General features: G+C 40.8%; 1 protein-coding gene and 1 pseudogene across 3 annotated transcripts; one reads left to right on the top strand and one right to left on the bottom strand.

Annotated features, from left to right (window-relative positions):
• Positions 1-4,916: 4,916 nt before the first annotated feature.
• EOMES (eomesodermin) lies at positions 4,917-11,448 on the bottom strand. Of its 3 annotated transcripts, none has more exons than XM_037828457.1 (6): positions 10,266-11,448; positions 9,072-9,226; positions 8,243-8,340; positions 7,660-7,818; positions 7,511-7,572; positions 4,917-6,769 (listed from the first exon to the last, which is right to left on the bottom strand). In XM_037828457.1, exons 1-6 carry the CDS (start codon positions 11,126-11,128, stop codon positions 6,031-6,033), a joined length of 2,076 nt encoding a protein of 691 aa, XP_037684385.1. In that variant the 5' UTR covers positions 11,129-11,448; the 3' UTR covers positions 4,917-6,030. The 3 variants fall into 3 exon arrangements, with proteins under 3 accessions (XP_037684385.1, XP_037684395.1, XP_037684376.1); XM_037828467.1 differs by having other exon boundaries at positions 4,917-6,712; positions 8,243-8,364; XM_037828448.1 differs by having other exon boundaries at positions 8,243-8,364.
• Positions 11,449-40,509: 29,061 nt separating this feature from the next.
• Positions 40,510-40,629, top strand: LOC119510615 (annotated as a pseudogene).
• Positions 40,630-72,089: the final 31,460 nt, after the last annotated feature.

Genomic DNA, 72,089 nt, shown 5'->3' on the forward strand with positions numbered 1-72,089 from the left:
CTTTTTCTTTCACTTTGTTAATGTCACAATCAAAGTGTCAATGAGTAAACCTTTCTCATTTATATGCAGATCAGGAGGACTGAAATTTACCTCCTGTGTTAAAACCTTAATAAAATAATGGTTCTAGCCAATAATCATCAGTAGAAGTGACGTCACCGAATGAGGGACAACCAGACATTACGAGCCTCCTGATGAACTATTACTACCTATAAAATACTACTAAAAAAAAAAAAAAAGAATCTGAATCAGATCAAGCCTTCATGTTTATCGGTTGTTTGAAATAAAAGGGCCAGAGGAACATGTTAACACCACAGAGATGCATCAGCAAAATCCAGATCCTGGCTATCTAGATGGAACAAACACCCAGTTTCTTCAATGAATAAATTGCAAGAAAAAATAAAAGAGGGAAGTGAGGGAGATGACCTCTAGACTAAGAGAATTAAGTGGCACATCAACTAAATGTGTGGGACTTGTTTGGATCCTGATTCAAACCAACCAACTGTAAAAACAAAAAGACCACCAACAATAGCGACAAAAATTTTATGAGAAAGGGAAATGTGCCTGAATATTTCATAATATCAAGAAATCTGTTGATGCTGTAGGTGTGAGAATGGTATGGCAGTTATATATATATTTTAAAAGAGTCCTTGTCTTTTAGAACTACATATGGAAAAAATGTGGATTAAATGACAGTGTATCTGGGATTTCTGGTGGAAAGGGTGGGGTGGGGTGGGGACTGTAGGATGATTGCTGAAGCTGAGATGGATACACGAGGGTTCATTGCTCTTTATCAGTGCATTACAGTTTACCATCACATATAATGGTATACGAGTAATTAATAATACCTACCAACATTTGCAAACCACTCAAGAGTTTTCAAAGCAGTTTAAATTCGTCATCTTATTCCTTCTCCCTCGGTACTACTTGACCACTGCTCGAATGACCACTGTTCGAATCTCCACTTCACAGATAAGGAAGTGCAGTCAAAGAAGCCGAATGCAATGAAATTAGTAAGTGGCGGGCTGAGGACTAACTGGAAGTCAAGTCTTAGAACTCCAAGTTCTGAGCTCCTTCCTGCACGCCAAGAAGCATTAAAAAGGAAGAGCTGGAGTGGGATGCAGAAAAGACGTTGTAATGGGCGCTTCTGGACCTGACAAAGCAACAGCTTCTGGTAGAGTAAGGGGAAGTCCCCTTCAGCCGGGTAGATTCTTACTCGCAGTGTCCACCAGGTGGCGAAGGAGGCCCGCCGCCGGGAAGAGAGCCGTGTACGCAACCCAGCGCCGAGACCTGGCGGCCAAGGTCGAAGCCTGGTCCTCATTCGGCCATCAGTGCGGGAAAAGTTGGGTTAATAAACCTAGAGTTATAAAGGTTACCGTGCAAGCCCTGCTACCTCTACGAGGGCTTATAAAAGGAGGCTTAGGGCTTTTAAAGGTGGCGATGAAGATTTAGAGTGGGTGGTGCACCCCCTGTTGTCTAAAATATGCACCTCGGGATCCATTAGGGATCCGGACAGATGCAGCGACACTGGGAACCATCGCTGAAGGCCTGCTCCGCAACTGGCGCAGCTAACTTCTTCCCCCAACGAAATCCGTGCGGGTCATCGGCGAGATGCGCGGGACTCTAAGGGCCAAAGGAGAAAGATTGAGGGGATGAGGATGGTGGTGGTGGTGGTGAGTGGATCGTCAGAGGTTTTTGTCGTAAGCCGCACTAAGGAGAAATTCGATGACCACCAAAGTCAGAGTCCCCTAAGTCTTTAAAAAAAAAAAAAAAAAAAAATTCCGTAATTCCGGGCTGCAAGTGAACCGCCCCACACGTGCACCCGGGGGGAAATTCAGGCTATGGAGGGTTTGGGCTCGCGGGAACCTTTGCGAATCGCAAATTTGTGCGCCAGACCCAGGCCTCCCGGAGCTGCGGGACAGACTCCCACCCCCGCCCCCGACGGGGATAGTCGCAAGTGGATGGATTATGCGGATTCGAGCGCCTTGGCTGGGCCTGCCAGGGCTCGCGTATTCTAAAGCCTAAACTTGAGGGATGGGAAATGGGGGCACACGGGGTGCTCTATTGGGCTCACTTGTTGACTGCCTTTGCAAAAGAGCCTCCAAGGTGATGCCAATATCTCCGCGAGGTGAAAGCCAAACTTTCGAAGTTGGCTTTCAGCAGCATAAGGTACGTCGCCGCGCAAGTGGGGAAGGGACAGGACGCAGCGTTCTTCCGAATAGAAGAGGTGATTTTAATCTCTGTCCCTACTGGTGGCTCAATGTCGCTTAAAATCGAAGGGCACGCTAGAAAGGTTTTATTCTGGAGCGTTTTCGTGACGCTCCTCAAAAAAACCCAAAATTAATTGCATCCTCACTCCCACCCCAGGTTTCGTACCCAAAGAAGGGAGAAACCGTAGAGAAGAGGGAAGAACCCGTTCTGCTACCATTAATCTAGTGTAAAGCTAACCAAAGGCAGCTGAAAAGGAGGGAGGGATGGAACCAAAAGCGGATCTGAAGCCCTGAAACTCTCCATTGAGTGGTTAGGAGATGCGTTGATGAAGCTTTTAAATTGGCTGCAAATCCCAGGCTCTGTTTCACAGGCTGAGAATATGGTACAGCGTGCAGCCTCCCCTCTGCCCCAAGTTCTTTTCTGACTCTTCCTGCCTCTCCGAGTTTTCCTTCCAGGCGTTAGCAGCTTCCCACCCCCACGTCCACCCCCAGGACAGCTACCTACCCTTCCTGCGAGCAGTTCTCGACTTCTGCACCGACGAGGAATCATGGGACCACCGGGAGCGATGTCGTGCCGGGGCAGGGTGTGGGGCAAAGGAAGCTCCTGCCACGAAGTAGAAAAAGACTTCCAGGGGGCACGTGTGGCTGCCTTTTTGTTGTTGTTTTTTTGCTTTTTTAACCCTATCAGCCGAACAGTGTTTGGCGGTGTAAAGGGCACGCGTGGAAAAGGGCAAATAAAAGCAATATTTCTAACTCAGCATCGGGCCCTCTTTACATTCAGTTTTCCTCTTTCGTTGCAGGCTTTTGTTGGTTTGTTTTGTTATGTGTTTTTGTTTGGAGCAAGAAGGTAGAAGCCACCTTGCCGAGCCAGCAGGTCCCCAAGCCGGCATCTCCACCCTGCGCAGGGAAAGCCGCCCTCACCGGAGCAAACGCCCGGACCTGGGCGGGGAACGTAAACAAACGCGGCGCGGAGCTCTTGATCTTTATTTAAATAGAAGCTTGTTTATCGGTGTCATCCTAGGAGGATTAATTAGATACATCTCTTCACAATTTGGTGTCTGACACTCCATCTTAGGAATGCCTTATCACAAGGTGTTAATTGGGGCCACTCAGCCACTTACGTTTCTATTAAACACTGTGAGGGACTTTTCACAAGTACCAGGTCCTTTTTACTGTACGGTGCAAAAATATACAAGACTCGAAATAAACTCGGGCCAGCCTGCTTCATTCGGGCACCGATTAGCATTTTTGGGCTTTCTAGAGGGCAAAGTTTCGAAATTCCATCGCGTCTCCCAGTGCACGCTGGTTCAATGGGGATGGTGTAGGGGGCTGGGGTGGGGGTGAGCTGCCCAAGTTAGGGAGACGGTGAGTCCCTCTCCCTGAGTCTGAATTCGTCATCCATAAATAAATATACATTAAAAGCCAGATCCTCAGATCTTTCGCCCTCAGTTCCCCGGTAAAATTCAGGGTGACTTTGCTGAAGTGTTTTGAACAGGCAGCGTCGGAGACACTGGGCGAAACCTCGCGCCCCCAAGGTCACCAGCGGCGCAGGAATAACTCGGGCCCGGGAAGGGTGGAGGGGGCGGGAAACTGGGGAGAGTCGAAGTACAAGCTCCCGGAGGTCTTAATTGGGCGCGGAAGGGGAGGTCCAGGCTGATTGCTCGGCCTCCCAGCAGCTAATCCTCTTAGCAGCTGCATTTCCGCGCCACGCAGTTAGCAGAATGACCCTCCCGGCCAGACCTTTACCCTGGGAGGGTCAGGAGGGGGCTGGAAAGGTTTGCAAGCGGGGCCAGAAGCCGTCTGCTGATAAGCCTGGCGCGCTGTCTGGCGGCGGGGCGAGAGGCTCTCTGCGTCACTCCTTGATTTGACTTTTCGGTGGGCCACGGGCTCAGCCCCGGGATGGGGTGGCCTTCGCCCTCCGGGGAACGTGAGCCAAACAAACGGAGCTAAACGCAAAGGCAAACGGCTCCCGGGCCGCCGTTTGCAGAGCAGCGGCGCGCCGGAAAACTGAGAATATTCATTTGTTAAATGCGGCGTCCACCTTCGAACCCACGCCGCGAGCCCATCACCCCGTGCAGAGTTCGTCTTCCGGGATGGGGCCCCAGGCGGTAGCTACTAGGCGAGCAGCCCTCTGCGAGCGGGTGCACCCGAGTGTCTTCCTGCAGAAGCAAGCCGCAAGTGGGAGCCCAAGCCGAGCAGTGGGCGACCCGCGCACCACGCGGCGCCGCGGGACCCGGAACTCTCAAAAGGGTTGCAGGGGTTCCGGGGGAGCCCATGTGGGCCCATGACTGGGTGGCCCCAAGTAAGCAGAGAAAAAAGCCCGGAGAAGTGACCAAGTGGCCAAGAGCCTTGGCAGAAACCGGACGCTAAGAGCCGGGCAGTGGGGGTGGGGGTGGATTTTCGAGACTTGGATTAGGCCTGATGTGGGTAATCTTGGATCTCATCCCCCTCCAGTCCCAACACCCATTGTCCAGACTTCCTAGTGAGTTTAGGAAATAGCCCCATTCAACTTCAAGGAAAAAAGAAGATAAAATCATCCCTGCCCCCAACCCTCATAGCTGTGGAGACAAATTAGAGATTCTAGAGCTGTCCACGGGCAAGGGGAGGATGTCGGTGGGGTAGTGTTAATGCTGGAGAAGGGAGACAAAACGAGATTTAAAAAAAAAAAAAAAGAGACTAAAACCCATAGTACAGAAGACAGAGCTATGCCCAATTCCCATACTGAACCACATTTATTAAAAATGACTTAAGACTGTACATAAAAACCCAAGATCTCTAGAAAGCCTATAGGAGCTGTGGCATAAAGTTTTAGTTTCTTCACATTACCAAGGTGGAGGAGAGTGGGGGATAGAAAAGGAAGGATGAGATAGGAGTTTTCTTTAACAGGTTTCTTTAAACACGTTTCAAGTTAGTACAGGGTAGCTGAATACATTCTTAACTATCTAAGAAGTAAACAGAATATTCCCACATACGGGATGATGAGAGAAACTATCCCCTTGCCCTAGCAAGCTGTTAGGTGTTTTGCAAATTCTTTACAAAGCCAAAGCACCAATTTTACATTATCCTGGACACCTACGTAGACTATTTGTACAATATATTCCACATTATTCTACAGTGTATCTAAACACACAACTGTACAGTTTTAAATTCTCTCTTTTTGGCTGCTCCCCCTCACTCCCTTGCCCTTTCCTGAGTGCTCCCAGCACACAGCAGAGGCCTAGCACATCTCAAGTGAGACAGTCCTGAACTAGGGCAAACATGGCTTGTTCTGAAAGCCTGGGAGGAATAAGTCAGGTAAAACCAGCACCTTCGCCAAGGTTTTTCTTGACTCCCAGGCCTAACATCTTTTGTCCCTAGCAGAAGTCCCCTGTTGAAGCTTTAAGGCCCAGCCCTTCTTTTCCAGACTCAAAACACCTCAGCACTCCTGGCCTCTATTTGCTTAAAGATTTACAAATAGTAATGAGAACCAAAGCTTTCAACTCATTTGATAGTGCTGGGCACTCAATCTTCACAGCCCTGCTTCACTGAATATTTAGTGTCTCCAATAAATAAACCTGGACCCTTGAATATCCTTCAAATTTTGAAACATTTTAAAGTCCTCCATTAACTTCATTTTAAAAAGAAAAAGAAATGCTAGGTCTGTTTCAGTTACCTGCAGCAATCAAAAAGCTTTGGCACCTTCTTTAGAGAATTGCACAAAACGGGATGCATCAAGGTGGAAGGCAAATGTCTTTTTGGCAACCTAGGCAAAGACAACAAAAAAAAACACCACCAAGTCCATCTGCAAAAAGGTAGCTAATTTTCACGAGGTTAAAATACTTCTTTAGGGAGTTGTGTAAAAAGCATAATATCCCCCCATGCCTTTTGAGGTGTCTTTACTATACTCTTCAGCATTAATGTCCTCACACTTTATGGAGGGAGAATTTTCATTACTGGAGGTGCTAGGAGACAGCCGCCTTCGCTTACAAGCACTGGTGTATACGCCCGAATCATTGGAATCAAGAGACTTGATGGAAGGGGGTGTCTCTATCCAAGAAGAGGTAATTTCTTCTTTGACCTTCTCCTTGGAGAGTTGATCTTCAGAGAATATAGGGGGGCTTGTTCTGGAGGTCCATGGTAGTCCAGCTGTCATCTTCCTCTGATAAGAACTTCGACCTCCCCACCCTGCCATTGCAGGGAAGGTTGGATCAGGGTAATACCCCAGGGCATGGGATGTCTGGAGGGGTAAGGATTTAATGCCATATGGCAGCAAGGTGCTGGAAGAATATTCGGACTCATAGGAACCGATGTCTAGTTTGTTGGTCCCAGGTTGCTGAACAGGTGTGACAAGCCATCGCTGGGGAGGGTTGGCCACCTCTTCGCTCTGTTGGGGCGAAAGGAGACCGTTGGTCTGTGGCACGGTTCTCTCTCCATTATAGTATCGGGCTTGAGGTAAAGTGTTGACAAAGGGCTCCGGGAAGAAGGATTGAACGCCGTACCGACCTCCAGGGACAATCTGATGGGATCTAGGAGAATCCGTGGGAGATGGAGTTAACCTGTCATTTTCGGAAGCGGTGTACATGCTACAATATAAAGAGAAACACTTGAAAAAAAAAAAAAAAAGACCTAATGTTGTCCCCAAACAAATCATCTCCCAGAAATGAAAAAAAAATGAAAGTTGCTGGTTGTCTGTCCTGAGAGTGCTGGTCCGTTGAAGTGGAGGAAAAGAGAGGTAGGAGATGCACTGGCCTATTTTAGCTAGACTCTTGTCTCATGGGAGAAAACTCCACCACATAAAAAGGTTCCCCTTAGGCAGTATGTACTTAAACCACAGAAAAGCCACCTTTGTAAATTCTAGAACTTGAAGAACTCAGAGCAACCCTTCCTTGCCAATGTGAGAGAAAGAATGCTGGCTGTGGTGTTAGAAAACTCAGATTAAATGGGCATTTGCATCTGCTTAGTTTCAGATTTTTCTTCTATTAACAAAAAGGGGGAGGAGTAATACCCCCTCTTGTGAGGATAAAAAAGCTGGATCAAAATGAGAAAGTATATGAATGCAGATTGTTAAAATTTCAAGTTTCCATTCTAATGTTAAAAAATACTTTCTCATTTTTAAGTTCTTAATATTTCTTTAGAAAGTAATAAAACCCTTCTGTGAAAATTCTAAAGCAAGATTAAATGCAAAATATATGCCAAAATAAAAATAACTTCAAATCCCAAACATGAAAGCTCTTCCTAGAATATATTCTTAAAATGTCTGATTATGTGTGTTCTGTTCAAAGATGAGCATGCAGGTGTGAAAAAAAGAAAAAAGGTGCACTTACGAATCATAGTTGTCCCTGAAGCCTTTTGCAAAGGGGTTATGATCAATCTTTAGTTGAGTAATCTAGATGGGGGAGAAAAATGGTCGTTGAGTGCTTTTTGTCATGCCAGATATGGCTTTAGAGATTCCTGGAATATTTGGGACACTCACATCAGTGTTTTGGTAGGCAGTTACTGCAATGAACTGTGTTTCTGAGAAGGTAAAAGTCTGGGTCTTTGAGGGCTCGTTCAAGTCCTCCACGCCATCCTCTGTAACTTCGACAATGTGGAGTCGTGGTTGGTACTTGTGTAAAGACTGTAAGACTATCATCTGGAAATGATACAGAAAAAGAGTTACCAAATCTAAAAAGTCTTGTGGAGGATCAACAAAAATAGATTTCAACAAATTAATATATTTTGGAATTCCTCCCCACCAGCAACTTTCTTCCTTAATTTCCATTTTAGAGATCTTTTCACTGCCATTTTTTGAAACTTAAAATCTAGCTGGTGTGTTTGATAAACACTATCTTTCCTCTTGATTTCTTAAGGCCCCCACAGATTTCAATATTTCTGTTCCTAATATTCAACTCGCTATTATTGAAATCCAGTAAGAAAGTGAAAACGAGAAAAGTCAAAAGAAAAATAAAAGGTTAGAAAGAATTAGGTGAGCAAACAGGTCACAACTGTGAAAAGAATATGGACTCTTCTTAGAAGAGATGTATAGCCGGAAGACACCCCCTCCTCTGTCACTCTACCTGGGTGTTGTTGTTATTCGCGCCTTTGTTATTGGTGAGTTTTAATTTCCCAAAGGATATCTCCTGTCTCATCCAGTGGGAACCAGTATTAGGAGACTCTGGGTGAACATACATTTTGTTGCCTAAGAGAAAATGAAACAAAACACAAAACCCAGACATATAGGGCTGTTTGTAAATGGGGGTGGGGCAGGGGTATCTGTTAGCTATCGCTAAGATCAAGACCAAGACTTACAGCCCAATTCTCTCCAGAGCTAGCTGCTTAAGAAAGCTGGTGGAGGTCACCTGGACTCAAACTTTGATATGCCTTCCCAGGCCTCCTGTGCTTCCAGCATTCCTTGAACAAGGCACTCGTCTTAACAATAGGTCAAAACTCAAAAATGAAGCCAAATGGAGATGCCTCTTGAAGGTCAATTTGGGGCCTTCTAAAGCAATGAAGGTCGCTGGACTTTCATGCACGGACTCAACCTTGGGGAGTGAACATTGCCAGGAATGCCTTCCACCCACAGATCTTATGACTATTAGCTTCTCAAATTGTACAGAGGTAGGAATTGGAAGGGTGAAGTCTGGTTAAAGTTTCTGTATATTGGTAGGCAAGAAATATGACTGTGTAATTCTCTCCTTCAAACAGTCAACAGAAGAAACTCATATTAACACTTCTAGGCTCCAGATGGGGGTGGAGGGGAACAAAACACCAAAAAACAAAACGAAACAAAACAACAACAACAAAAAAAAACAGTGCCAGATTTAAATGTGAATTGTCTGAGTCAGAATTCAGATTTCTTTCCTGCCCCTCACACCCACCCCCCGCCCGAGTCTCCCCTCTCCTCACCCTGCATGTTATTGTCAGCTTTGCCGCATGTCACCCACTTGCCCCCCTGGAAGCGCCAATGGTTGGGGTCTGCCAGCACCACCTCTACGAACACGTTGTAGTGGGCCGTGGGATTGAGTCCGTTTATATTGAAGCTCAAGAAAGGAAACATGCGCCTGTGCAAGGGAACAGAACCAAGATAAGCGATTTAAATAGGGATCGCCGGAAGTGCTGCTCACACTCCGCCGGGTTCCGCGGACTTTCTGGGGTGGGGTCGAAATAACACATTTACAAGCCTACAATGAACAGAATACTGGTACATGAAGTGGGCTGAAACTAAGAAAAATATTTTTCAGTTGGCAACTCTTGAAACACCTCTCTTTTCCCAAATAATTCCCCCCAAAGTCAGTATTTCTCAAATTCATGGGCTTTTAAACCTCCTCCTCACTTAAGTTCTCGGCCCTTTCAGACGCTCATTATTTTCCTTTTAGGAATTTAAAAGGATTTATTTTTAAATGTACAAGAGTCAGAGAACAAGATTAAGTTCTCCTTATAAATAACAGTAATTTAAAAAATTCTAACGGCAAGGCTAAAGTCCTTTTTGAGCGCCCCTCTCCCAGCACCCGCCCCCCTTACTTTCCCCCAGAAATAACCATTGTTAGCAGTTGGATCTGTATCAGAACCTTCTCGCGCCGTGAACCCTCCAAATTCAGCCTAACCAACTACCCGGACCAACCCTCCCAGGCGGGCTCTCTGTACCTCACGCCCATCTCCCGGAGGCGCCCTGTGGAGACCCCGGCGCCTAAAGCTGCGGGAGCCCATCTACTGTGCTCGGGTGGTCCACCCTGAGCCTTCGTCCAACCCCAGCTCCTCGCCAGAGCGCAGGGAACAGCACACCGCCAAGTTGGCAGAACTAGTGAATCTAGCTTTCTGGATGTGCCCAAATTTCCATTCCCGTCACCTCTCGGCCAGTTCAAGTGAGGATGCCCGGGGGGAAGGGCCGGCAGCGGTAACTTTAGCCTCCTGCACTAGCCGCGGTTGCCGGGACCGGGAAAGCAAGGGCGTTGGAGATACGTTGTATCCACTTATTGAGCGCGGAAAGACTGCTAGCAAAGCGCGCAGCGAGTGGGCGCACTCCTTCACACCCGACCTTCTCCAAGATCACACACTCACCCTTTACCCCCGCGCCCCAGGGTCCCTCCGCGCTGCGCTCACCTGCCCTGTTTCGTAATAATCATCTCAGTTTGGTGGCGGTGGAATTTGAGCCACAAAGGCCGGTTGCACAGGTAGACGTGGGCGCGGAAGCCGGAACCGGGAACCCCCAAACCTCCCAATCCTCCGCAAGAACCGGCCGCTGCCGCCCCAGGGTAAGGCCCGTATAGCGGAGTCCCCTGGCTGTACTGATAGGCACCCGGGCCGCCTCCCCCGCCGCTGCTGCTTCCCGCGCCACTGCCTGCGCCGGCTCCCGGGCCAAACTGAGCTCTCCCGGGTGGGCACACAGCGGTGGGGAAGCCGCCGGGGGGCAGCATGGAGCCGTAGGGGTAGCGCGCCCCGTTGGGAGCCGGGTACACAGATCCGTGGGGCGCCCCCGCCGCCGCCTGGTACGGGAAGAGCGAGCAAGGCGCGGCCAGCTCTGAGCCCTGAGGCCCGGGGGACTGGAGGTAGTAGCGCTCCGAGCTCAGGCTGTCCATGGAGTAGCGTGCGGTGGCGGCGGCAGCGGCCGAGGGCAGCTCCTCCTCCCCGCAGGGGGAGCCCTTGCGGCCGTCCGGGGGCCCTGGCTTGGCCACTGTAGCGGCGCTGGCGAAGGCGTCCCCGGCGTCGGCGTCACTGAGCATGGCCGCGGGAGCCCCCGCGCTGGAGGTTGCGGACTCCCCGCTCCCCGCGTCGCACGAGAGGTTGCCAGAGAACTTCTTGGGCGCTTTGTCTAAGTCCAGCCTCTGAGGTGACGGAGCCGCGCCGGGGAGGTGACCAGCGCTTCCGGCGCTTCCGCCGCTGCCGCCTCGCGCACTCTCCAGCGGGTAGAAGTGCGCGCTAGGCAGGTTCACCGAGCTCACGAAGAGCTGCTCCCCTAACTGCATGCTTTGCAAAGCGCAGACGGCAGCTGGCAGCTTCCTCTCCTCCCGCGGCCTTATTATAAAGGCAGGTTGGGGGAGCCAGCGCCCTCTTCCGAGGGGAAGGTAACTTCCCCTAATTCGCGCGCGGGTACTACCCACCTGCCGACGCGCTGACCCCACCAGCGCGCACTCGCGCGCCCTGACCCGGCGTCTTTCCGGCGGGGAAAGCGCACTGAGTTCGAAGGCAAGAGATGGAAACTGACCAAGAAGCACTCTCCTGTTCCTTCCTCTTGCTTCCCTCTCCCGCCTTCCACACTCACAGGAGAAGAGGACTTAGATCTCAGTCCCTGTCCACCCACCAGCCCACGCCTTTTTGTCGCTTCTCAATTGCCAAACCATCGGCCAAGTTGGCCACTTGGAAACTTGCGGGCTGTCTGCGGCGCCTTTATGTACGTGCGGCCGGGGAGGGGCTTAGCAGTCCCGCAGCCTGGGGACCCTCCTATTGGCTGATAGAGGTGACACTAATTCAATTAAGCATTTACTAATTAGATCAGTCGCCTACGACTTTCTTTTCCTTTATTCCCTCCCTCCCTCCATCCCTTCCTTCCTTCCTTCCTTCCTTCCTTCCCTTTTCTTTCTTTTTTTTTTTTTTTTTGGAGACTCTGTCCCGATGTGAGAGTTAATTCTGGTGTCTGTATTTCTCTGGAATTTCGGGGAATAGGGTTTGGGGGTCTTCGTAGCGCAGCACTCTCTTTGCGCGGAGGTCACTTCGGCTCTCTCCTCTGGCATTACAGGAGCAGGAGCAGGTTTTAGATACCGGAGGGAGAAATGCTCTACAAGCTGACTGCTTGCCGGGAGGCACGGGTTCCCGAGAATGGGCGACTGGGGAGAGCTGAAGAGAGGCCCGAGCCAAGTGTCTTTCCCCATCAGAGGCTGTAACTTAAGGCACACCTTCCTCCGGACGGGGGAGGACTCCCTCCCATCTTTTTGTTCACCCTATCCTTTTACCCGTGGGAAGGGTGTGTGGAAAGGACTCACGCTCAGCATTTGAGATTCCGGAGACAGTGAGAGCACTTCGCCTCCAGCGAGTATTGATGCCCTCAGCTTCTAGATCAGAAGCGCGGGTGGGGTGGGCATTGGGAACCATCCAAGACCAAAACTAAACGAGCTAACCACTTACCCTCATCCTCATGTCAACTCGCCTGCCTTCGGAAGGCAATCACTTTTACGCTTCACAATTTAAAATCCACTCTATTCGGTTTCCCTGAATCCTGGATTTCGCAGCCCCCGCCCCCCGTTTTCAGTCGGGCCTGGCACCGAGAAACAAAGGTTCCCTGGCAGTCGCGCGGTTAAGATTCCCTGAGCCTCTCCTCCGCGGCGCAACACAGGAGATAGAATAATTAGTGAAATAATCAGTTTGATATTGAATTAAGCCCCTTGGCCCCAGCTGCCTGTTTCTCCAACCTGCATTTCCGCAGACAGTAGAGTCAAGAGCGGTGCCGTCATATATTATTGTTTTATTATTACAGAAGGGGGACATGTTTGATGGCAGATAAGTAGAAGCCTGAATATTCACAGTTAATAAGCAATTACGGACGCGGCTTGTAATCGCTCCGGGAGCGCATTTTCCGGCTGAGATGTCGAGGCTCTGCTTCCCCACCGAACTCGATCACACGGGAAACTCGTCGCCCACAACAGATGAGGCGACCGCAGGACTTGCTGAGCGCAAACCCGCCAGTGTAGAACAGCGCGAAGCTTTCGAACCAAGGTTCAAACTACCACCGAACCAACATTCTGCGCAGGTTTAGGTTAGAGAACCAAGAGGCCGTTAATGCACTCAGACGCTCCAGGGCATTTATCAGTTTTCCGTGGTGGTGAAAACCAAGCGCGCGCGAAGGTTTTCAGGGTCAAGGCACAGCCGAGGGGAGGGGACAAGTGAAGGCGAGTGGGCCGGGGCGGGGGCCGAGTCAGTGCTGGGCGAGAGCGGTCTGGGCGCAGATCCGCTCAAGGCTGGCTGCACAGAGCGCATTGAGCCCTGGGCTCGCTGTTTTTCGTCCTATTAGCTTGGTTCGGATTTAGAGTGTCAGATGCTCGGATCGCCCCACCACCCCACTCCTACCTCTCCCGCTTTTGTTTTATTTTGATCCGTGGAAGTCTTAAAGAATTGAATTCTTCAAATAGGATAGCGTTTTTGAAGACGGTAACTTCATGATTTTCAACGTAGAAATTCCGCGAGGGTGACGCGATCTCAAGGAAAGGAAGGTGCCGTGCGGCTTGGGCGGCTTGGGCGAGGTGGCCCGGAGCTAGGGGTTCCTGGTTACGATTCGTGGGCTTCTCCACGTTAGCCTCGACCATAGCTGCAGCATGTTTGAGGAGATAGTAGGGATCAGACTTAATCTCTCATTCTTTGCGGATATTTAGAGATGGAGGTGTGGCAATTTTGCGCTTTAACATAGATGGAAGCGGGCCTTCGTGTCCCTTCAAAACGCTTTCGAGGCGGCTCGGAATCGCTGCGCGTGGCAAAGTGCCATCGCAGGCAACAGGCATCGTTCCGACCCACTCTGGCGCAAATAACATGGGCCAGCTGTCCCCCGCGCCACATCAGAAAGGGTTGCTTTTATTCCAGTCACAGAGCAAACTCTTGAAAGCGCGTGGGTTCATTGAATGTCACCTAATTATTAAATATATACACGATATGTACAACTAAGAGTTGTGTTGATTCGTTGGGCAGGGAATTGTGGTTTGTATCTCCCCAGCTCCCCAATAAATCTCTTATTACATCCAAACTATAACACTTTTAGAGATGGGGAAACAGACAAATTGAAAAAGGATCAAAAGTCAGGCTGTATAAAATTCTCTGGGACCCAAGATTTTGAAAATGGAAAAAATATAATATATTATAAATTACATTACAGTATAAATATATATTACAAATTCCTCTATAAAATAATGAATAGCACTGTTTCAACTACAGAAGCTTTTTTTTTTGTCTGCATAGAGACAAAGAAATCTCATTTAATGGTTCCTCTGTGTTAATTAAGTAATTAAATTGCTGTTATTATTATTACATATGGAATATACTAGTCTAAAATGTCTGGAAAATTAAAGATGAGTAAATCTGTGATTTTCTACACAGAATAGACTTTTCTTTTGCTTTCTCAATTTTACTTAAAATCAGGGAAAGAAACATAGAAATTATTTTCACATGTCCCAGTCCTACTTTAAAAACCCAAACACTTCTTTCCAGAAACAGGAACAGAAAAGAAAGCTAAAGCAGTAGCTGCAGTGAACATGTCAGGCAGCACCCTCCTTAGATTGGGTGGGCAAATAACAGAGCCTTCCAGCCTGTTTGCTGTTTGATTTCAATTACACCCCAAGCTTCATGAAATCCAAATGAGACATTTATTGAAAGGTGCCTGGTTTTTATGTGGCTTAGCTGACAGTGTATTTCAATACACTGAACAAAAACATCAACATTAGGGAGGAAACGTGGAGACCTCTTGGAATCCCGGACCCAAATGCCGGCTGGATTAATTCACATCTTGCACCTTTCAAACTGAGATGGAGCAAGCAGGACCCTTTGAAGGATATAGGGAAGCCAAGGCCAAGTCTGTGTGTGAGCATATTAAAGATCTCATGCTCTATTATTCCAAGTAATGATACCAACTTCATGCCACATGATAGCACAAAGTTATTGTTCACTTGGCCAGGTGACCGTTTATCCCTTTCTCTCCCTTCAGGGTAACCACTATCAGTGTATTCAGCTTTTAAAAGTAAATCTGAAGAGCATCTAGTCATATTTTAAAAGTAAATCTGAAGAGCATCTAGTCATAACAGTCCTGTATATCAAATGTACTTACATATATGAATCAATTACAGGGGTGCTGCTATAGATGAGAGCAATGATATGTGGTTTAACTCTCCCTACACACACAACCAAGGGGGCCCATATAAATGCCCCAATAAATTCTATTATTTTCACCCCCACTAAAAACGTGTTATCAAAACACTGTCCATGTTATTCAAACACTTTGTAAATTCTGAGCAGACTTGCTGCCGGTTCTCCTTTTAACCCTAGGAAAACATTCCAACATTAACCGGTCACCGGTGCTTCGACCTGACTCTGTGAAAACGTCAATGGTTTTTTTGTGGCGAGTTGGTCTTTTTACTATTTATCTATGGCCCTTTTTTTGTTGATGTTACATTTTATTTCACCATCTCAGGTTCACTCTTTGGCCCTTTGTTCTCTGATGGCCAGATCTGCTACCTCCGCTGTTTTTCCAAAGGGGGAGGGAAAGTACTGTTATTCATGTTTCATTTCTTTTAAGGTAAATGTCCCACAAGATAAAACATTTTGGCAAGGACCAGTAGTGTTGATGTTGCTGACTGCAGCCAGGTAGTCCCACGAACACAGTTTCAGTCTTATAAAATTTATTTTTCACTGTGACACTGAAATAGACTGGTCACTTGCTTTAAAAATATTCAACGGATCCACAAATGTGCAAGGCAAAGGGCAATATTAAACCCACTATATTTTTTGAGTAAAAATGACCGACTTAAACTATTATCTTAGCTATTAGACTATGTAATAGATTGTTAATTTTAGTTGTTTTACATTGTTAAAATATGAGGCGGGGGGTGCATCCTGGAATGGAATTTAATGAACATTCTATAAATTGCTTTTTACCAAAAATGATCTTTTCATAAACATTGATCAAGAATCATTAGCAGTAGCCTATAATCTTGACTTGTCTTTGTAATAACGGGGCTTTTTAAACTGCAAATGAATTCGTGGATTTAGGATTTATTTTATCATCATCATCATATTTAGAGGAGTGCATAGTCACATAAATAATAAGAAAAGCCACCTGAGGTAAATATGGTAAAATACTGAAAAAGAGTATATTGAGGGAATGTTTGACTAATTGTTGCTTCTTTGAAATATGAAAGCTGTACCTGGCTCCATCTGTCCTGTTGACTGTTGCACCTTGAAAGGCCTAGTACTTAGTAGGGGCTCATACATTTAATGAAAGAAAGGAGTTATTAGATCTGTGTGCTGGATTAGCTAACACATAGCCCAATGAGAGTGTAAGGTCTCATTTTTTATAACCACAAAGGCTAAAGTGAAAAATGGTCTTCTTTTTCTAAATAAGTGGACCTGGCATTTTTGTCTTAAGACTTTTAAAGTTTTTTGTTTTTTTTTTTTTTCATTTTTTAAGAACTTCCTAATCCAAAGTTCTTACATTATTGCATGGATGTCAATGTTTTAAGGTTTTTCCACAGGAAGAAAAGAAAGTTAGTTCTGGAATTGCAAAACAGTTATTAATGGAGCAACCACCCTGTACCCAAGGAGAAATATTACACCGAACATAAATCAACTGCACATCACTAACAGAGTTGGCAGAGCCTATGAAAAGTAATGTTTCAACAAAAGGCATCTCTATGATACAGGTGTGGCAGTATGTTTACACAACAGGTGGGCAGAATCCAATCCTGTTGACCAAGGCTTCACTATGACCGGAGCAGCTGGAATCTTCTATCCAGGCCCTATCAGAGAAATGGAAGAGGAAGATTGGGCTGGGGGGGCGGGGCTAGTTACTGGCAGAAATGATTTAGCCCACAAGAAAACCAAAGAAGAGAGGGTGGGAGGGAAGGAGGAAGGCAAGAAGGACACAGGATAGAAAAACAAAAGAGATCGAGAACATTATTTAAACGTCTCCCTTTCCAGCACCCTCAGGGAAAAGCAAAAATGTGTATTCATTCATTCATTGTGGCTTTGCTTTTATTAGCTTTGTGAGCCTGAGCAAGCTCATAACCTCTCCGTGCCTCAGTTTCCCACTCTGTAATGAGAGCATAATGTAAAGCAATTGGAACCGCACCTAGCACATAGGAAGGTGTACATACTTTCCTATTATTACCCTTCATACTTGTACATTGAGTTCACTTTTTGTCCTTCTTACTAGACGCTGGGACTAAATGAGGATGAATGAACCTTAGTCCTCGTCTTCCAGGGATTCCCAATCTGGCAAGGGAGGCCGAGAAACAAACAGGTTGAAGGCAACGGGCATCGGAGGAAACAGGAGTGAGTCAGTCAGAACACCAGCGGAGAGTCCCCAGTTATCCTACCAGCTCTTCTCTATTTCCCCCAAAGGGAAAAGGAAACCAAGTGTACTCGACGGCGCGGCGGAAAGATGCACTTCAAAGCGAGGCGGCCGGGGCGCCCTAACCCAAGTTCGCCTTCCGCTCCCTCCGGGACACAGCATTAGCATTCTGTTTTCCCCAGGGCCTCCCCGCCCTCCCGCCACCCCGCCGGGAGTTTGCCGTTCCGGCAGGTTATTTGTCAAAGAAAGAAAATGAACTCAGGTTTTGTTCTCCACCTACTTGGTTCAACGCCCTGCTATGAAGGAGTTAAGTGGGTCGTCGGAAGCCTCCTGCAGGGTTCTTGCTGCGGGAGAAGGCACCCTGAACTGGGAGCCCCGAAAAAGACCCTTTCTGGACCCACTCCTTGTGGGTCCCCGAGGCTTCGGTGGCGGCATCTGCAAAATGAGAGGACAGTGACTGAACAAGACCAGCCAAAGAGGGCTGCTATTGAGGAAGTCTGGAGGAGGCCACCAAGCCCAGGCAGCCTGGGCTGTTTAACCTATCGTCAGGTTGCGGGAGGGTTCATGGAGCTCTCTTCCTCCACAGGTTAGGAAGGGTCCACAAGAACCGAGTCTCTGGGGGGGGGGGGGGCAAAGAGTAGCTGGAATCATCTCCCTATCCAGTGGGGCTGACTTTTCAAGAATCCACTCAAAGGAGGAAAATAATAAAAGAAGCTGATTATAGTCCAGACCCTTGGCTTTACCTGTACAGTTGCTTTCAATCAGCACCCTAAAATGTTATTATCCCTCTATTTTACAGATGGGTAATGTGATGCTTGGTGAGGTGAAACCCCTGCCCAAAGGCACAGCTAAAAATGGCAGCCCGGGAATTCGAGTCCAGTTTATCTGAGCTGCGGGGCTTCGAGGGGGAAGGAAGGAATAAGCATGTGAATGAGCAGGGGGTATGAGTGGCTTTTTTGGGGTGTGGGGTAGATACTCCGACGTGGGCGCTGGAATCCGGGAACCTGTGTGGCTTCAGAGACAGCGAATGGACGGAGTCCGGTCTCGGTCTGCAGCGGCTGGGCCTTTAAAATGAGTCTTTTTGGAGAAAGCCAGTTCCCATAACTCCGTCCTAAATCCCAATCCTGGGCTCGGGTCGGTCATCCTTGCTTGAGATAACCATAGTATGCGTAGAACGCTCTCACATGCGAAACCCTTGGCATATATTATCCCATTTCGCTCCCACCATCACCTCACAGAGGTAGGTACACTTATCACCCCCATTTTACAGAAAAGAAAACCAAGGCTGGGAGAGGTAAAGCAAGTTGCCTGAGAGCATACAACCAGATAAGTAGTTGGTCGGAGCGGTCTCGGAAGCTGGGGAGGCAGCGCGTTCTCTCTGGCACTCTTTAACCTGTAATAGAAAACAGAAAATTGGGGTCTCCTGGCCCGGAGCTTTTACGGAGAGGCGAACTACTGAGGAAGCGCCCCGAAGCAACAGCCAATTCTCCTCCTCCTTCCAGCCGAGTTTCCCTTTCTCTTTCCACTCCTAGCCGGGGGTCGAGGCGGGCCCTTCTCCCTCATCAAGGCGCGCTTCTGGGACGTTGGGGTCCTTCTCACCTCCTTGGCACACTCCCCAAGCCTTTGCATTGCGGAGACGCGGGGAAACCAGGCGGCCCCTAGGGACTCTCCCTTCTTTCCCCTCGAGGCCCCCATGTCCGCCCTCAAAACTCAACCTGCAGCTCAGGGACCGTGAACTCAACCACCAGCAGAGAGGTCAACTCTGCCTCAGTGGTGTCCTGGAGGGGTCCGAGAGCTCAGTGAATGTCCTCTCCGTGATACCCAATTGCTCCCACCCGCGCCCTGGCCGGCCTGTGCAAAAAAAAAAAAAAAAAAAAAAAAAAAAGCGAGTTCTACGCAGTAGTACGAACCCAGGAGGCTGCGCTAGAGCTCTCTGGGGGTTGGGTTCTGGGTGCCCACCCAGCCGCGCAGCATGAGCGAGGTGGTCTCGGGACCCCACCCCTATGCTGCCGCCAGCTTAGAATTCTAAATGCACACGGGGTTTTCACTGGGGTAGTCGAGCCCAGACTCGGTTTCCCTTGGTCTTCTTTAACCACAACCATCCACTGATTCCCAGGATGTATTGAGTGAAAAGATTTGGGAAGGGGTGTCCCACATATTTTCTCTCACCCTCCCTATTTGCCTTTCATGCCTTTTCTTCCTCTTTATTCCTTAGGTCAGCCTCGAAGCCTGAGGTTAATTTATAGACGCCTTTGATTCCATCAGCCGAATAGGAAGATACATACATAGATATGTATGTGTTTACATCTGTCACATACAAAATAATATGAAATCAATATATATCTGATAATATACTTGCAACTCAAAAAGCCACTGGGTTGCAAAGTCTCACGCCTACAAATTTCCCGGCCCGAAGTGAACCAGTTAGTTTCCCGTGTGTATTTCCAGGGCCATTATATGCTTGCACCAGCAAGTAGGTGCATCTGAAGTTTTCCTTAACTACCTCCCAACATTTGCATGCATTCTTCAACTCCTTGCTTTTTTTCACTTAAAATACATTTGGAGTTAGTTCCTGGAGACTTAAGAGTTTTTGCACACCGGGACGCACAATTGGCGGGAAAGGCAGGGGGTGCGGGGTGGGGACAACAACTTGTTGCTTTGGGGGCTTTCCTTGCAGCAACGCGAGTCAACACCGACCCACGCTGCGGTCCTCTCTGAGGCCGGCTGCCAGCAGTCCCGCGCCCCCGGAAACGCGCGGCGGGCTGAGAGGTTTGTGCAGCAGAAGGCGCAGCGCCCCCTTGCCCTGCTTGTGCGGCACCCTGCCTACACCTCTCTGTGGGAGTTTTCCTTTCTCTGAGGCCCCCTCATTGTTCGTGCTCTAAGGCCCCAGAGACGAGAAAACAAGCTCTAGGACCCTCCCTGCCTGTACTCCTGGGGCCCGTGAGCGGCCGAACGATCTGCTAGACAGTCCAGATGCTCCAGAAGGTCAGATCAAAGAGGAAGACCTGGAGGCAACCGCCAGCCCCATTAACATCCCACTTGGTTTAGCTGCTGGGGGCGGGGATGGGGTTGGGCAGACGCGGGCTAGAAATCGCCTGTTGTCAAAGGCCCAAGGAGAGATCCGATAAAAAATAACTTTCTGAATTAACTTCGGGCCCAATGGCTACTCTTGGAGAGCCGAAGCCCTGTATACTTCTCTTAAGAAATCGCGTTCGTGAGGCACAGATGATTCAATAATATTTAAAAACATAGATTGACATACTGTAGGTGCCAGGCATTGTGAGCGGGGGTGTGGTGGTGCAGAGCTGGACAAGGTTGGCAAGATTGCATGCCGCCTGAGAGCTGGTGGGCGAGACAGACAAGTCAGCAAATGAGAGAACATCAGAAAATTATCTAACGGGCCATGCAGTGGTTCTCATCTTGGCTGCACTTGAGAATCACCTGGGGAATTCTTAAAACTCCCAATGCCAATAAAGCTCCCAGAACAATTAAATCCAAATTTTGAGGGGTGATACCTACACATCGGTATTACTTAGAGTTCCAGGTGATTCCAATGTGCAGCAAAGTTTGAAGACACCTGGGCTTTTGGTATTGGGATGAGGGTTGATGGGGACTTCTCTGAAGAGCAGACATTTGAGCTGAGGCGGGAATGGGGAGGTGGCAGCCAGGTGAAGTCCTATGGAAGCACTCTGGGCCCAAGTCTTGTATGTTCTGGTGCTCTGGGGTTGGCGGTGGGGAAGGGAGGAAGAAGGCGTCCTAAGAGCAGAAGAAAGCAGATGATGGCAGGGCATCCGAACACAGTACCCTGCATCATTGGAGGAAGCAGTCTCTCAATTGGCCAGTTCCTAGGGAAGCTTTAAAAGTCAATGAAAAATACCTAAAGTGATTTTTTTTAAAACATAATGTAAAAATCAAATATAGGCATGGAAATATTTTAAAAATAAAACAATGCTAGAAAACTTGTAACAGCAACTCTATGAAGTATGTCATGAGGATATTTCATCAAATCTAAAATGCCATCCATTAAGGTGCACCATTATTTTATTTACCATTGAGAAAGAAGAAAAAAAGCTGCCTCCTAATTTTTTTATTATTTTGTGGTTATTGAAAAACTGCTTAGACAAAGTGTTATTTTCATATTTCACCAGTGCACACATAAAAAGGAAAAAAGAAGCTGTATGCACAGATAGTGACAGCTATGTTGCAACTTCTACCCAACCAACAGTGACTGTAAGACAGGATTGATTATATATTGCATCTGGAGTTCCAAGAAATAAAGGGGGGTGGTTCAATTCTTAGAATTGAAGAAACCTTTTAGCACATATAATCCTCATCACAACCATATGAGGTAGGAACTATTATTTATTACCTTAATCTTACACATGAGAAAACAGAGGCACTGAAAGGTGAATTACTTGTCATACAGCTACCACGTTACAGAGACAAGATTTAAACCCACTGTGGGTTTAATTGCCAAACTATGCTGAGAAAATTGTCCAGATGAGTCAACTGAGACTCAGAAAGGTTAGGAGGAGGAGTACAGGGGTGAGACATGAGAGAAGGGGCTTGAAAGTTCAATTAAGTGGTAGATTTGGGATCTGAACCCAGATCACTCTGTTCTCAATATCCAGTCGACTGAAAGAAAAAGCATGGGGCATAGCCTATCTGAATGCATCTCAGTTTGGTCTTAGTTTTGCAAATCTTTGGGGATCAGAAAGATCATGTGATAAAATAATATACAGCCAAGAACATTCCTGTTATCCATTTAACTATATCTGCGTATTTCAGGCCATATTTTTTAAGTAAATGGTTTTTAAAATTGAAGTAAAATGCATATAGAGAAGAGCACATATCCTAAAATCCAGCTCGTCAAGTTTTCCCAAATTGAGCACATTTGTATATTTGTATAGTGAGTACCCTTGTTAAGAAATTCGGTATTGTTCAAAACCCAGAAACCCCCCACAGTTCTTTCTGGTCACTGTCTCTCACAGTACCCACCATCTTGACTTTCGTCACCGTCGATTAGTTTTCTCTGTTTTTGAGTTTTATACAAATGGAGTCTTACAGCATGTTCTCCTTTGTGTCTGGCTTCTTTCACTCAACTTGCATTCGGCATATTCATTCATGTTGTCGTATGTAAGTACATTTGTTCATTCTCATGGCTCCATATATACTTGGATCTAATCATGTGAATATCCTATACTTTATCCTTTCTACTCTTGGGGGCACTTGAATTGCTTCCAGTTTGGAGTTATTATGGATAGTGCTGGGATGAACATTCCTGTACATGTCCTTTGGCAAATACATGTCTTGCATTCCTGTCAGGCCTATACTCACAGGAGTGGGATTATTGGGTCATAGAGGTCAGATTATATATTTTTTAAACAAGGTTAGAAACATTTTAGAATCTTGGACTATTGAGAATGGCACCTCCTAATTTTTGGACTTCATTTTAACCATTAAGTATTAAGGAAAGGGACATCAAGTTAAAGAAGGGAGGAAAAGATGAAAAGGTGACAGGTAGATGCTATTCTTTAGCATGCATTTATTGTTCTGTATTCTTATTCAAGTACTAAATATTTATGTGAATACTTGCATCATTTCCTCTTCCAGTGGCTGTGCGCCCATAGAGAAGCTATTTGTCAAAGCAGACAGGGATTAAGGGAATCCTTTGCTTTCCTTTCATCTTATAAGTTTATGACCTTCCAGCAACTGAAAATTTTTAGCATGTGAAGGTGGAGTGATGATATCAGTGAGTTCTCAAATCTAGGTTTTCCACTGTTCGTTCTTTCTTTTGTTTGTTTGTTTTGTTTTGTTTTGTTCTTTTTTGGATTGAGAAAAAATATTTTTTTTCATGATGATACATGGTCTTTGTAAAAGAAAAAAAAAAAAGCCAGAAAGAGTGAATTAAAAAAAAAGAAAAACATAATTCAGCTCTAAAGACTTTGTGGTTGTGGAGCACTAAAGGGTGCCTACTTGGTTTCCATCTACTCCCACTTCTTTTCCCTAAAAAAATTTCCTATTTTATTCAGGCATCTGTCTCTGTCCCACATAACTCAGGGAAAGATGAACCTCCAATATCAGGGGAGAGCCTCTTTATTCTAGGCCAATCCACATGTGTCATTCCTATGGAGATTGCTACTGGCCTAGTCAGACCGAATGGAAAGACAGAGTCAATATTTGGGGGAGAGGTTTTTCCCCTTCACTTTCCTACTGAAAAAGGAAAAGGAAACAAGTAGTCTGGTTGCCTCTGACACCATCTTGTGACTGTGAGGGAAATCTCTTTAAGGGAATCCAATGCTCAAGCAACAGCAGAGAGAGGGAAAGAATCTCAATCTATGGTGACAGCTTTGAGATGAAAATGGATTGTGTGGAGCCTGCTCTACATATTGAAGTAATAATTACCTTAATATTTAAGATAATTTGAATCAACATGTTAAGTATGACAGTTGTATATCTTTCAAGATATGCTTGGGCACTATGTTACACAAATGTAGTGTGTATGCAATATGTAAGTATAGAAACACTAATCCAGTTTTTCCTGTTATAAGCAACACCACAATGAACATCCTCACAACAAACAACTTTACATACTTTTCCACAAATATTTTACCAATTTACACTCCCAATAAAAAACGTTCAGGAGTACCTATTTATCTTTCTTTATCCTTACCAACATCAGCTATTATTAACCTTTCTATTCTTTGTCAGTTTGGTAGGGGAAAAAAAAATCTCAGTATTGCTTTGTATTTATAATGAACATGTGCGTCTCGGTTAAGTGTAGTAAGAGGTCTTTGGACAGCATACATATCTGTGCTTTGTGTTTCCAATATTTGTGTTTCCAAGTATTTCCCCACATTTTATCCTTTGTCTTTTGACTTAGTTTATGGTATTTTATTCCATACAGAAAACTTAAATATCTTTCTTGATGTATGTTGGGCTTTATGTGAAGCTAGAGGAAAAACCTTACCCGCTCCAAGATTTCTTCCAGTGCTTTCATATTTTAGTTATCTAAATGTTTGATATATTTGAAATTCATTTTGAGGGAAAGAGTAGGTATAAATTCATCTTTATGTTCTGGCAGTTGACTAACCCATTGTCCATATACCACATACTGAGTTATCCTTGATTTATAATGCTTTAGAAAATATGTACCAAATTGGGTCTAATTTTGGGTCTTATTAGCTGCCATTGAACTGTTTTCTATTTCTGTAGCAATGACATGCTATTTTAATTACCTTAGCTTTATAATATAGTTCCCCCCATAGGACTAAAACATGCAGCTTCTTTTAAAAGCAATTTCTTGGCTAATTTCTGATTTTTATTATTCCAGAAGAAATTGAGAACTGGCATTTTAGCCAGGATTGCATTGAATTTAAAAATTTGTTTAGAAAAAAAATGAGGTCTTTTAAAATATTGATTCTTTCCACACATTAATATATCTCTAACTTGTACCCAAGTCTTCTCTCAGCATAGATACATGTTTTTGTTTATATAGACCTGTGTCTTTCTTGATACATTTATCCTTATGTATTTTTATTCCTGATTATGTTGCTGTTATTCCTTTTGCAAAGAGGATCTCATATTTTGTAACTGGATCTTATTTGTCTATAGGAAAGCTATTGATTTTCCAAAATAATCTTGTGATAGTCACCAACTTATTAACACTGATTATCCCTGATTATAGGATTGCAAGTGATTTTTCTTTTTTCTTTTTTTTCAAATCTGTATTTTTCCCTGAACATTTATTTTTGTAGTTAAAAAAAAGATTATTTTAAAAGACAACACTAAAATATTCTAGACTGGCAAAATGCTATTTGCTAATTGTTAAAACTGAGTAATAATTTGCAGGGGGTTCATTATACCAATCCATGTACTTTCATGTGTATTTGAAATTTTTCGTAGTAAACACAGGTTAACACCTGTGGATTAAACTGTGCATCACAAACAGATACATTCAAGCCCTAATTTCTGGTAATGTGAATGTGACCCCATTTGGAAGTAGGATCTTTGAAGGTATTATCAGTTGAGGCCAAACTGGTGTCCTCATAAGCAGAGGAAATTTGGACACAATCAGTGAAAGTGAAAAGAAAGAAGACAGCCATGTGATGGAGGCAGAGACTGACTTATGTTGCCACCAACCAAGGAATGACAGATTGCCGGCCACGCATCAGAATCCAGGAGAGAAGCATGGAAAGGATTTTCCCCTTTAAGTGGAAGGATGGCCCTACCAACAACTTGTTTTTGGATTTCTAGCCTCCAGAGCTGTGAGACAACAAACTTCCATTGTTTAAGTCAATTAGTCTGTAGTACTTTGTTACAGTAGACCTAGCAAACTAAGATGCTAGGATATACATGATCTTATATATGTTAAATTTCCATATATATGTACATAATATATTGATTTAAAAAAATTAAAGGAAAAAAAATCTTGTTATCAACTACCCTTTTGCATTCTCTTTTGAAATTGACTAGCTTTGCATTTGATCATCTTTTGTGTTTCTATATCATCTGCTAGAACATGATCACTTCCTCCTCTATGCTAATAGATTAACTCGAGTACCAAACTACCCCACAGAACAAATGTTAAATAAAAGTGTGGCTGGGTGATATCCTCATCTTGATGGTAGTGAGAATGCTTCCAATGTGAAATCATTCAGCCTGATGCTGAACTTTGAGTATATATAGAAAATATATGTATTTGGAATATATTTGAAAATGTCTTTGAAAAACTATATTTTGCATATGTATTTTTTTAATATATTCAAAGTTAAAAACATTTTCCATCTATTCTTATTTTATCTGAAATAACAGTGCCTTGTAAAAAAATCTGAAGTAAATATTCTGTTTCTTCAAATGAATTGCTATTTTTTATTTCAATTTTATTGAGATATATTCACATACAATACAATTGACAGCATGCAATCAATTGTTCACAGTGCCATTATATAGTTGTGAATTCATCACCACAATCAACTCTTGAACATTTTCATTACTGCACACAAAAAAGAATAAGAATAAAAGTTAAAATAAAAAAGAGCACCCAAAACATCCCATGCTCCCCAATCCTCTCTATTCATTTACTTTTTGTCCTCATTTTTCTATTCATCTGTCCATACACTGGATAAAGGGAGTGGGAGCCACAAAGTGTTTGCAATCACATGGTCACACAGCATAAGCTATATAGTTATACAGTCATCTTCAAGAATGAAGGCTACTGGGTTGCAGTTCAACAGTTTCAGGTATTTCCTTCTAGTTATTCCAATACACTAAAAACCAAAAAGGGATCTCTATATAAAGCATAAGAATAACCTCCAGAATGACCTCTTGACTCTGTTTGAGATCTCTCAGCCACTGAAACTTTATTTTATTTCATTTATCTTCTCCCTTTTGGTCCAAGAAGCCTTTCTCAATCCCACGATGCCAGGGCCAAGAGCATCCCATGAGTCATGTCCCATGTTGCCAGGGAGATTTACACCCCTTGGAGTCATGTCTCATGTAGTGGGGAGGGCAGTGAGCTTAGAGAGAGAGGCCACACCTGAGCAACAAAAGAGGTTCTCTGAAAGTGACTCATAGGCACAATTTTAAGTAGGCTTAGCCTCTCCTTTGCAGCAACAAATTTCATAAGGGAAAGCCCCAAGATTGAGGGCTCAGCCTTCTAAATTGGTATCCCCCAATGCTTGTGAGAATATCATTAATGCCCCAGGTGGGGAAGTTCAATATTTTGTCCCAGTCCCTCAATGGAGCTTTGCAAATACATTTTTATTCTCCGCCCAAATTACTCTGGGATTAATTGGGCTTCACACTAACCTGTACAAACCAACCAGATTTCACTCCCTATTCAATGTTCCAGGTAATTATGTTGTTTGAATAAACTGACCATACAAGGTAAATTATATAGTGTGTTAAAATATAGATTTTGCACCTAATAAACATTTCTTCCTTTAGTCTCACACAGAAGTTGAAGTTTTAAAAACACCATCACTATTGTCCTTTACCCTTTAGTCTGATTTACCTTAATCCTAACCAAGTCCATTTCGTTCATATCTCTAACTGAAGTCTGATCTCTTTTTTCAGATGCTTTCACATTTGCTGTATGGGGTAATGCTGATATTCATAGCTGCCAGACTCTGGCTCTGACTCTCAGGTGTCACACAGATACCCAAAGTTCCAGGGACTGATCAGGTTATACACAAGGAACTCAGCATCTCAGAATTTAGAAACAGCCATTACAATTCAGAAATAGATGTAACTGCTGTAAAAGCTTACAATGTAGGAAGCTTTACAATAAGCCTTCCCCTGATAGCCTATACTCTCAGACTCAATTCTCAGAGTTTGCACATTATAGTTAGTCCATATTAGTAAGCCATTGTATTTTTCTTTTCATTTCTGGTTTATATCACTCAACATACTCTCCTCAGTATCCATTCATCTGGCAACTTTACTCTCTTGTAGCAGCTCAATATTCTGTTGTATGTGTACCCCACAGATTGCCATTCCATTCATCAGTCAATGTAACCTTAGACCACCTGTATCCACTGCAAATTATGAAGACTGACACCATAAACACCACTGCATAAATGTCCATTCATGTCCCTCTTTTCAGTTCTTTCAAGTATATACCCAACAACTGAGTTGCAGGACCATATGGCAATCCCATTATTAGCTTCCTGTGGAACCAGCAAACTGCCCTCCAGGTGGGCTGCACCATTCTACTTCTCTACCAACAGTGATTAGGTATATCCATTTCTCCACATTTTCTCCAGCACTTTTATCCCTCTGTTTATTTTTTAGATGGATTTATTCATACACCATACATTCCATTCTAAGTAAACAATCAATGGTTCCCTGTATAATCACAAAGTTATGCTTTCACCACCACTATCTATATAAGGACATTTCCATTTCTTCCACAAAGAGGAAGAGGCAAAAAAAGAAAAAAGAAAAAGAAAGAAAAAAAATGACAACTAAAAAGCAACAAAAGAAAAAATAAAATTAAAATAAAACAATAAAAAAGTCAGGCAACAACACCAACCTCTCCCTTATATTCCCTTCTTACAGACATTTAGTTTTGGTATATTGCCTTTGTTACAATCAGTGTAATCATATTACAATGCTATTGTTAACTATAGACTCTAGTTTGCATTGATTGTATTTTTCCCCGAATACCACCCCATTTTAAAACCTCACAAAGTTGACATTCATTTGTTCTCCCTCATGTAAAAGCATTCTTATATTTGTACCTTTAATCACAATCATTGGCCACTCTAGGTTTCACTAAGTTATACAGTCCCAGTCTTTATCTTCTATCTTTCCTTCTGGTGTTCTACATGATCCTATCCTTCCTCTTTCAACAGTATTCAGGGTCATCTTTGTTCAGTGTACTTACAATATTGTGCTCCCATCCCCCACTATTGTGCTCCAAACCTCTCTCTCCTGTCTTTTCCTATCTGCCTGTAGTGCTCCCCTGTAGTATTTCCTGTAGAGCAGGTATCTTGTTCACAAACACTCTCAGTATCTGTTTGTCTGAGAATATTTTAAACTCTCCCTCATTTTTGAAGGACAGTTTTGCCAGATTTAGAATTCTTGGTTGGCAGTTTTTCTCTTTCAGTATCTTAAATATATCACACCACTGCCTTCTCACCTCCATGGTTTTTACTGAGAAATCTGCACATAGTCTTATCAATCTTCCTTCTTATGTGATGGATCAATTTTCTCTTGCTGCTTTCAGAATTCTCTTATCTTTGACTTTTGATAGTCTTGAGTAATAAGTGTTTTCATGTAGGTCTATTCAGATCTGTTTGTGGTACGCTGTGCTTCTTGGATCTGTAATTTTATGTCTTACATAAGAAATGAGAAATTTTCAGTGATTATTTCCTCCATTATTCTTTCTGCCCCTTTTCCCTTCTCTTCTCCTTCTGGAACACCCATGACACATATATTCATGTGCTTCATATTGTCATTCAGTTCCCTGAGATGCTACTCATATTTTTCCTTTCTTTTCCCTATCTGTTCTTTTGTGTGTAGGATTTCAGATGTTCTGTCCTCCAATTCATGAATCCTTTCTTCTGCCTCTTCAAATCTGCTGTTGTATGTCTCCATTGTTTTTCATCTCTTGTATTGTGCCTTTCATTCCCATAAGTTCTGCCAATTGTTCCTTCAAACTTTTCAGTTCTTCCTTATGTTCACCCAATGTCTTCTTTATATCCTTCATCTCTTTTGTTATATCTTTCCTCAACTCATTGATTTGATTTTTGAATTGATTTAGCATGTTTGTTTGAAGATCTTTAATTAGTTGTTTCAACTTCTGTATCTCATTTGAAGTGTAAGTTTGCTCCTTTTGGGCCATATCTTTGTTTTTCATAATGTGATTCATAATTTTTTGTTGTCTAGGCATCAGGCTTCCTTGATTACCCCAATCAGATTTTCCCAGACCAGATGGGCCCAGGTATCAGGAGGAAGGTGTAATCAGTATCATGTTTACCTGAGGATGACACTCAGCAAATTGTCAGACTTTCCTTGAGGTCTCTAGACTCTGTGCTTTTCCTATCCTGTCCAGCAGGTGGCACTTGTCAGCCTGCAGTTCCTCACTGGTGTAAAGAGGTGAGGTCTCTTTAATTCTCAGTGGTCCCTGTCTTGGACAGGGGCGGAGGGTGTCAGAAGTCAAGCTTAAGTTGTTTCTAGTTTTCCTGCTCCCCCAGGCCCTTGGATCTGAATTCTCTAAGGGAAAGCAGCCACTTGAGTTGGGCCCTGCCCCCCTTTTCTTAGGGAAAATACACCCTTTAGGGAATTATCATCTACACTTGACTACTTCCTTTGTCTCTCTGACCCTTCCCTGGGTCAGCACTGACAATTGAAAATGCCCAAGGCTTTTCTAATGAGGTACTTGGAATGTGAGAAAAAAAAAAAAAGGAAAAAGAGAGGAAGCCCCTTTTCAGAGCCAGTTCTCAGCCCCACAATTGGTACCTGGTTCTCTGTGCCCCTTTCTTTGGTCATAGCCATTTTCCAGTCTTCTGAGTTCAGCCATCTCCAAAAGCCTCTGTTTTTATTTATTTATTTAGTTTTCCATCAGCCCAGCCTCCTCTCTGCTGGGAGCAACCTCAGGGTTCCTTTCCTGCTTGCTCTGGGTTTATCTGTGCTTGTAGCTTGTATTTGGTAGTCCAAATTTGTTAATTAAAACCACAATTGGAGCTTGGTTGAGCCTGCTTCTTTTTTCCACTGGGAAGTGTTACAACTCAGACTGCTGTGCTGGTGGGGAAGGGGTGCCAGCTCCACAGTTTGGGGAGCTTTACTTACAGTTCTATGCTATGATCTCAGCCATTCCACCCATTCCAGGCTGGTGCATAATGTATGTCCAGTCACAGATGTCCCCCAGCAGTTGTTCCATACTATTTACTAGTTATTCCTGGCTATTTACTAATTGCTCTAGAGGACTAACTAAATTCCACACCTCTCTATGCTGCCATGTTGTCCTGCCTCCTCCAAATGAATTATTTTTAAAGTCAAGTTTATTAGGATATAGCTTACATATGGTAAGAGTTCGCACTTCTTAGGTTGCAGTTTAATATTTTGGGACATTTGATGAGTGATAAAACATTTCTATCACCCCCAAAATTCCCTGTTGCCCTTTGTAATAAGTCTTTAATCTTTCCCAAGTCCCTGCCCCCAGACAACCTTGTTTTCTACAGATATTAGTATACTCCCCCCCCCATTTTCTCCATCATTACAGTGAATTTTACTAAGATATTCTATAATGTTCAACACCCTTGCGTTCTTGGGGTAAACTTGCTGTGATCATATGCTATATCCACAATGCATTGCTGAACTCTCCACATGAATCCATTATTTAGGAGTTTTTCATTTATAAGGAAAAGTTGTCTGCATAGTCTCTGTCAGTTTCTTTTCCTTTTTTTTTTTTGTGATGCAAGTTAATTGTAATTTATTTTAGATGTGTAAATACACATTTTATTTTGTACACCAAAAAATAATCAGTAAATTTCTGGTCAAAGCATTTTCATAGACACTTTCATTTATAATGCTTTATCTGCAAACTTTCAGTATGGATTTTACCATATTCACTTTCAGCTTATGAATTGAAATAATTTTCTCTCCTGTTCTGTATCAGATCAGAGAGCTAGTGTTTATGCCTGCTTTGCCATTGAATGCTTTATGTTCTGGAGCAAATAACTTCTGGCTTTCATTTTGTCTGGAAAATGAGTTGTTTGGGCTGAAGCATTTGTCCTTTGTCAGGTTTTGATAGCAACGGTATGCTAACTTTGTAAAAATAGTTTGGGAACTTTGTTTTATTCTCTATGAAACAATTTAAATACAAGTTTTGATTGAATAAGCATTTATCCCTGAAATGAATAAAGCCTGGAAATGCTCTTTACAAGATTTTTTTTCATTTTTTTTCCTCCTATTTTTATTGTCTATTTAATTCTTAGGTTTTCAAATGTTTTAGCCTGGAGGTATATCAAATAGTATGTTATATAATATAGTAATCTATTCTGTATAGTAAAATATGTTATAATTTAGTCTTGATTATGCCATCATACTGTATGCTTTTAGTTTTTCCTTGCTGCCTTTTTTGTTTTCCATTTTTTTTGTGGTACAGTCTGTATTTTTTTGTCTCCCTTCCTCCCCCCAACTACTTTCTTGGTATTCAGAAAATATATCTTTGTCATTAGTGATTACTTTTATGGCTTTAAACAATATGCCTATGCATCATTTTTATTCCCTGCATAAGAAACAAAACAGTATCTATAAATTTTCTATTGTGAAAGATGAGAAGCAGCTAGAAGGCAAGCATGATGACAGAATGTATATTGCCTATCTCATTCACTGCTGCATAGGGTCACAGACATAGTAGGTACTCGATAAATATAAATTAATTGGATGAATGAATTAGTCCACTTCATTTGCTTCCACCTTTGAATTTTTGACAGAAGGTTTTCAGAGTTAGGCACTAGACTATTACATATTTTGTATCTTTTACATAATGTTTTCCCTTCCAAAAATAAGAACATTTAAACAATTGTTTTGTAACTGTAATTGCTGTAATGATTTGCCACCATTTATAATTAAATGGATTCTGAGCTCACTGTCAATCCTTTTATGCACTGTTTTCTGCAACTCTAATCTCTTTTGCATGGCTGGATTATATTATTATATAGATTTTTCAGGAAAAGTTTGCATGTGCTATTTTCCTATTATGTGACCTTCTTTCCTTCCTTCCTTTCTTTTTTCTTTCTCTTTCTTCCTTCCTTTCTTTTTTCTTTCTCTTTCTTTCTTTCTTTCTTTCTTTCTTTCTTTCTTTCTTTCCTTCTTTCTCTCCTTCCTTCCTTTTTCTTCCTGTACATTTTCCTAAGACATTTATTTATTTTTAGAATAAGTAATGTATTCACATGTTTCAAAATTCAAGAATTTTTTTAAAAAGTGATCTTTCCTCTCCTCTCCCAGCCTCTCAATTCCTCTTCCAAGATGCAATCAATGTTGTCAGCTTCTTAACGATCTTTCAGAAGACATTTTATGCAAATAAAGGCATATTTATAATTTTTTCCCACTAGAAGCATATTATAGCACTGCTCCGCATCATACTTTTTTCCCCCTTAACAATGCATGTCATAAATAATTTTATTTCAACACATAAATAGATTCTTTGTTCTTTTCACTAGTTGCAGGGTATTCCATTATATGAATGCACTATGATTTGTTTATTCATTCCTCCACTGAAGGATATTTGGGTTGTTTCCAGTCATTTGCTGTTATAAATAATGTTTTAATTGGTAACCTTATACACTGCTGAAATTCTTTCCTATCCAGCAACTACTGAATCAGAATTTCTGGAATTTCTGGAATTTTATTCAACATACTTCAGTTCAATTTACTGTTCCTGTTTTATAACAGCCCAGTATTGATTCTTAGAGTCTTTTTCCAATTTGTTTTAATTGTTCTGTCTCTGGATGATTCTTTCAAGGCTTACAGTGTTGAATATCTTCTGCCTTTATTTTAGCACAACTGTCTTATTTTTTGAGTCTTATATCTTCTGTTCATTTTGTTCTGTTTTATGGCAGGAAGGTTCTATAAGCCTGGATCATCTTTCATAGAAATTTATTTTGTATTTAATTTATTACTAAATTGATTATTTAAAAATGTGATGGTTTCAAAGTTTTCCAGTATTTTGCTATTATAATAATGTATAAAATAATGTGTAAAAATTATGTATGTCTACACATGGATATTCTAATATCTTGGATTTTAGTTCAGTTTGCTTTACTAGTCAGCTTTCTCAACTGTTTTATTTCTCTGATTGATTTCATATTGTCTTCAAATTATTGCCTAAATTCAGGATGACCAAATGAAATGCTTATAAAGGCCAAGTTGTTAAAGTAAATGAGTGAAGCAGGGCTACTGCCATTTTTCCTTTCTTTTAATACATCACTGTATTCTACAGCAAAACACTTACATGCTTAAATTTTAAAAAATCTTGTTGAAATTTCAGTCCTTTATTTAAATTATCATTTTTTCCTTATTATTTTTTATTTCAGGCTAAAACTGTTACTACAGATTGTTCCATAACGGTGTCTCAAGATCCATTTCTTTGACACAGACACATTTTATCTTCATGTTCTACATGCAGGAATGGTGTTTATATCCACCAAAAGAAAATGCCTTCTCTTAGTTTTCTGTGTCTATTGTAGTTGCTCACTTCTGATAGAGACATAAGAACAAGTACTGTTTCACTTTTCTCTTAACCCTAACATAAAACACTTCTCAAGCTAGGTGATCTTAATTATTGATGTTTACTGGGTGCTTGCAATGTGTGAGACATTGAGCCAAGTGATCTCATGCAGAGAATTATTTAATCATCATCATAAGCACATGAGAAGCATGACAGTTATTATCTCCATTTTATAAAACAGGAAACTGAGATACAAAGAGATTAAGCTACATGCCCAAGATTGGCACTGATCACAAATTATGGAGTCTGGATTCAAATCTGGCTTCAGGGACAACACCCTTAGCCACAGTGCTTGACAGCCTTTCTGGAATCCATCCATCACAGATACAACTGACATCATAGATTGGAGACAAAGTTGGAGGTGGGGAGTCTGTGGCACACTGGAGAATACATGCCCCATCCAAAGGGACAATCACTACTCAACACCATCCTACCATTACCAGATGAGAATTGGAGATAGTTTTGTCAATACTAGTGATTTTTCAAGAAAATCCATAATTTAGATAATTATGTTAACTGGCTTTCAAAATGTTGGAAACCATTCAAATATTTAAGAATCTAGAGACATTTTGCATAGGGCAAAGAAAGCACACCTGTGGGCTGAATGTGGATTATGATATACCTGATTGGACCCCCTGCTTAGACCATCTCTTCTGGACCAAAATCCATCCTGAGCAAAAAGCAGTTTAAAGGAGTAACAGGGAGAAATTATGTTGTTTGCATATCTTCTTTCCTGTCACTTTCCTTACCCTCTCTTCCTCATCCTCTTCCTCCTCCTTCTTCAGTGAGATTATAGAGTTAATAGTATTTTTAATGTATTTTAACCATTTCTCCAATATTTCTATTATGAACATGAATTGATTGTAAAAATGTTTTAAAAGATTATAAAGAAAATGTCAGCAGCAAAGAACTATGCTTGGAGAGAAAAGTATTAGTAGTGTGCCAAATATAAACAGGGAAACTTAAGAGCTGCCTTCAGTAATGTAATTTATCTTGGACAGCAGCATAATGATTAGTTAAAATCCCAGTCTTTGAGGTTCCACAGATGTATTCTCACTTCTGAATCAAGCTTCCACTTAATGTTTGATTTTGAGCAAATTATTAAATAGTTAAAACCACAGTGTTTTCACTGGGTATACTAATATCTACCTGACATAGGTATTAAATGATATAATTTATAGCACTTTTCAGAGTGTTTGGGATATTGTATATCTTTAAGAAATGGTAGGCGCTCCAATTATATCAGAACTAGGAGCATTTTTTGGGGGAGGGCAAATTATAGGCAGCAGAAGAACCAGCTCCAAGGAAGAGAAGTTAAAAAAAGTTGATTGAACTGGAAGCATAAAGAAGTTTAGACAGCTTGGTTTCACTATCAATTGGAATGTCCAATTTAGTAGGATCACAGTGCTAGAAAATCTCAGGTATTACTTAGTGAACAAGTCTTGAATCTCTGCTTTGTTTGGCCGTGTTCATTATTAAATTATATAATGTAAGAGGAGGTTCTTTGTATATTTAGGACTAAGTAAGCTGGAAACCATCATTCAAATTTGAAATATGGGAGATTTTTCTGGGATGGCACCATTTTGACAGCACCAGTTGCCTCATTAAATCCAAATTTGCAAAGGGCTCACTATGTGTTAAGCTCTGCTATGCTCTGAAGGCACCCCAACCAATAAAGCTAGATTCATGCCTTTGAGGAGTGTTAAATCTATTGATTCTCTAAAATTGTTACTTTTATTAGAGAACCTACAAATGTTACCAGTAATACAAAACCAACCAAACAACAGCAACAACCAAAAGATACTAACTTAATATTAAAGAAAAAATTCTACCTTTAAAATCTTACCTAGAAACAGGTCCTATTAAATAAAATAATTATTACTTATGGATTGACTATTACTTATTGACTTTGGATTCCTGCTTCTTCAGAGATTTAATGTTATCTTTGCTTATGCAACAATTAAACTTGCGCTTCCTAGGAGGTGTCACTTGTAAATACAGCAAGTAACACTATTGCCAATATGCTGGCTTTTTGTCTAGGAAGGACAACAGTATACTTTTAATTAACTCCCTGTATTCAGGACTTTATAGAATACACATCAATACATAATGAACTGCAGTAATTGCTTGTGGGAAAGAGGATATTAAGTGTCCCCAATTTATGAAAATGGTGCAATTCTCCTCAGATTTCCCCTTTTTGAACAAGAAGAAAGTGGCAAATTATTTTTCTGATGAAGATCTCAGCTATTGTAGAGTGTGACAGCCGGGAAAGTGAAGACATTTCTTCATTAAGAACAGCTGTTGTAAACTCTTATTTCTTCTGTCTCTTTGATCAGTTTTGGTGGCACAGGCATAGAGGAAGAACTATAGAGTAAATACTTGGTTTTTATAATTATCCTCACAGTATACAGTGTGTGCTGGTTTGAATGTATTATGTCCCTCAGAAAAAGCCATATTCTTTGATGCAATCTTGTGGGGCAGACATATTAGTGGGTATTAAGTTGAAACATTTGGATTAGGTCGTTTGCATGGAAATGTGCCCCACCCAACTGTAGGTGATAACTCTGATGAGATATTTCCGTGGAGGCGTGGCCCCGCCCATTCAGGGTGGGCCTTGATCAGTGGAGCCATATAAGTGAGCTGATGGGCAGAAGGAACTCAGTGCAGTTGTGAGCAACATTTTGAAGAGGAGCCACAGCCAAGAGGGACACTTCGAAGAAAGCACAGGAGCTGCAGATGAGGGACAGTTAGAAGATGGCCATTGAAAGCAGACTGTTGCTTCAGAGAAGCTGCGAGAGGACAAATATCCCAAGAGCAATTGAGAGTGACATTTTGAAGAGGAGCTGCGGCCTAGAGAGGAATGTCCTGGGAGAAAGCCATTTTGAAACCAGAACTTGGAGCAGATGCCAGCCACATGCCTTCCCAGCTAACAGAGGTTTTCTGGACACCATTGGCCACCCTCCAGTGAAGGTACCCGATTGTTGATGTGTTACCTTGGACGCTTTATGGCCTTAAGACTGTAACTTTGTAACCAAATGAACCCCCTTTATAAAAGCCAATCCATTTCTGGTGTTTTGCATTCTGGCAGCATTAGCAAACAAGAACACAGTGGGATAAGTATAACAATTAGATAATAGAAACTTAAGCTAATATTTACTTTTAAAGCTATAGTCCATCTATCTAAAACATGTAATGGAAATGGATAGGACTTTTCAAGCTTGTGAAGAAATTTTATAAAATTTGTCCCTCTATAAAGAAAACTGCAAATCCCCTCACCCCCCAAATTACTCTTCTATAATGCTATTGGGTATAAAGGAGAAATCAAGAATAGCATCAACGTATATTTGAAAGAGTAACAAAAACTTATGAACAGCATATATCCAAACTAATGGGATACAGCAAAAACTGTAGCTATTCTGAGTCTTTGCATTTCCATATGAATTTTAGAATTATCTTGCCTCTTTCCATAAAGTTGTAGTGTTAAATGTTTATAATACAAAATAAAAAAGAGAAAATCAGTGAACTAAACATTTAAATTGATATTTTCTAAAAAGGCAAAATATATATTCATGTAAATCTTCATTTACCTTTAGTCATTCCATTATTTTATTTTATTTTATTTTCTGTTCAAAAAGTCTACTAGGATATTAATTGTTACTACACTGAGTCTAATTCATATCTTAACACTACTGAAGAAAAAACCAGAGTCTTTCCCCAAAGCCCTCAACTTCCTTTCCAGGCTCAGAGGTCTGAACAGTGGAGAAATAGGATTTGATTTATGTTTTTAAATCATCCCTCATGTTGTCATGTAAAAAGGAATACAGCCAAGCAAGAATTGAAAGATGATCAGTTATGGGGCTTCTGCACTGTCCAAGCAAGAGATGTTGGTGACATGAGCTTGGGGTTTAGCAATAAACATGGACACTACTGTTTGGTTTCAAGAGATGTTTTGGATTGGAGATTGCCGGACTTGTTGATTAAGTGAATGGTGTATATTTGGGGTTGGATTGGGGCACTGACCACAGGTGGAATTTGAACTTGATTCTGTGCAGAATCCTGATGAAATCTGCAGGAGGTTTTGGACTATAAGAATATATGATGATAGCGCCACCACCATGAAAAATTCTTCGTTAAATGATGTTGAGAGACAAATTTACAATTGTAGGGAGGAGAGACTTCATTTTAAGTCTACATCTTAAGCAAACATGTTAAAATAAATTCTGGGTGACTTTAAAAGAGAGAGATTTAAAAATAATAAGAAAACAGGACTTGGATATTTATCTCATTTTGGGACAGTGCTTATCTAAGTATAGAAAAGATTTCTTTATAATTACAAAGGAAAAGACAGACAAATTTGATTATAAAAATTAGAACAAATCTGTAATTTTAAAAACCCAAAATAAAATAAAACAGTGGACTAGGGAATATCCATAGCAAATATTATATGTCAAATGGGTATAATAATGTTATACTAAATGATAATGAACAAAATTATTCATAAAATAAAATAGCATCTGTAAAACAAAGATATAAATTACTAGTAATCCAAGCAATACAAACATCAAAAGCAAACCAGCGAGTCCCTTCTTTGCCTAACAGCAATAAACACTTTAAAACAATAAAATCTAATATTGGTGAAGGTATCAATAAACATTCTGAAAACTGTGCTGGTATGAGTGGGTTTAATCCTTTTGAAACTAAATTTTAAAATGCTAATATCTTTTACCACAAACTGGGGGTTTGCCTCAATAATAACAACCCACCTCCCCTTCCCTTCAATACCCCCTCTCCAACCAATGCAATGGAATATATGCTGACTCGGAATTCTTTGGATTTCTGTTTTTACCACTTTCAAGTGAATATGTAAAATGTACATAAAATTGGGAGAGGAATACCTAACTTTGAGAGCGGTTGTGTTATTTCAATCTGATAGGTTTTTAAAAACGGTATCTTGTTCTTATTTGCATTTTTAAAAATTAAGTAATTAATGACTGAAATTGAGCATTTTTTCTTACATCTATTACCATTTGCGTTTCTTTTTTAATCAACTATTCATGATCTTTAAAATGGGCCAAACCTTATTTATCATTAGTCAGTACCCTTACTATTGGATATTAACTATTCATGATTTACATTTTAATAATTCAATTTGTTTAAAATGAGCATCTGCAATCCTTACTACAGACAATTTCATAGACCCATAGCTGAAGCAAGTCAATTAGTGGCATGTGAGAGAAGTCTTCAGGATTAGGCAAGGGCTACATTCCAATTGGTTGAATTTGCTTGTAGTTTGATTGGTCCACATATCCGTCACGCTGGCACAGAAGGACCAGCTGGAGGTTTTTCCTTTTTCTTTACATAGAACATAATTGCTTTTATTTATTCTCAGTATAAATTGGACAGTCTCTGATTTTGTGGTTTTAAAATGAAATGCCCCAATGTTTCACAAAAGTATGGCTGAAAAGACACATATATATTGTAGAGTTTCCCAAGTCTCACTAGTGTGAATGAAGTGGAAATTGGTTGCTGTCCAGTGCTCCCTGTTTGGCCTGAGAGGCTGTGGGCTGGGGTCTTATAGGAAGCCCATGATGCAATGAGGCCTGTGTGTCTGGGAAACCTTAGGCCACAGCTGGTTGATTTATTAACCAAGATGCCTTTGACCAGTATGAGGATCCAAGAACAAGTTGGAGGAGCCAGGTTTAAATGCTTTCCTAAGTGTCAAGGGGCTAGCTAGGCAAAGGAAGTGGTAGGAGGTAAGGGTAGAGGTGAGAGTGGGATAAATCTGTCTGGGTCTATTCTTGGGGCCCACTGGGTTGCTGTGCTTTTCTTCCTGGGTATTGGCCAAATGTTCTGAATAATGAATTGGCTTAGCTCAGGTTAAAGACAGAGTTGAAGCCAACACTCTGCTACCTAGTTTCACACAGATACATAAGACATATCTTTTCAAGGTTTGAACATCGTGTTAGAAACCCTATTTTCTCAGGAGGAATTCTCTCAAGGCCATTGGGTAGCCCAGGGTGTGTGTTTCTGAATATGTGCAGGGAAGGAGTGGTAGCACAAAGCATTCAGCAAACAGAATTAAGAGACCAGAATGTAGTAAAAAGAGGATCTATCCGCTCTCCATCATTTACTACCTGGGTGACATGGTGAATTTCTTAATTTTTCTATGCCTCAGTTTCCTCATCTATCAACTGGAGATAATAATATCTTCCTCATAGGCATGTTGTGAAAATTAAAGGAGCTTATTCATGAAAAGTACTTAGAAAAATAGCTGGCACATTTTTGGGGTTAATAAATGTTAGCATCATAAGGATTGTCATCCTTAATAGGGTCTCTGAAGTCCATCTATGATAAATCCTATTTCCTATTAGTTGAAATCCATGAGGGTGGATGTTCTGGATTCCATAAACTTTCTTCAGCAAGAATGTTCTCCAAGGCAAAGAGGAAATGCAGTTCATCACAAAGTGTAAGGAAATCAGTGAGGAGACCAACTTGGTGAAAGTTGTAGTTTAAATGGATGTTAGAGTCACATACATTCCTCTTCCTTAAAAAAAAAAAAGAATCTGCAGCTAATTAAGCCAATGTCCTCCTTTCACCATGAGGGCCCTGTGTGAATTGGCTGCAGACTAGTGTATGCATTTTATTGCTTGTACATGTTGCCCTTAGGGACCTTGGAGACAGCCTTTTCCAGTTGATGGCAATGTCTGACCTCTTGCTGCCCCATTTAGGCTCCAGACAGGTACAGTAGCCCAGGGTACGGTAACTGAGGTCCACGTTGGCCAAGTATAGTGTCCATTCGCATCAAGCTTCAAAACAAGACGCATGTGATTAAGGCACTATGCAGGGTCAAATTCAAGATCCCTGGCTGTCAGAAGACCCATATCTCCAAGAAGTGGGGCTTCACCGAGTTTAATGCTGACAAATGCTGACAAATGCTGAGAAGTGCCTCACCCCAGATTATCGTAGGGTCAAATTCATCCCCAGTCTTGGCCCTTGGACAAGTGGTAGGCCCGGCACTCCTGAAGACTTGGCCAGCACTGCCCTCTCCCGACTTGCTCCCATAATAAACTACTGCTGGCAGTCTTATGGAAAAAAAAAGGAGTAAGAAAATTGCCCTTATTTTTACTTCTCTTTTGTAAGATTGGTGGTATCAGAACTGGAGGAACAAGGCTCCCTTTAGAGACTTTGGAAGTATAAATTACTGATAGCCAACGTTTAGAGAGAAGAAGTGCTATTCACTGTAGAAAGGCACTGTTTTAGTTTTAGTTCCCCCAGAAGGCAAGGTTTGAAGTGCAAGCAGCTTATTTGGAAGGTAGGGAACCATCAGTCCAGGAGTGAGGGAATGAGACAAGGAAGTGAAGGCAGCCACTAAAGTTGGCATTACCAAGTAGTTATCACTGTGGTTAAGTAAAGCTTGATCCTGCTGTGGGAACCCTGGGGAAGAGCGTGGGACATGTGCTGCAGAGTTATCCTATCAGAGGAGTGAGGGAGCTGGGGTATTCTATGCCAACCCTTGTCAGGGAGAGTTTAATGACTGCTCCCAGGGAACACTATTTTCCTAGCACTTCCTGCCTGCCACATGGGTGGCAGAGCAGGCTCCAGCTGCAAGAGGTCCTCAGGCAAGGAAATGCAAGAGTGGTGAGTGGAAGTTGGGTCAGTGTTGCTACCAAAAAAGAGGAGACAAAGTCACTTCTTATCCCACAGCACAACACAGAGATTAACACCGGTAGAATATGTGTTCCCTTCCAGTCTTTTTTTATGCTTATGTATTTTGTTCTATTCTATTTGTCCCTGTCATACAGTTTTCCATATGTTCTCAGATGTATTTTTACATAATCCTATTTTAAAAAGTCATGAGCAGACAACTGTTTACCTGGAGAAAATAATTATGAAAGCAGGACATGTGTGAATTAGAACTCAGGAGTGGTCCATCTATGAAGTAGCACAGAGCATAAGGGGAAAACCTTTTGTTTGGTCAGGATCACTGATTTATGGCCCAAGTCCATAGAGAAGAGTGGGGGTGCAGCTGGGAAAGAGGGAACCAGCAGAAGTCTGAAGGATGGAGAAGCCAGGGCAGGGGAAGTCTTAGCTGGGAAAACATACTGACACATGTATCCCACAGGTATGAACTTCTTGGGCCTCTTTTTCCATTGACAGTGCTTTGAAAAGATCTGGAGGATTCACCGACCTCAAAATTAGCATAGACACACTGTATAAAATCCTGGTTGTGAGGTGGAGTGGGGCCGCCACTCTTGACTTAACTCGCTGACACCATCCCTTCATTCATCAGCTTTGGGAAAGGGAGTGCCAGGCTAGAGGCTCAGGAGACTTTTCTGAGATGGGAGGCTTTTCTGAGGTCATTTTTCGGCTTCATTCTCCTAAAGCCTCAAGAACTTGGGTTAAATAAAGAATGAGTTGAGGGTTGGATTTTGGAGATGGATGACCTCTCAAGTTAGAAGATCATGTCGTGTACCTGAAAAGTACTGAGGCCAGTAGAGTTACAATTGATTATAGTTCGCATCTCACTCTGGAAATGTTGACCAGTGAGAAGGATACAGTTTTTAAAAAGTTTTAAAAAATTTCAGGAAATAGTGGGGGAAAGTCTGATGAGAAAGAGGATATTTATATACCCTTGAAGTAGCTCCACATAAAATATTATTAATTATAAAGAAAAAATAGCAACTTTAGAGCAGAAACCAGCAGATTCTATCTCCTCGCCAAGTGATCAAAATTAACATCACCGATAATGAGACAGATATCACGTGCTTTCTGATAAGACACAGTGAGAAGGCCACATCACTTCTGTGGAATTCTGCCCAAACTGCACAAAGTGAATCCAATCATGAGGAATCATTTGTCAAACCCATATAGAGCGACATACAAAACAAATGGCCTGTACTCTTCAAAAATGTCAAGGTCATAAAAGACAAAGATGACTAAGAAACTGTTTCAGAACAAAGGAGACTAAAAATATATGACAACAAAATACAAGTTGCAATCCTGGATTGGATCCTGGGCCATGGTTTTTTGTTTTGTTTTGTTTCATTGTTTATTTATTTATTTTTTTTACTTATGCCAGAAAGGACATTAGTAAGACAACTGGAAAAACTTAAATAAGGTTGGTAGATTATCTACTATCTATCTATCTATCTATCTATCTATCTATCTCTATTAAATATATCTTTACCTAATACCTATATCATCTATATACGGAGAGAGAGAGAGAGAGAGAGGTGTAGAAAATGATAAAATGAAAATTTAGGTAATTTGGGAAATCTAGGTGAGATATATAGGAATTCTTTGTTCTATATTTACAAATTTTCTATAAAGAAAGATATTTTAGGGCCTGTATGTCCTCTGAGGTCTGGAGTGTGTTCAGCACCCAGCATTCCATAGTTGTGAAAAAAAGCAACCAATAAAGTCTTATGTACATTGTGATTCATTTTGCGACACACACACACACACACACACACACACACACACACACACTTATGAAGGAAGCCAGGAAAGAAATATACAAAAATATTAGCAGGCTTGGTGGGAGTGCTTGTTTGTTTGTTTTAAATGTTTGTCTGTGTTTTCTAAGTTGGTTACAGTGATGTAGTCTTGGGAACTTTTAGAGCACAGGGGTCAAAGAAAAGATCTTAAATGCTTCCAGACAAAATACAGGTTACATACAAAGGATATGAAATCAGAATGACTTTAGACTCCACAGCAGTACCAGAAGACAGGTGACGATATAGCAATGCTTCCAAAATTCTAAAGGGAAATTCTAGGATTCTAGGATTCCATACCCAGCCAAACTACTACTTAGGTATAAGGGTTGATTAAAGATTTTTAAAGATGTAATCACTCAAAAAAAAAAAAAAATACCTCCAATGTACTCTTTCTCAGGCAGCTACTGGAGGAAGTGGTTTAGCAAAACAAAAGAATAAAGAGAGAAAAAGGGTAACATAGGATTCAGGAAACAGAGGATCCAACATGGAAGGGAGGCAAAGGGAAACTCAGGATGGCTTTGAAGATCAAAGAGGACAGAGAGGGCAACTAGATCATCGTAGATCAGGCCAGAGGGCTCTAGGAGAGATTTCCGTGAGGAAATGAAAGTAATAGAACACCTACCACACCTGAATATCTTATGAGATTTAGACACCTGGCAGAAAGCTTGGATCGAATTACTGGGGAGCAAAAATTTGTACAGGAAAGGAAAATTAATCATATCGTACTGCAAGTCTCAGTGTTAAACTTCAAATATTGATGAAACCAAAATTATGATGTTGAGTGGCTGAGGACATGGGAAGGGTGTGTGTAGGAGGGAGGAATGGGGGAAGACTTGGAAAATCAAGTTGTTTCTTAAAGATGTGGAGGCAAATACCAAAAGAATGATTTAGAAGTATTGAAGGGCATTACTTCTGGAAAGGAGGAACACGGAATTACATTTTTCATAATAGGCCTTGTAGAATTTTATGATGCTCTAAACCAAATACATGTATTACTGTATAGTACATGAAAACTACAGTTAAAAATATATTAATGATGTATAACATAATGAAGTAAAATTGCATTGAAAATATTTGAAAGTTTTTAACTATGGCAATATTTGTGCAATTGTTAACAGGAATTTTAGAAAGTAGAGGCTTCTGTGATTATCTGAATCTAATCCATACTTGAAAACTTATTGACTAGCAAATTCCATTGTTTTAAGTGGAAAAAATCATCATTCTGTTGTGTTTCTTCCAAAAATCACAACCAAGTTCTCCAGCTGTCACTAAAGTAGTCTGAGACAATGCAAGTCTCAGAGTGCATCTCCTGGAAGAGGAGCTAAGATATAATTGTAGGCCTCACTGAACCATTTTCATTATCATGCATTTTTTTTTCCTAGTAGTAAATTTGAGGTACAAACATTTGCAAGCCATTGTAATGAGTATTTGGATAGAAAGAGTTTGGATAACAAAGGCCATCTGTAAAAATGTGTTGGGGTCATGTATAGGCCTATTTACCTTATTTTCCTCTATTTCAGGAGAAGACACTATACTTCTTTTTAAAATGAAAACTAAGAAATGAACAAAGCTTCAATCAGGTCTCTTTAATAAGAAAATAAATAATTCAGTAAAGGTGTTGTCAAAACTTGTTACGGCAAAACTTCTGTTTGGCCCCAGGCCCTCCTCATAGACACTCTTTCCCCTTGTTTCCTAACATATCTTCAATATAGGTTAGGTATTTGTTACCAGTGTGCTTATCCTAATTTCCAAGGATGAATGTTGATTCATCTCAGCCAGTTATCTTTGCGTGTATTTGATCATTTACCCATTTCAGTTTAAGGCATCTAAGCATGAATTCCGCCACGCCCCACATACACTTGTTTATTTATAAATTATGCACTTGTACTAATATACTAATATATTTTACACATTATAAAACATCTACACAAATATTAAAGTCTAAAAGTCTGAGATGAGAAATACTGAGGTGGCAATAATGTTTTCATCTTAGTGATCATATTTTACATGTATTTATTAGGCCAACTTGGGTGGCAATAAGTTTAAACTAACAGTAGTAATTCTATTTCTCTTGTTGAGAGATTGCTGTAGGTAGGGGCATGAGAAGCAGCTCTGCTCAATGAGATAGTAAAGGAAAGTCTATTGAGAAGCTTCTGGGAAGTTTTTCCTGGCTCTAAAGAGAGATACCAAGACAAGTACTTGCTCCCTCAAGATAAGTGCTTGCCCCTTCTTGCCTCAAACTGTTGTCCAGTGAGGGTGTGATGTTTGGAGCTGCCACAGCCATCTTGTAACCATGAGTAGGGAAAAATAGAAGATCACAGAAAAACAGCTGCATCACTGGCTTTGTTGAGCTGCTGAATTAATCAAACCTGGAATAGCCATCTCCTACCTGCATTTTATATGAGTTTAACAGGATATTAAAATGAAACTTTTTCTTTCACAAGTTCAGTCAAGGCATGAAAATTTTAAAAGTAGAATGGAAAAGATGTGATTATAAGATCTTGAACCCCTTATTCACATCAGGATCATAAAAGGATCAGTGAGACACATTCCCTCAAGGCAAAAGGTATCTGGTGCTTCCTCCTTTACCTAAAATCAATAGAAAGGTCTTTAAGGGGATTACTTGGAGAGCTTGGCATGCGTCTCCTCCAGTGAGGGGATCACAGGACTGGTGGATGCTGCTGACTAGAAGATCTAAAATGTGAGAGATGCAATCACAGATTTTGGGGCTAAAGGAAGAGTGAGACTTTCCCAAGGATTAGATTTGGGCCACGGAAGAGAGAGAGAAAGAGAGGGTAAGCCAGGCAGGAGTCATTGTAAATCTTGTCTAAGAGGACAAGCTGGAGGGGCAATGGAGCCACTATTGAGGGAGACTGTGTGGAGTGGTCTGTTAAAAAATTACAAATGGCAGAGGGGGAATGGTCAGAGGAAAAAAAATGCATCACCCATGTCGCAGGAATTTCATGTTCCGACTGGTGATCAACTAAAATGAGCAAACTATGAACTATCCCAAGAAGAGTCAACTTTGATCCTTGGATGGGTCACTTCCCATCACATGACATCAATGTCATGTACCAGTCAAGTAAGAAAATTTCTGCTCCCTTTACCACCTTCTCTCTTCACTGCTCTAACCCTGGAGTTGGTCAGAAACCATGGTTTTTAGGATGAAGGAGAAGAGATGGAGAGGAGATGAAAGGTTAGGAAATAGTATAGATTCATGCCCCATTTGTCAGTGTCCTGCCTTCAGAAGGCCGCAGCATTGGTAAGAGAGAAAGTTTTAACTTAAAATCGTGTTCAAAACTATTATTATATGAGACTGGAAACATTTAATTACTAAACAGACGCATTTTCCAACTTACACTGAGTGCAACTTAATGTGACAACCTTTTTTTTCTTTTTTACTTCCCAAGAGTCATTAGAAAAGCCATGCAACTGTCTTAATATCTGAGTTTTCCATTCAGGGACAAAGGGAAAATTTTCACATTGAATAATTCAGCAACAGAATAGGAGATCTAAGTAAAGATGCTTTCTAATTACATGCCATGAGTTCTATCTTTTGACATACTGGTTATTCTTTTATGTCATATTTAGTTAGGAATAGTGCTTGTAGCTACAAGCATCCTACATGATAGATAGGTTTTTCCACACATTTTACATAATAAAGAAATAAACCAAATCACAGTCTACACTATTGTGTTTTAGTCCATAACATTGAACTACTGTTGGATATAATTTTCATGTGTTCCGAAAACAGAGTTATAAAGTTGTCAAAGGATTTTAATCTTAACCCCCCAAAGGAAGTACTAGGACATATAGGACAATATAAATTTTTTTATGACATTAAGAAACACGGATAATAATCTATGTGAGAATATCTCTTTCTATCAAGATTATGCATGCTAACTGTATTATCCACATTTATGCTTCCTATTTCACTTTGGTATCTTTGCTAATTTTGAAGGATTTATAACTGACAGATGGTACCTAATGCAGCTTTTTGCCTATTGTGAGACCTTTGCCAAGACTGCACAATATGAAAATTGCTCCTGTTTCCTAAAGGGCCAAAAATGAATCACTTTCTTTTTGGATTAAGAGCAAGTTCAGGATGTCACATAAATCCATTGACATTGTTTATTGCCAGAGTGCTGACATGCAAGGCCATAGATATTTTTGGTAGAAGATTTCTTATTGGTCTCCATAAATGGCTAGTTACTAATATGCTAAAGTTGGAGTCAAAACACTCTACACTATACAATTCTCACATGGAGTTAAAATTTAAAGTAAAGTACTTCTTTTAAATGAAGAATTTCACAATTTGTGTTTATTATTGTTCTTCTATTCCTAATTTAATCACTGTTAAGTGTTCTTATTCATCTCAGTTGAAAAAAGTAATAATTTGCTTTGAAATAAAAGATCAAAAAGCAAACACGGTTTATTCTGGGCTTATCTAAATTCTAATTATCTTTTAAGACCCACTTCCTTCAGAAACAATTTTCTGAGTTATTTTATCTCTAATTTGTTTTGTTATTTTGAGTTATTTTCTATCTAATTTCTTTATTTTGTTCTCTGTTTAATTTGTGCAACATCGTTTCCTCAACAAGTTTATATGCTTCATAATTTAGTCATAGATATATGACTTATTTATGACATAGATATCTATGTCTAAATCATTATGTGTATATAAATGTGGGTGTATATGTGTGTGTGTCTATATATATATATATAGACACACACACAGGTATATATATAAAATCTCCCCATAACCTAGTTCCATACCATACCATACCGGGCACATAGTAAGACATCAGTGAATTCGGATTATGAGAATAATCCATTTTCTAGGGAATTAGTCCTTAATGAGGAATGTTATTAATTAAATAATTAGGTTAATGAAGTGATTCATAAGATATACACAAGCTACCATTTTTCCCCTCAACTACTGCGAAGGGCTTCTAAGTCATCTACCTGTGTCATTCTTTCAATCCATCCTCCACACGAATGACAAAGAGCTCTTTTTATATTGCAAACTGATTTTGCCATTCCTCTGATTAAAATTCTTCAGTGGCCTTCCCTGATTCTCAGGACAAAAGTCAAAGTGCTTGGTTGATCCCCCAGGACTTCTGTGATCTGACTGTCTATGTCTCTTCCAATTTCCCTCACACTCTCTAGTTTCCAAGGGACTTCAACCCTACCGTGGAGTCATCCCTCAGTTGCTGCACAGGCCTTTTGCTGGCCCTTCTCCATCTTTCTTCCTGGTAAACTCCTACCCATCATTAATATTTGGTTCAAATGCCACTCTTTGGGAAGCCATTACTGACATTCCCCACTCCTGTTTCCCTCCTCACATCTTTTGTGTTTTGACTGTTGGTTTCTTTGCCTGCCTCTCACCACGAACTGTGTCTTGTTCATCTCTTTATACACAGCCTCTTGCATAGATGTCTCAATGTGCATTTGCTGGAAGAATGGATTCCTTCCTATTTACAGACTTTAGCAGCCTCTCTATGGAGAAATATTTATTTCACAGGAATATAGTAGCATTCATTATATAGAAGAAAATCCTGAGTACCAGAAAGCTGGAGTGGAAGTAAATTAATTAAGGTTATCTACATCTCTATGCATAGCCAGGAGTAATCTTCCAACATTAGGGTTTAAAATCAAAGCATTTTGGAGACTTCCCAAACTTCCCTTTCCACACAAGGAAGCTGAGATCCATTCTGTTAAATAGAAATGGCTCCTTCTTTGCATAGAAGAACACAGAAAAGAAGGAATTCACACCTATGGACACTTATGAAACTATTAATAAAGTTAAGAAATTCTTTCAGAAAAATTTAAGTTGAGATTTCAACATTTATACTTTTCCCTAATGTAAATGCTTTCTATCTATATCTTCCCAAGAAATCCAAAGAAGAGTGTCTAAAGTTCATTTAGAATGAATACTAGTATGTTTCTTTTTCAGCTTTCATTAGTCATAATTTAGTGATCAAATTTTGGGTATGATAGAAGAGAACACAATTGGTAATTTTTAAGTAGCGGTTAGAATTTAAGAAACCTGGTTGGTACAATTCAAGGCTCCATTGATAATACTGCTAGTCATCTGAGTTGTAATTCTAGTTTTGTCTCAATACATATTAGTGGAATCCATGGCTAGCACCAGGAACCTAAGAATTTTCCGCAATTGGACTGTTGGCCTCAGGAAATTCACTGTGGACCCAGCTGAAAAACAAAATGAAAAGAGTGGAAGGATCACATTTGTGGTGTAAGCAAACCCTTTATGAATCATCAAGAGACTGCATAGATGGCCACAAAGAGATTTTTCAAGAGTTTTACCCAGCTAAAATCAATTCATCCACTTTATCTGTTTTGAACATACTGGAAATGCAACTAGAGATGTCACTAAGAGTTAGAGCTGCTTGGAAACCTTTAAGGTGTCAATTGACCATATTTTTAGGTGCAGAGATGTTACATGGACACACCACAGATTCACCAGTGATTTACTTTTTAAAATCTGCAACAAATGGACCCAGGAATCTACAAGGGAATAAAAATATCATGAGAGCAAAGCTGAGTTGAAGCAGGGTAACTCAAAATCAATATTGTGCTTTTAAACTCTTAAGGGGAGACCCAGGAGGGCTGCACTCATTTTGTCCTCCTTACTTATTATCCTCAGAGGATGGAGTAAAAAGTGACAAGCCTGCTCCGTATCTCAATCAGGACATTCTTCACTAACAAGCCACTTGTTAGAATTCTTAGCTTCAATTTCCTGGTGAGTGGCTTTTTAATAGCTATGGTATGAGGTGCTGGTTAAAAATGGTACTTACATTCCATATTGTACAAGTTGGGCTTTGTATTTCAGAAGCCAAGCAAAGAGCAGTCAGTAGCAAAGTTGATGGAGAATGGGGGTCCTCTTGGTAGCTCTATCGGTGCAATAAAGTTTTTTGAACCATCACTCATAGCAGCTTGACTGAGTTTTCTGCTAGGAAATAGCGTTCCCTTAAATTAGCATTTAAGTCAAACTATATTCTGTCTTTGTACATCAAAAAGCAAAAACCTTCCATTTTCATTACTTGACTGGTGCCTTCAATAGGAACAAACAGCAAATTAAGGAGTGAGTGAGAATTTTCTTTAAGAAACAATCTGGAAGAAGATTTTATTCTAAGTAGATGACATAATTTATGCTTTCTCTTTAAAGAACCTACTTTAAAATACAAAGCAGAACCATGTTAAGTGATTTCTGGTGTTGAAACTCTTCAGAAATCAAAGATACAGGTCTTGACTCATTGTGAAATCTCCCCTCAACAATAACTCTTTGGCTCAGTGCTTTCCATGTAGTGCTTGCTCCATAAATTCTGCCAACTTAAGCAATTTTCTTCACAGAAAAGAAAAGAAGAGATGACCTCAGTGACTCAAATTTTCCTTTTGTCGAGAAAGATTGGGAGAAATATAGGGCCAAATGAGTAAAGGAGAGATTAAGCTAAACATTCATATATAAGAATATTTGTTGATGTAGCAGTCAGGATCCTAAGAGGAAAACAGAAACTATACTGTTATTTAATTTGAAGAATTAGTTTAACTGATCAGTAGGACTGAAAAAGTGAAAAGTAATACTTGAAGTAACCCAGAGATAATTCTTCAGGAAGCAGCAATGACCCCCAGGCCTGGTGGAACAAAGAGATGGGATTAGGGTTACTGTAACCTAGAAACTGGAAAGAGGTTCTGTGATGTCGAAACTCAGATCTGGCTGGAGGGGCTTGGAGGAGCTGGGATCTCTAAGGAGGGCACTGGAGCTGGTGTCTCTGGTGGGACACAATGAGACTGGTTCTGGGATTGCTTGCAAACAAGCTGGAACCTCCAGGGTGAAGGGCTGTTGCTGACACAATGCTAACAGGAAAAGTTAGCAAACAGGAAGGAACGCGCCTCCCTGCCAGGTCCTTCCCACCTTGAATATCCCTCCATATTAGCAGAACTCAGCAGGGAGCCTGCTGGAACAGGAGAAGTGAAATTTGCAGACTCTCCAGGCCATCATCACAAAACACAATACAGATGCGTGAATTTGGAGCTGGGAGATAATTGCTTAATAACTGGCCACTTGATTTACAGAATCCAATCATTCAGGATAGACTAAGTTAAGCAGTAATTTAAAAACTCCCGAATCTCAACAGCCTAAAACAACAAAGGCTTATTCTTCAGTGATAGCACATGTGTACTGCAGGTTGGCCGAGGGCTCTGCTCAATGGAAGCCGGCTGAGGCAGTAGCCACCATCTGGAACATCGGAGATCACACGGCAGAGGGAAAGAGCTGTGGTGAATTGAGCCCTGGATCTAAGGCATCTGCTCAAAGTGGCACATGCCCCTTCTGTTCACATATCTTTGGCCAAAAGAAGCCACATGGACATTACCGATTTTAAAATTGGGAAAGGAGAGTACAATCCTACTATCTGGAAGAAGAACCAGAGTATCTGCTGATATCAGGGAAAATGAATATTTACCAGGCAAATTTCAACAAAAACTTTGCATAGTTGACTTATGGGATTGAGAAAGTAGATCAATCAGTAACATACTTCCTTTTCCATCTGAAGATCTTTTTGAGATTTTTTTTTTTTTTTACTTGTGACAACAATTAAAACTTGCAATACAATTACTGTATTGAAATGAAGGGAGCAGAATATCAGAAAACTGCTGAATCACAAAGGATTAGATCAAGATATATATTTTAAAGGATATTAGATTACATTGTTCTCATCTAATGCGAAAACTTAATTTTTTTTCAATAAATAAATATATTAGCACATTGTTTGGAATATTAATTCCATTGTATTTAATGGTTTGAGTGTGAAATCAAAATAAGTTGGAGACAGTGGTTCTAGAGAGGAACAAACACAAGTATGCAAACAGAAATTCCACACTTTAAACTTCATAAGAGCAGGAAACAGACCTCTTTAATTCACCCCTTTCTAAGCAGCCTCTCACACAATGTCCAGCCCAAGGTACATGGTAGATGCCCAAAACATTTGATCTGACTGAGACAGGGTCCTAAGTGCTGTGAGGGTGAAAGTTGCAAGGTTCTCATATGAGGGCAAAGCTGATCTGTGAGGTTAGGGAAGAATCCCAGAGGGAGCACGCAGAGGGGGAGATAACTGGGTGATACCGCTGCAGCAGATACACAGATTGGGAGGGCTGTCGGCTGCTGGGATAGGGCAGGAATGGTGGAAGGCAAGAATGAGGCGGGCTATGGCCATTGATGCATTCAGGATTTCAACTGCTTTTTGAGTTAACCAATAATTTATATTTTCCTAGGAAATAATTTATTTCACTGAGAAGCTAAGAATATTCGCTATGTCATACTGCTAAGATGTACATATAAATAAAAATATAAGAAGTGTTAAGTGAAATATGATAAGAGCAAAAAAATCACATGGGAATATGGAGGAGAGCAAACTTCCTGCTAGCTAAGGGATCGAACAGTATGTATCAGACCCAATTAACCTTTATATTTTACTGTAAGAATGTAAAGAATCTAATGTATTTATCTAGTTATTTAAGATTAGGTAACATAAAGACATTCATTTTGCAAACATTTAAACAATACAGCCAAACTAAAATTCTTCAACCACCCCATATCTGAATCGTCTATCTTGGTATAAACACAATTATGAGTTTGATATATCTTTCTAGACTTTCTCTATGCATTTATATTCATTTTTATGGACCTCTAGGTCCATAACATTATTTCCCAGAGAGTGTTTCATGTTAACAATCTAGTCCTATTTTAACCTTTTAAATTGTGAAACAATTTCTCAAATATGGACATGCCATCATTTATTCCATTCTCCTACTACTGGAAATCTAAGTTGTTTCCAATTTTTAGCTATTCCAAACAATGTAGTAATAAACTAACTTCTGTCCTTGTGGAAGTTACTTTCTAGTTGGGGAAACAGACAAGGAACAAGATGAAAAGTAAAATGCATTGTGTATTAGAAAACAATACACTCTTCGAAGGAGAATATGAAATGCCAGGGTTTTTTTTGGGGGGTGGGGGGGTGGGTTTATATTTTAAGTAAGGAAAGGCTTCATTGAGAAGATGATTTCTGAGAAGATCTGAAGGAGGTATGGAGAAAGACACTGATGTAAGGGATAGATATATGTCTTTACTACTCAATTGTGAAAACTCAGAATCTTTGAAATCTCATTAGCTTCACTGCAATTATTTGTAAGCTATAAGTAAAATAAAGGTCAGTTTAAGTATTTTTAACACTACTCTATTGTAACAAACATGTCCTTAATCTTTACTACATTTTATGTTTTATGACTGTATAAGTTTGCCATTTTCTGCCTTGGTTAACCACAACTTGCCACTCACCTTATTTATTTGTTTACAGATACTCTACCACAATTTTGCTAAGTATAATGAGCTCTTGGATTCTCAGTTGAGTCACTATGTCTGCTGCTTTAATTTCACAGCTTTTCCATCTAATCTGAGGTTGGCCAGACTAACTGAATAATTTCTACCTGCAGCATGTATGTTCTATCCATTCCTCTAGAAAACTGGGTTTTGACTTATGGGTGTCACAGACTCCATTGGGAATCTAATAAAGGCAACGTATTGTCTCCTTGAAAAATGTGCATATATTTACATAACCATGATTTTACATCTGACATCAGTGGGTTCACAGATATCCAGAAGTTCAAACATAGATCGGGGTCCATGAACGTTATGTTAAAAAAACAAACAAAACCTTTCTAAAACTCTGAAATCTATTCCTGGTATAAAAGGGACTGTTGGAGAATAATGTAGCTGAATTACATGTCATGAACCCTCTGACGGGTTGTGTGTGTGTGTGTTTTTCCCATGTGTACTTCAGCATAAAGCTAGAGCCCCAAATAACAAATGAGATAAAAAAGAAAAAAAGCTTTTTTACCATGTTTACCTAAATTCATTGTGTTTTATTGTTTGGGATCACAGGAAAAACTTCATCTAATTTCAGAATCAGGAGATATTATTATGCTTTTCTGGACTGAGGGATCTGTTTTAATTCCATGACAGGATAAATCTTACAATTGTGTTGGTTACTAGAAGGCTTAGAGCTGATGTGGGGGCTTCTTTTAGTGTGTGAGTGGGTTACCATAGAAACCCATTTACCGAACACCATTACATAACATAATAAATGCTTTCTGAGAATTGTTTCACTTATTCCTCACAAGAAGGCCATGAAGTAAGTGATCTTTTTAACTTCATGTTACAGAGGAGGAAACTGAGGCTTAGAGAGGTTCAGTGAACTTGCCCACGGCTACAGAGAAATAAAATTTTTGTCTGACAGCAAAATGCTCTTAACCACTCTGCAATACTTCCTATCATAGCTGGTATTTTAGGGACTAACCTCCCCACTTTCTCTGTTTTGCTATCCTACCTTTATTTTCACTTAGTCTAATTTTCCTTATTTGTTTTAAATTTATGTTAATGTATTTTATACTTTCTTATAAGTTGCCTTCAATTCTTTTTGGAAAAGGGAGAGTATAAATAAATAAATGCAAAAATTTCTAGGTATCTAATTAATTGTGTGCTGAGTAGACTTAAATAAAAAATTATAGTCTTTCTCTTACCTATTTTCCTTTGCCCCAGAGAGCTATGAATTCTTGGATGCTGTCCCAAATCTTATCTAAGTAAGATGTTGAATATTTTCTTTATTTTGTTTGAAACAATTCTAAGAGCCCAGTTTTTTTCTTTCTTTTCCCAGATACATAATTCTTGCTACTGCCTCTTCCCCTCTGAGATATTATGCCTACGTTATCCTTCTTTTAAGTTGTCTTCAAACCTGCATCCCCGTACGACTCTTGGCTATCCTTTATGAATTAGCAGAGCTTTTTTCTGAGCTATTGAGTCCTTCCTTACAGAAAGGTGGTTCTGTAGAAGGGACATTAAGTTGGAATTTTAAACGTTGGCTGCCCGGCATGTCTTAGAAGTTCACTATCTATTGAGTAGATTTGTGGCAAATCGCTTCATGTCTCAAGGCCTCAGCTCACCCTATTTTCCTCACAGGGAAGTAGTTGCTAAAGATCAATGGAGCTTTCTGAATGGGCAGGAAGCAGGGATGGACACCCGGGGTAGTGACGCTCTGCGTTGTTCTTGCAAGATCAAGGGTGGGCTGTCTCCTCAAGCCTCTCCTTCCTTCTCTCATTGCACAGACATGGATAGAGGCCGTGCATGGGATGAGAGTGTTTGAGATGTGGGGGTGGTGGCAAGGAGTGCTGTATTGTTTTGAAAGAGAAAGACCTTGTGAAGAGTGTGGCCCATACTCTCCCTGCCATAGTCAGAAAGGATCTGAATGTGTTTACCCCTTTCAGAATGGTAACGATGCCTCCTGGATGCTTTCTTCTCCATATTTCCCAAGGTGCAGAACCAATTGTCTGCCCTTCCTTTTATTTTCCTTCTCTTCTCTCCCTGCGCCATGGCATACACCCCTCCATACTGCCCATATTCTTTATGTTGGAAACTTCAACTTCCACGTAAAATCCACTCATCAGATGTTTTCTGAAACTTTCCATTTTTCTATATTCTTTGCATTATAAACCTACTCAAAGGATCTTATTTAATTTTTACACCTATAACTGTCACTTAGGAAAATTTCCTTTTCCCTTTGTCCTTGCTTGTGACCACTCCAAGCATTTTTCTCCCATGTGGTAGAGCTTGATCAGCTCCCCCTGGCTCTTCCTGCAGAAACCCCTCTGTTGGCCTTGTTTTGAACAGAAAAGCACAACCTGTCAGAAAAATATCAGGGCTTTAGGAAACCAACACAAAATGTAGCTAGTGAAAAAGTCAATTTTTTAGTGAAAGCATTTAAGCATCTCTATATTCTTGTCTCATCTGTAAGGTCCTACCAGCCCCCTTTGCATGGCAGCCTTGCCTCCTTCTACTCTCGATCTCCTAGGACTCTTATTTCAGGTCTTGCTTTAAACAGCAACATAGCCCTTTCTGGATGGCAACCGCTTCAGCCTAGGAGCATGGCATCAGTTTGATCCATTTTGCCTTTGTTCCTTTCTAATGCCTTTAGGGCTGCTGCCACGGCAGACCACGATTTACGAAGCTTTTTGGATTAGCACTTCTACCCCATGGCAGGTAGTGCCTCCACCCTCTGAGGTGCTTTGCCAGTTTCTCTTCTCCACATGGTGGGGAGCTGTTCCAGCTACAGTTCCACGTGGCACACGTCTGGGCCAGGCTCGAAACCCTCCTCCAACTGCTTAGAACTACAGTAATTGTTAGATTTTATTCTTCCTTAAATCCTTTATAAAAGCAGATTTCAAGATTTGTTAAATAAATAATAAGCAAACTGAGGGAGAGGCTCGCCGGGGGGATGGGGCAGGATTACCTTTTTGGAGATGAGGTGGGACCTAAAGTCATTAGAATGACTGAATTTGGCACCACATCCATGGCAAAAAACAGTAAGGAAACAAAAGATGCTCTCTCTCTTCCAACACCACTAGGAGCTACTGGATTTGAAGACCTCCCAAATTCTCACTTCCTGGTTTCCCCCTATTTTGATTCAAGAAGTGAATACTATGTAAAATTTGGTATATGCAGGTTTCTTGGCTGTTATGGTTCATCCGTTCTGGCTGCACATGGCTGGGTGAAAAGGGTTTTCTGAGTCTTTCTCTGTAGAGAGAAAAGAGTGCTAGAAGACAGGGCATCTGTTAACTGGAATCCAAATTGGCTACAATTTGAGGGAGGGGCCATCAAGTCAGGGACACCAGTAGCATTTGTTTAATTTGGAGGTCTGACCTTCAGGAACTTCGCGGCAAGAACTGAGCAAGCTTGTTGTGTGCTTGAACAAGCAAGAGATAAACTCAATGCTGGTTTAATTTTGGCTTACTGAGCCACCACAATATCAGAAGGTGACTCTTTGGGGAGAGATCTCCATTTCAGTGTGTGACATTGCTTGGGTGGGAGAAGGTGAGGAGATATATATTTGCTCTTCTCATAGTGATTTCAATGCTGGTTCCTCATTAGGCCTTCCTTTCTCCCTCTGCTCACCGTCTTTTTGTATTTTTCTTTTTAAAATCTCTTCCTTCCTATGCTTATTTTTCAAACACTGAAGTGGAGATAGAGGGGCAGCGTGGTCAATGCAGATGAGGGCCAGAATGAAGAACTAATCCAGTTTCTGAACCAGTTTGGTTCACTATCTTGTATTTGTCCATCTTCCTCCTAATGGAATATTTCAGGGGTTCACACAACCAGCAAGTGGATATTAAGCATCCACCATGTGCTCTGTACTAGATTAGGCCCTCTGAGTGCTGTAGTAGGACATAAAAGTCAAGATTGAATGGTATAAAGGAATACAGAATTCATGGCTGAATTCTCTGGTACATATTAGAAGAGGAGAAGTAAATTAATGAATGTTGGATTTGGTATCATAGACTTTAGGTAGGATATGGGATTTCATCTGAGCTTTAAAGAATGAGAAAGATCTGGATAGAAGCAAATTGAAAATACCCTAACATTTGCATATTCTGATGCAGTGGATATCTTTTGTTTTGTCCACCCATTTTTCTTGGAACTGACATAATCTCCTAATCTCATCTACATGTTTACAATGAGAGAAGGATAATTGTGCAATGTGTCTCACACTCCCCACCCCAACAGGTGACTGGTTAACTGGTCAACAGGGAGGGCACCTCACCAAGCTGGGACCCTGGAAATTTGAAAAATGGACTAAGAGATTCCATCAACTCCAGCTATACTCTTTTTTTTTCTGTTTGTTTGAAATAAGTCATACCATAATTATTTTTAATTCAATTTTATTGAGATATATTCACATACCACGCAGTCATACAAAGTGTGCATTCAGTTGTTCACAGTACCATTATATAGTTGTGCGTTCATCACCAAAATTAATTTTTGAACATTTTCATTACCACACACACAAAAATAATAAGAATAAAAATTAAACTGAAAAAGAACAATTAAAGTAAAAAAGAACACTCGGTGCCCCCCCCCCCCCTTTTTGGCTCCTGTGTTTCTACTCATTCATCCATACATTTGACAAAGGGGAGTGTGATCCATATGGCTTTCCCAATCACATTGTCACCCCTCATAATCTAGCTATACTCTGGAACAAATGTAATCCAAACTCCTTCATTGTTGGAGGTGGCCTTTTTCTGAATTATGGATCCAGAAATGGAAAACTGTTCTTACAGGCAAAGAGAAGAATAAAGCAAAGGTCTGAAAATAATTGGAAATGAGAAGTAGAGAGAGGACTTCTTGGGTTCCCTCCTAGTCTTTGATCCAGTCTTGTCCTATGGTTTAGCCACACTGTTACCCTTGGGTTCCCATCAGACTCTTGGCAGGCCCTTAACATCCGCAGGGCTTGGGGCAAGAATAAGTATGTAGGCCCATCTGCCATAAGTCTAAATATTTAAAAATCATAGCAAACTCACAAAAAAGGATAGAACAATGTATGTTCTATATTGCTCTATATTATACCTTCATAACTCCATAGAAAGCCAGGTTCCAATTTAGACTTCCTGGCCTCTTCAGTATTCATCCCTGGAATGTGGTGCTATCAGGAGAGCCAGCCCTTTGCCCCAAGCCCCTGGCCTGAAGTCCGCCCCAGCGCTTCTCCCATTGCCTGCTCCATGCAGGGACCCCACAGTGCTATCATTCAAGTTTTGTCTGTAGCTCCCACAAACAGCCTTGGCTACTTCTCGGGTCAGTGTGCAAACCAGATTGTCCTCGGGGGGCCAGACCAGAAAAGCCATATACACAGGCCTGGCAGCTAGGTTGGGGCCATTTGGGCAGAAAACTCTAGGGTCCTGGGTACTTGCAGTATGGTCGAAAGGAATCTGGGTGGACAAATTCCCCCGATCCCACAGACTCCTTGCCCCGGGGGGTGGGGGGGTGGTGGTGCATGGCTGGAGGAGAGCCAGATGGGTTTTTCTAAAGCAATGCACTTCAAAACTATATGTGGTAAAGGTTTGGTTTAAATTTTATAATGGATTTTAGAAAGAATATCTAATATTGTGGAATAATAATTTTGTAAAACTTAAAATCAAGCATTGGATGCTATGGCAATGTCAAGTTGTTATAAAAGTCTCTGAACACTTACTCTTGTTTCCCTATTTCTCTTGTTGCAGATGAAGTCACAAACAATTCCTGCACTGTCACTGGTCCATAGATCAACTTTGGGGAGCCCTGTTCTAAAAGCACGGAGCGCAGGTGGAAGGCCCTCTTCCTGGCTTTATGGGTGGGTACTGACTCCCAGTATCCCAGTAATAAATACCTCTTTTCACTCAAACTAACTCATATGGTTTTTGCAACCAAAAGATTATAACTTACATTAAGGTAGCCAGCTCTTGGCTCTATTTTAAAGGGCTCATAAAGGTAAGCCATCCCTTTCTTTTGTACATGATATATTCTTGAAACTGTGAACTTTCATCAAAAGATAGAGTTACACTTTATAATGGACACTTCTGTTCCCAATGAGTCAAAATATATTGCAATATCCCTGATCACATCTCACCTTTTAGGCATAGTCTTCAACAAGACATTTTTGGAGACTATGTATATTTTAAATTGTGTTTTTTTTCTTAAAAATTATACACACTGTCAATAAACTGAAATCTTCGAGCATATTATTGAAGGTAAAAGATTTTGTTTTTGAGATACTAAATGATTTTTACTCTGTGTCAACTGTATCAATTTGTGATACTTACACTACATCTCTAAAATACTGATTTATTGAACATTGTGTGAGAGTCCAAATTCAGGCATGTTCGGTATTTACACACACAAGTATACATATACATGAATAATTAAACAAACAATAAATAGATACTGAATTAGTGGCATGGATGTACAATGTTCAAAAGTATCAGATTGTTTAAAAGCTGAATGTATAAAATTACACAATGGCATCTAATAAGAAAAAAGATCTTATTTCTTTTTTTTTTTATCTTCATTTTATTGAGATATATTCACATACCACGCAGTCATACAAAACAAATCGCACTTTCGATTGTTCACAGTACCATTACATAGTTGTACATTCATCACCTAAATCAATCCCTGACACCTTCATTAGCACACACACAAAAATAACAAGAATAATAATTAGAGTGAAAAAGAGCAATTGAAGTAAAAAAGAACACTGGGTACCTTTGTCTGTTTGTTTCCTTCCCCTATTTTTCTACTCATCCATCCATAAACTAGACAAAGTGGAGTGTGGTCCTTATGGCTTTCCCAAGCCCACTGTCACCCCTCTTAAGCTACATTTTTATACAACTGTCTTCAAGATTCATGGGTTCTGGGTTGTAGTTTGATAGTTTCAGGTATCCACCACCAGCTACCCCAATTCTTTAGAACCTAAAAAGGGTTGTCTAAATTGTGCGTAAGAGTGCCCACCAGAGTGACCTCTCAGCTCCTTTTGGAATCTCTCTGCCACTGAAGCTTATTTCATTTCCTTTCACATCCCCCTTTTGGTCAAGAAGATGTTCTCCGTCCCACGATGCCAGGTCTACATTCCTCCCCAGGAGTCATATTCCACGTTGCCAGGGAGATTCACTCCCCTGGGTGTCTGATCCCACGTAGGGGGGAGGGCAGTGATTTCACCTTTCAAGTTGGCTTAGCTAGAGAGAGAGGGCCACATCTGAGCAACAAAGAGGCATTCGGGAGGAGGCTCTTAGGCACAATTATAGGGAGGCCTAGCCTCTCCTTTGCAGCAACCGTCTTCCCAAGGGTAAAAGCTATGGTAGAGGGCTCAACCCATCAAACCACCAGTCCCCTATATCTGTGGTCATGTTAGCAACCATCGAGGTGGTATAGGCAAATACCCCTGCAGATCTTATTTCTAATAAGAAATAACATGCAAATTTTGCTATAGTATAGCTAAATATATTTCAATTTATATTTATATAAATCAACCAAAGTTTTTTGTTCAATTATTTGTCAATTATTTGCCTAAAATTTCATTCTGGATGCACACTCCACTTTTACTGAAAATCACAAAAGACAAGATTATTCTCTACTTGAGCAGTGATAAACAATTTCAATGATAAGCCAAAATCTTTTTTTTTGCAAGTGACCCTGCTTTATGCAACTATATATGGGGAAAGGGAGGAATAAAAATTTCTATGGCCGGGAAGGAAACTGCCAAAAAAATCTGTTTTAAAAGTGTTTTTATTCCACTTGATTCATTTTATTCCAGCAGGTCAATTTTTGAAAGTTACTTATTTACTTTTTGCTTGTCTTTTGTAAACGGGATTTAAAAAATTAGTAGTTATGGCTTTAATGTGACTTGAGGTGGAAGCACTCATAGGGACTCTAATAAAATTGAAAAGAGAAATAGCTGCCCACAGCTTGTACCCCATCCTTGTACTCATGTTAAGACATTGTTCATCTTTCTCCAAGAGGGAGCTAAAAGGAGTCTTCACTCTTTATATTTCAAGTGAATCTTAAATCACAACTAGACAAATTAGATGTCAATTGTTTGCACATAGTCAATTATTTAGCAAAGACAGAATGTTAAGACATATGGTAATCTAGACAGCCAAAAATACACTCCATGATAATGGATTGTAGAGGTATTTTAAATCTTACTGTCCAGTGCAGTAGCCACTAACCTCATGTGGTTACTTAAATTTCAATTAATTTAAATTAAATTAGTGTAATAACTTAAAATATCAGTTATACTAGCCATATTTCAAGCATTCGGTAGCCACATGCGGCACACACAGTACATTCTATTGGATGGCACTGCCTGTTCTAGATTGCCATTCTTGTTAGAGCAACACGCAAACTTTGATTAATGAACTAAGTAGTTTTATATGGCATATTCTATGCAAAAGAAATGCCCAGAGTTAATATGTTAACAATTTGTTTGATTGTCTGAACAATAAAAAGCTTTATTTTAATAAGATGTGTTTTTGGTACTAAGTTTTTACTTTTCTACCACTTTTTACTCACATTTATATGTCAGTGACTAGCTTGTCATTTTCGTTGTAAAATATGGAAATTCATTCATATGTTCAGTGAATAGTATTTAGTACCTACTATATTTTAGGTACTGTGCTATGTACTAGGAATAAAACTATGAACCAAATGAGACAGGCTTCTGATTTCAGGGAACTTCCAGTCTTGTAGAGGAAACAGATTTCCTTGAAAGACAAATTCCTTCCATATTCCACGTGGGTCCAGTGAGACTGTCTTCCATATGTCTGCCTACCTTCAAGTCACACTGGGACTTGGACTATCACAGTGCCTCATCTCACTCGCAGTTGTGATTGGTCCAGGGCTTGGCAACAGAACCAATCAGAATTCTTCCTGGAGACTGATAGTAGATGCTGGAAGGAAGAAACAACCGAGATTGCTAAATTGGGAGTTCGTGAATCTTTACTCATACGGTAAGCAGAAAGCTTAAATGCGAATGAAACCAGGCAACCTGGGGTAGATGGGGGATAGAGTTTGAGTACTGCACTTGGAACTCTGCTTCCTGTAACTGTTTCTTCATCCTGAGAGATTCCCTCTTATCCTGCCCTTCAGTATCAACCAATAAATTCCCCTTTTTGCTCAAGCTGATGTGAGTGGGCTTCCTGTTTCCGACAAGAGTTCTCAACAGACCAATGTGGCGTTGTAAGTCACCACCCTGGGAAAGACTCTGCAGAGATTCAGTGACTAAAAGGACAAATCCCAGCTGCTTAGAACTCTGGAGAATAGTAGAAACTGGAAAAGGATTCCACAAATGATGAATCGAAGAGAAAGAAAAATGTCAGTTAGGAAATATCTGTCCTGGACCCACTGGTCCATTTCCCTCCCCCTTGGGAGTCCCTAAGATAGCGCCAGGGACCCTTCTGCTGCAGACAGAGACTACAGAGTCACTCACTCACGGCAGCAAGTTAGAACGTCAGGCATATCCAAGCACGGAGACCTGAGTCTGCAGAGATCTAGGGCGGAACACAAGGAGCACTGCACACAAAAGGGCCGCTAGGGGGTAAAAAAAGAGAGACCTCTGTAGAACTGTTGGCAAGGTGTGGTCATTCAATCCAGTTTCTGTTGGCTAGACCACCAACATGCAAAACGGACTTTTCTGGAGTGACCCACTATCAGGATGCAGGCATCTTTGGGGGACCATTATTCTGCCCACCACACCTCCTTTCTTTAGGATTTGGAGGAGGAGGTGTCCTTTCACCTGTTCTAGGCTCATCTTTCAACTATAAGCCAGTACTCACTGCCTCTGTCTCCTCTAGGACTCCTGATCTGTCTCTCCCACAGTTCCTTCATGATAGTCCAAAAACATGGCCAAGTTTTGCCCATATTAAACTTAATTAAAAATTAAAAAATGAGAATATTTCTATTTGATTCTATTCCTAGCTCCGGACTAGATGGTAGACTGAAGGAGGCTTAGGCTTTCCTCAGTTGCTGAAAGTCAGTGAGTAAAACAGCAAATAAAGAACAAATGCATAATTCTTATGTTTTTCAGAGTTAGGTTCTGAAAGACCCTGTCCACCTCTTAACTTACACTAATCACCAATCTTGACTCAGACATAGTGATGTGAGACGCAGTAGGCACAGTTTCTAGGACCCACAATTATTTTGGGGGTCTAAAAAATTTTTTTTATTTCTTTTCTAATAGGAAGAAATGAATGAACTATTAGGCTGATGAATATGTTTTAATGTGTAACATTATCATATTCATCTTTATGCCAATGTGGTTATAAAATACAGTTTTTAATATTTTCTTATGGAGGAAGAGGTCCATGAAGGCACCTGTGCCTAAGAACCATGAAAGTCACAATGTAGCCAAGGCCTCAGTTTCTTTTATGTGTTTTATTGCCTCTTTCCATTCTTAAAGTAGGTGTCTCTGACAGCTCTGAATTGGTCCTCTCCACACTTATACCCACCTGGGGTATCTAAACTACTTCAGTTGCTTTAGTGATACGGCCAGTGCTGAAAACTCCAATGTCTCTGCCTTTCCAGAGATTTCCCATGGGCATCTCAAATTCTGCTTGACCTGACTCTAGGTCGTTATCTGTTCCCCCTAAGCTTGGTCCTCTTACAGTCTTTCCAACATTGATGAATGGCACCACCGCTCAACTCAAAACCTAGGAGCTCACCTTTATCCTTTCTTTCTTTCTTTTTTCTAACCTGTTGGTAATCAAGACCTATAAATTTTACATCTGCCTCTTCTTTTTCATCTCCTTGCCTACAGCTTTATTTCAAGTCACCATCTTTCACTTGCCTCGATCATCTTTCCCACTCTGGGCCATTATCTTCACTGCAGCCATATGGATTTATTTTATTTTTACAGTTTTAAAATTGAGGTGTAATTTACATACCATAAAATGTAGAAATCTTAGGTGTATAGCTTGATAAGTTTTTACATATATCTATACCTGTGTAACCAATACCCAGATCAAAGCATAGACCATTTCCATCACTCCAGAATGTCCTCTCACACCCATTTCCATTCATCTCCATCCCCTTCTGAACCCAGCGCCAAGAGTTAGCCATTTTTCTGACATCAATTGTTTTCGCCTGTTCTCTAATTTTATATAAATGGAATCATATATTATGTGAAATCTTTTCTGTCTGGCTCTTTACGATCAATACAATGTTTTCAGATTCATCCATGTTGTTGCTTTTAATCAGTAGCTTATTCCATTTTGGTAATGAGTCGTACTCCTTTGTGTAGAAGTACCAGAATTTATTTGTCCATTCTCCTGTTGATAGACATTTGGTTGTTTCTAGTTTTGGATTATTATGAATAAAGCGGCTATGAACACTTTTGTACAATTGTATACAAATATACTCTGATTTCTCTTAGATATATATCTAGAACTGGAAATTCCAGTCCCTAAGTTATCTTTAAGTTTATTAGAAATTGCCAGTTTCCCAAAGAGGTGGTAACATTTCACACTTCCACCAGCAATGTGAACGATTCCAGTTGCTCCACAATCTCACTAAAAGTTGCTATTGTTAGCCCATAGAGATTTTTAATGGCAAATCTTATATTACTTCTCTGCTTAACATCTGTTAATGGTTCCTTTGCCCGAACGACTAGTTGGTATTCCCATTTGGTCTGGAGTCACTGGGGGCTCCATGTGTGGACCTCTTTCTATCAGGGGCCTAGAAAATCCATGGTGGGCTGGATGCTTGTAGTGACAAGTGTGAAGCATGAGTGCAGTTAGGCTGATGAACCTCAGCAGGGGAGTACCTCAAGGGCAAAGAAGACCCTAGAGAGTAAGAGAAGTTACATAGGAACAATAACTGTTTCTATTCTATGAAAGTACCTTAGATGCAGAAGAAAAAGAACAAATACTCTCCTCTTTGGGCTGTTGAGGCAGCCGCAGTAATATACTCCTAGAGGAGAAACATGAGGATTCTTGTGCCACTCTGCTTGAATTCAAATCCTACCCCCACAGCATGATCTTATTTGCCCTATTTAGACAGGAGCTCCAGGAGCTGAGAGTAGGATTGTCTATCTAGAGCAGAGAAAGACTGAAGAGAGGAGATGATTGGTGTGGTTGAGCATCAAACTTTGGTCCTTGCTATGGACCCATTAATTACCAGTCTAATGATCTTGTTCCAACAGGATGCTTAGACAGTAGTTCTTTGTTTGGGATTCTCCAAGGCCAAATGTCATAGCCCTGCCCATAGGACTTTGACATTCATCTCTGCACATGGAAGTCTGTTTACTGCAAATTCTTACAACTTTCTACCTATGGGCTTTTTTTTCTCCTTTTTTTCTGCTCATGGGAGCATGCTTGACTGGTGCAAAGGACAAGTTGAAAGTATCAGAGTTAAGGTCTCTCAACCAATGTTGGATGGGGACTTGGTGGATACCTGTTACACCTTTTTCGTCTCTCAGTTGGTATAATGCCATGGCTTATGTTTCGTTGTCTCCCAGAGTTCCCTATCAGAATTGGAGGTCCTGTTTCCCAGGAGTGGACAGTGTGTTGGAAGTGCGCTATTTATCGGCAGACTTCTTTCCCTGTCTTATTTCCTTACTCTCTTGGTGTTGTTTTCCAATGTCACTTCCCAGATTTACTACTTGCACTTGAATTCTTGTCTCAGAGTCTGCTTCTGGGGAGACCAAACCAAGACACCAATTTTCTGCATATCAATTTCATGAACTGAAAACTGGCTGATCCTCTTCTATATGCAAGAAACCTCTTCTTGCAAGGCAGTTCAGTGGCTACAGAGATGGTACAATTTTGGATCAAATGAAACACAGATGTAGTAGCATTTAATGCTTGTTCTCTAATAAATAAAGCCTGAACAGCAGTTTATTTCTCACTCATAACAGTCCAATGACGCTTTCTTCCGGGCGGTCAATCAGGGACCCAGTATGGCAGAGTCTCTGCCCTTGTCAATGCGATGTGCTTCCAAGGTTTTCCTAGGGATCGTCTCCATCTCAGTTGGTGGAAGGAGGAAAGAACTTGCAGGCAAGTGATCATGGGAGCATTTTTTCCCCACAGGTATAGAAGTGGTACATATACACTTCTCACATTCTGTTGGCTAAAATTAGGTTACAAAGTCAAATCCAACTTCAGTGGAGGCCAGAGATGTAGTCTAGTTGTATTCAGGAAGAAGAGAAAACGGATTTTGGTGTACAACTATGCATCTTTGTTAAAAAAAAGACACATTTAAAATGAACTTATGAGCAAAAAAAATGTAAAAACAAAAATAAATATTCCGTGAGGGTAGGCAATTTTGTCTGTTTGGCCTCTTATTGTACACTTTCACAGTGCTTGGCACATGCAAGGCAATAGATATTTGCTGAGTGAAAGTTGAGTGAATACCATATCTTGCCAGTTCCTGCCTGAAGATTTGCTATAGCTCCCTTCCGATTTCTAATTTTCATGGTGTCCTCTGAGGCTTACATGGGGTCTAAGCTCATGTGAAGATGTACCAGGAGCTGGTGCTATTTCTATACTGAGGGAATGTGTAGCCTGTCCTGTCCAAATGAAGAGACTTCTTGCATTTTCCAGGCCTGGGGTGTCGAGAATATTTCTCATTTAGACTGGGAAGCCATTGAAAGAGGTGTAAAAAAGAAATGAAGATGTTTGTTCATTTTCTAACAAAGGCTGTATATACCTTAACTTTCACGGAACTGGAACATCAAAAAATCTCCACCGTCTGGAAGCTGAGACATTGAATTTATCATAATATCACAGTAAACCTTTTATGTTTTAAATGTAACTTCCTTTCAAAGATCTTCCAATATGAAATAAACTGTTTCCTGGGAATTTTGAGAACTCCCTTTCTAATTCTGCTTAACATAAAAATTTTTTTATTTTGAACAATATAATGCATAAGTGTTTGGTTCAATGGATTTTCACAAACTGAACATACCTGTGTAACTAGCATGCAGCTCAAGAAACATAAATTACTTCCCCTCCCCGCCAAACCTTTCTCAGGCTCCTTTCCAGAGCCTACCTCCCTGAGAAGGATAAATGTGTTTCCAACTTTTATCAGCATAGCCTGGATTTGCCTACTTTTGTCTTCAGATATGTTGAATGATATAGTGTGTACTCTTATGTCTGGCTTCCTTCATTCAACAGCCCATTTGTGAGATTCATCCATATTGTTGCATGTAGTCAATTCTCACTGAGGTATTATATGCCATTATGCAAATACAACACAAATGATTATCTATTCTACTGGTGATGGGCCTTTAAGAAGTTTCCATTTTGGGCTGTTGAAAATAACTAGAACTGATTAATTTTTTAAAAAGCAGTGCCATGTTGTGAAGTTACTGTACAATGATCTAGTGACCAGATTCTATTAACAGAGTTCCATTATTATAAGTTATTCCTGATTCAGTGTTTTGAGTTTTTTATATTAGTAAAATAAATGATGGGCATAGTAGGGAGACAAGAGAGTGAACTAAGGACACAATTATCTATTGCTGTACAACAAAGAAACTTAATTTAATGGCTTAAAAAATAATTTGTTATTCCTCACAATACTTCGGGTTGACTCATCTGAGTGATGCTTCTGCTCCACATGGTGCAGCGGGGCCCCTGCTGTGGCTGAAACTCAGCCTGGGAACATCCATCTTCTCTGGGTGCCTGAAATGTCTGAGGTCTGGCTGCTCCACTCTCTCTCTTTGTTTGTCTCCTATTATTTATGGATACAGCCCAAACATCTTTACATGGTGGCTGGCTCTCAGGAGAGGGAAAATGGAAGCTGCATGTCCTCTTGATTTCTTGAGGCCTAGAACTCACAGAATATCATTTCTACTGTGTTCTATTAGTCCAAGCAAATCACAGGGGCAAACTGAGACTCAAAGGAGGCCCCACTTGATGGGAGGAGCAGTGTGCTAAAAGGGGATGGAGAGAATTGTTGGTGGCCATCTTTGCAGACAGTCTACCACAATAATCTATCTTGTCTCCAGCAAAAACTTGGGGGAAGGAGGGAGGATGACCGTGAGGGGAATGCCAGGTCCTTAATGTTTGTGGATAACTGACTAGATATCAGAAATGGAGTAGGGGGTGAGGAGAAGGAAGGGTTACTGCATAGAGTTGGAAGTGGCAATGGGGAGTCAGGAGAAATACATTATCTCCTGTCTTTCATTGCTTTGGGCTTATTCAGTCACCTAGAAAATATTTAATGTTCAAGACTTAAGGCAGTGTAATAGACTGATGGACAGTTCCTGATAGCAGCATTATCCTGAGAAACTGCCTGTTCAGAGAGCTGTAATATTAGGAAGTCAGATTGCTCAGTCAAAAGATAGAGAGAGGGCCTGGGGTATGGATACAAATGAAACTGGGACACACAAGGGTCAGAGGGTAAGGATTGTCCCAGAAGCCAGAAAAGGGAAGGGCCTGAGACCATTCTTGAGCTTCTCCCTGGGCCACAAATGACTGGCAGTGTTTCACAAACTTTTCATATGAGTTCAATTTAAGGAGTTAAGTTATAGTGTAGGGTTCACATTATTCACAATATCCAAAAGGTGGAAGCAATCCAAATGTCAACCAGCAGATAAATGGATACACAAAAGGTGATATATACATACAGTGCAATATTATCCAGCCCTAAAAAGGAATGAAGTTCTGATACATGCTATTACTTGGATGAATCTTGAAGATATCATGTTGAATGAAATAATCCAGACACAATAGGACAGATACTGTATGATTCTAGTGAGCTGAAATTACCAGAATATGCAAATTCTAGATACAGAAAGTAGATTAGAGGTTAACGGGGTGCAGAAGGGGAATGGGGAATTAATGCATATGGGTGCAGGGTTTCTGCTTGTGATGATGGGAAAGTTCTAGTAAATGATGGTAGTAAGGGTTGCATAACATTGTGAGTGTGATTACTCTCACTGAATTGTATGACTGGAGTGGTTGAGATTTATGTTGTATTTATGTTTCCACAATTTTAAAAAGGAAAGAGACTAAAGAGACAATCACAAGTAATGTAATACATGATCCTGGACTGGATGTAATAATGGAGGAGGAGATGCCCAAAGGGACATTACTGGGACAATTGAAAAATTGGAATATAGACTGTAAGCTTTATATCAATGTTAAATTTCTTGGACTTGATAACTACTCAAAGTGGTTACATAAATGAATATCCTTGTTCTTAGGAAATGTACATGGAAGTATTAAGTGTTTAAGAGCATGATGTATACAACCTTCTCTTAAATGTTTATAAAATAAATAGATAGACAGATAGACAGATATACAGATAGAGTTATATGGCAATTGTGGCAAAATGTTAAAAGTCTGTGGATTTGAGTATCTAGGTGTGGGGGGTATGTTGGAGTTCTCTGTATGAGTTTTATATTATTTTCAACTGTCCTGTAAGTTTGGAAGTATTTCAAAATAAAAAGTTAAATAATATCACAGTGTAAGAAATTTCAGTAGTGATGAGGAAGTAGAAGAAACCATCTGTGAAGCTCAGTCAGTGTCTTGGATGGTTTTGGAGGGTTTGGCCATGGGATGATAAATGGGTTTGGCCATGGGATGATAAACCACCGGAGAAAGAGCTGAGATTAGGAGAACCTGGGATGCCATAGATTTTTGCAACTGGCTGAAGATGGGACATACTATGGAATTAATAAACCTCAAAGTTTCAGGCAACTTCAGGTGACATCTCTGATGGTTTTAGTGGCCTAAAGAGATGTTAGGACTTAAGTGTCCAAAGAGAACTCTGGTGAGTGGTGGGGCAGCAGCATTATTGGTACCCCATTCATCCCACCTTGTCTGTACCACTTTAGTGCACTCCAGCCTGACATTCAACTGCCAGCACCAGCTTTTCTTTGCCTGAGGGCCTCTCTTGTTTTGGAGCCAACTTTGCCAGGAGAAGAGACAGGATATTAATGTTCCCCCTTCAGCAGTCCTAATCAATGACTGACAGGATTTGGTGTGAAAATACCCCAATTCTCTCCCCCTTGAGGGAGTGTGTGTTCTTTGAGGTATGTCTTTCACACTGGCTCCAAGCAGGATTAAGCTTCAGTAGCCCACAGTTTCTAGCTGGCTTAAGATCATATTTTTCAAAAATTGCCTTCACTTACTTCTCTTCACTCTTGCTCCCCTTCTCTCCTATTGGTATTTCTATCATCTTCTAAATAAACTACCTAAATTCAAATCCTTCGTTCAGGCTCTGCTTCTGGGGGAATCTGAATTAATAAAGGCAGTCGTGGATACCCTTTAATAATTTGGATTTGAGGTAGCTAAACTAAGGAGGTGGCAGTGAAAAAAGAAAGGGGTTCTCTAGTATGTGTACAATATTTCCAGCCTTGAAATTATGTTAGCTGAATTGAAAAAATATTAAATTCTTGTTGAAACGAATTTAATCTTGATCATTATTATTAGCTGTTGGAGTGCTGTGCTGGAGCCAGTTTGCACCACCTCATGATGATTAAATATTAAGGAAATTTGCAAGCTTGTTGTTAAACTATTGGTAACTTGAAATGGGCCAGGATGGGAGTATTTACGCTATGGAAATTGGCATATGCTGCAAATTGGACACCCCCACTTCCACCCCCACCACCAGAGCTGCTTTACTAGTATATCAATGCTATTATGGGATGCTTATGAATAAAAGAACATATTTTCATAGAGTTTCAGTCCTGGGAGAGTCATCAGGAATCATCTAATCTACCCCCTAAATTCAAATATAGGAAATAAGGATCAGAGAGGGTAGAGGAAGCAAGTTGCCCAGGATGAGTTGGTAGAAATATCCAGACTAATACAAGTCTCTTGGTAAATAAAGTTACTCACAAATTTAAGTCCCTAGCCTGGGATTTAAATATCATTACAAATACCACTGGTGTTGGCACTTTTTCATTTTCAGATTTTATTTACAGACTAATGTGGGTGTTGAGGAGGGGAGGAGTGAAAGAGAGGCAGCAGGGTGGGAGTAGAGAGCCGTCCACAGTATTCCCTACTAACAGTTCAATTTAATAAACCATTTTGTTAAAACCATTTGTCAAACAAATAAAAATTCCCTGAGTATTTGTTGACACTGTAAATATGGAAAGTCTGTTATTGCATAGCAGTTAAGTAGATGCCAAGGGAGAACATTGTGACAAAATCGCAACTAAATATTGATATGAACATATTTGTGTTTGCGTGAAAATATGTTCCCTCCATATGGGAAAGGAAACTGTAAGGAGAGAAATACAAACAACACATTGAAGAAATGT

This window comes from Choloepus didactylus, chromosome 1 (assembly GCF_015220235.1).
Source record: "Choloepus didactylus isolate mChoDid1 chromosome 1, mChoDid1.pri, whole genome shotgun sequence".
Lineage (NCBI taxonomy): Eukaryota > Metazoa > Chordata > Mammalia > Pilosa > Megalonychidae > Choloepus > Choloepus didactylus.

Coding starts and splice junctions, on each gene's coding strand:
- EOMES (XM_037828448.1), bottom strand. CDS start 11,128: ATGCAGTTAGGGGAGCAGCTCTTCGTGAGCTCGGTGAACCTGCCTAGC. Junction 9,227..10,265: donor ATTATTACGAAACAGGGCAG/GTGAGCGCAGCG, acceptor TCCCTTGCACAG/GCGCATGTTTCCTTTCTTGA. Junction 7,819..8,242: donor CGAATAACAACAACACCCAG/GTAGAGTGACAG, acceptor TATCATTTCCAG/ATGATAGTCTTACAGTCTTT.